At 42.3% G+C, this 60,948-nt stretch overlaps 1 protein-coding gene across 1 annotated transcript; it reads left to right on the plus strand.

The window, feature by feature from the left end:
* The first annotated feature begins 32,626 nt into the window (after positions 1 to 32,626).
* Positions 32,627 to 38,542, plus strand: LOC131748450 (nuclear RNA export factor 3-like). The gene is made up of 17 exons (XM_067023159.1): positions 32,627 to 32,746; positions 33,371 to 33,454; positions 33,562 to 33,666; positions 33,791 to 33,871; positions 33,978 to 34,047; positions 34,202 to 34,290; positions 34,413 to 34,520; positions 34,685 to 34,794; positions 35,681 to 35,717; positions 36,083 to 36,151; positions 36,237 to 36,292; positions 36,436 to 36,543; positions 36,650 to 36,708; positions 36,817 to 36,932; positions 37,028 to 37,070; positions 37,750 to 37,822; positions 38,353 to 38,542. The coding sequence occupies exons 1-17, from the start codon at positions 32,696 to 32,698 to the stop codon at positions 38,537 to 38,539; spliced, it is 1,446 nt and encodes a 481-aa protein (XP_066879260.1). The 5' UTR covers positions 32,627 to 32,695; the 3' UTR covers positions 38,540 to 38,542.
* The last annotated feature ends 22,406 nt before the right edge of the window (positions 38,543 to 60,948 follow it).

A 60,948-nucleotide genomic window follows, 5' to 3' on the forward strand; every position in this document is an offset into this window, starting at 1 on the left:
CAGACTGCCTTCAGATTCCAACTGTATGTAAGTCTTTCCTGAGTCTCCAGCCTGTTGGCCTTCCTCATCAGATTTTTGACGTGTCGAGCCTTCATAGTCTCATGAGTCAATTCTATAATATAAATATCTATATATAAACATCCTATTGGTTCTGTTTCTCTGGTGAACCTTGACTAATACAGGTGTTAAGCATAAAGTATCTTTTCTGTCCTACAGTAAGCCTGTGCTTTCAGCCAAAAAGATTCTCCAGCAACATCTGGCTACTGAAAGTTCAGTGAAAATATAACACCTGGAAATTGTATAAAAAATACAATGGAGAAAAGACAGTCTGTTCAATAAGTGGTGCTGGAAAAACTGGACAGCTACATGTAAAAGAATATTCGAACATTCTCTAACACCATATACAAAAATCAACTCAAAATGGATTAAAGGCCTAAATGTAAGACTGGATACTATAAAATTCCTAGAGGAAAACATAGGTAGAACACTCTTTGACATAAATCACGGTAATATGTTTTTGGATTGGTCTCTTAAAGCAATGGAAAGAAAAGCAAAAATAAACAAATGGAATCTAATAAACTTAAAAGCTTTTGCACAGCAAAGGAAACCACAAACAAGACGAAAATACAACCTATGGACTAGGAGAAAATATTTGCAAATGATGCAACCAACAAGGGATTAATTTCCAAAATATACAAACAGCTCATGCAGCTCAATATCGAAGAAACAAACAACCCAATCCAAAAATGGGCAGAAGACCTAAAGAGACATTTCTCCAAAGAAGATATACAGATTGCCAACAAACACATGAAAGAATGCTCAACATCATTAATCATTAGAGAAATGCAAATCAAAACTACAATGAGGTATCACCTCACACTGGTGAGAATGGCCATCATCAAAACATCTACAAACAATAAATGCTGGAGAGGCTGTGGAAAAAAAGGGAACCCTCTTGCACTGTTGCTGGGCATGTAAATTGATACAGCCACTATGGAGAACAGTATGCAGGTTCCTTAAAAAACTAAAAATAGAACTACCATACAACCCAGCAATCCCACTACTGGGCATACTCTGAGAAAACCATAATTCAAAAAGAGTCATGTACCACAATGCTCATTGCAGCTCTATTTACAATAGCCAGGACATGGAAACAACCTAGTATGCTTTTAAAAAAAAGAAATTGACAGGTTTATTCTAAATGTCATGTGGAAACACAAAGGACCTAAACTATGAAAACAACTCTGAAAAGAAGAACAACATTGGAGGATAAGCACTATCTTATTTCAAGACTCATTTATTTATTATTTATTTTTTGTGCAAGTATTTTTTGTTTAATTTTTATTTTATATTGGAGTATAGTTGATTTACGATGTTGTGTTAGTTTCAGGTGGATAGCAGAGTGATTCAGTTATACATATATATATATATATATATATATATATATATATATATATATTCATTCTTTTTCAGATTCTTTTCCCATATAGGTTATTACAGAATATTGAGTAGAGTTCCCTGTGCTATACAGTAGATCCTTGTTGATTACCTATTTTATATATAGTAGTGTGTATGTTAATCCCTAATTCCTAATTTACTACCCCCCCACCTTTCCCCTTTGGTAACTGTTTGTTTTTGAAGTCTGTGAGTAAAGAGTCATTTTAAATCGACAGTAATCAAGACAGTGTAGTATTGGGATGAAGGTAGAAATGTATATCAAATGTATATCAAAGAGTCTAGAAATAGATCCACACGTATATAGACAACTTATTTTTGACAAAGGCAGTTCAGTGGAGAAATGATATCTTTTCAACAAGTGGTATTGGGACAAGTGGGTATCCATATGCACAAAAGTAAACTGTATCCATATAATGTACCATATACAAAAGTCCACTCAAAATGAATCACAGACCTAAACATTAAACCTAGACTATGAAACTTCCAGAAGAAAACACAGGATAAAATTCTTGTGACTAGGTTAGGAGAAGATTTCTTAGTTATAACATCAAAAGCAAAATCAAAAACCTAAATGAACAAATTGATACACCAGACTTCCTCAAAATAAAACACTTCTATTCTCCCAAAAACACAGTTGAGGGAATTAAAAGACAAGCCACTGACTGGGAGAAAATATTTGCAAATCATCTATCTGATTAAGGATTTGTATACAGAATTTAAAAGACTCAAAAGGGTCAGTAAGAGGAAACAGACATGGCAATAAATAAGTAGGCAAACAATTTGAACAGATCACCAAAGAAGATATACAAATGCCAAATAAACACATGAAATGTTGCTCAACATCATTAATCATAAGGTAAATGTAATCCCACTACACCCCTCTGAGAAGGGCCAAAATTAAAAGGTCTGACCATTCCAAGTCTTGGCAAGGTTCTGGAGGGTGGAGCGCTCATACACTGCTGGTGGCAGTGAAAAATGGTGAGAACACTTTGGAAAACAGTTTAGCAGTTTCATATATGTTAATCTTACAACTACCATGCAACCCAGCCATTGCAGTCCTAAGTATTCACCCAAGAGAAAGAAAGCGTATATCCAAGCAAAGACTTACATGTAAATATTCATAGCAGCTTTTTTTACAAGAGCCCCAAATTGGAAACAAATATCCTTTACCAGGTGCATGGATAAAACTAAGTGTGGTGTATCCATTTGATAAAATAGTAGTCAACAATAAAAAAGAAGGAACTAGTCATACATGCAACAAATGGGTAAATGTAGAAATAATTAGGTTGAAGAAAACAAGACAAAAGAGAATATAGTATGATTCTATGCACATAAAATTATAGGAAAGGAAAACTATAGTGACAGAAGATCACTCACTGGTTGCCTGGGAAAGGGGAAGGGTGACATGGAGAGGGAGGCACAAGGGGGCATTACAGAGGGGCACAAAGGAGCTTTTGGTTCATTGTCTTGATGGTATGTTCATTATCTTGATGGTAGTATTGGATTCACAGGTGCATACATGTATCAAAACTTATTAGAGCACACAGTTCAAGTATGCACTGTATTGTATGTTAACAAACCTCAAGAAACAGTTTGAAATATATTTATATATTCATAATTCTTCAATGAAGTTAATCATTTGAAAGATTCCCAAGATTATGCCCTTGTAACACTGACAGATCCACATGGTCTTATCAAATTGGTCCATACTACATATACCCAAAATAGAAATAATCACTTGCAAATAAATATATCCAAATATTTAGAGAAAGTTGATTTCTATTTCCATCTGAAGTACATGAATAACAATATTATATCCTAGAGAAATAATCATAATGATATTAAGAGTAAGTGGTTTGCGTTTTCCCTGGTGGCACAGTGGTTGGGAGTCCGCCTGCCGATGCAGGGGACATGGGTTCGTGCCCCGGTCTGGGAGGATCCCACATGCCATGGAGCGGCTGGGCCTGTGAGCCGTGGCCACTGGGCCTGCGCGTCCGGAGCCTGTGCTCCACAACGGAAGGGGCCACAACGGTGAGAGGCCCGTGTACCGCAAAAAAATAAAAATAGAGTAAGTGTTTTTTTAAGGGAACATGGCTGAGTAGCATTATTATAGGGTAAACTCTAGGGTAAAAAACATTTTTAAAAATATTAATATCTAGTAACTGACATTTTAACCTAACACTTGGAAACTTACTAGCTCTTTAAAATTACCTTATATAATGGAAAAGAAAATGTGGTTACCAGGGAAGAACTACATTACAATGCCAGATTGCTAAAAGAATAACCAACAGCATATTTGCATCCTCATCTGAAAGATACATGGGAATGACTGATTATTATTTATACAGTGAGAACAAATTAGGTATATTTATTGCAAATGCATGTTAAAGCCCAGTTTCCTTCTCCAACTGGACTAGTCATTGCTTTTTGGCAAAAAAGTCTTTAAGATGGGCCTCAAGGGCTACTACAAAGCATGTAGCTGCTGATGGAATGAAATTCCACCTGCTAAACCTCTTCTACCATGATGAGATCAAAGTAGCTTCTCTACTTTTAGGCTAGTTTATGAACCTCAAGGAGCTATTCCATCACAGGATTTTGTTCAGATCAATGAACTCACTTGAGTCAGGTGTCATCTCCAGCTGAAGACGTAACGTGTTGTGGTCTCCTGGAAGCTGCTGCCCTTGAACCTGGAGTAGAAGCTCCAGCAGCCATCAGGACACAGTTCCTTAGCACCTGCCTCCTTCAGACACTTGATATGAGCAAGGCCATCAGCATGAGGAGCTGCACAGGGAGAGACAGATCCAGCAATTACCATGTTTCACTGGTGTAACTGTGTGCCTCGCACTGTGCTAGGCAATGGGTTAGTGACAATGACACTGAAACAACTGGGTAGTGATGCTAACAACCAAAAGGTACAATGAGCTTCCCACCAGGGCCTTTTTCTTCTCCTTTCCTCATATGTCCCCTGAGAACAAAGTGGGAAATGGAATAAGAAGTGGCCTGAACTCATACAAACATTCATGATCCTGGAATAACCACAGGGCCTTTGGCTTATTCATGTGTTGTCACTGAATGTTCACAGTGACCCTGTGGGGAAAGCGTTCTTATCCCCATTTTACAGAGGGGAAAGCCGAGGCTCAGAGAGAGTCGCTACCTGTCTCACCTCCCACGCCCCTGCCTTTAGAAGGAAATTGGTTCGAGGGCACCCCTGGAGCAGGACACCGCACCCACTGGGGCCGGGCAGGACCCCAGAGGCTTTGCCTACGAGACAGCCCGGACACCGAGGCCCCATAGAGGGAAAGAAGTGACCTGGATGTGGATCCCTTTGTCTCCCCACACAGCAGGGTGGCCCAGCCCCCATAGCGGGTACCCACTCTCCCAACTCAGTTCCAAACACCTAAAGGAGAAACTTGCTCTCCTTACCAGGCCGCTTTTGTCTCCATTAAAAAGTCGTCAAGGTCTCCTTATTGACGTCACATTTCTGTAGTAACCACCTTGCTCAGGCAGGTCCTCCACCACCTTAAATACCTCCACCCCCTCCTCCACCCCCTTGTCTTTAGCTTAAAGCAAAACACCGTAGCTCTTCAGGCTGCCACTTGGAAAACATACAAATTAGAAGCACTAGACTGGGACCCCAGCAACTGGCAAAAATCTGTCCAGTTTCACAGGACAAAATATGTGCTTGTCATCAGGAATTGTGTTTGCTTTAAAGAGACAGTAGGAGTGTGTTATTAGAACACAGAGACCCAGGGAAGTATGTAGGGTTCCTGCAGATGAGTTAGCCCTCCCTCTGAGGGTGAATGTGTACTAACACAGTCCATGCTAAGCAGTTAGCCATCTGTGGCAGAGAACTAAGAACTCTCTATAATCATGTAACCCAATGATCTTGATACATATACAAAAGTGTCATTTACAAATCTCAGAGTTATTCCAGGGAGACAGGCCTAAAACATCACAGTCATTTAATAGGCAGAAACCTGGGTCAATTGAATGATACATATTTTTTTTCCTGGGGAATTCCTAGCTTCCATTCCCAATATTTTCTTCCATGTGGAGGGACAGCCATGGCCAAACCCATGTAACCTCTCTATACACTCACTCCTCTAGAGAATCACTTACCTGATTAGTGATGTTGGCTGAACAAACAGGTTGTACAGCCCAGGCCCTCTCCCTTCAAAGTTCTTGAACCAACCTGCCCTTATGGAGCACATGTTTACTCTGCCCTCAGGAGTGGGTCTACAAATAGAGCCACAGCTCCTTTCCCTTTTCTGTGTCTCGCCGGGTCCCAAACTATTCCTATGGTCTTGCTCTAAAATGATTGAGTCTTTAAGGGGCCTTGAAAATACACCCCTTCTCCATACCCTGACTCTAAACCAACTAAGAAATATGAAAAATAAGGTGAAAATACATCAACTTTATTCCTTATAATGGCGATATTGTAGAATGTGGCTCAGATTTCCACAAGGGAAGTGGTCTTCGTATTAATGAACCCCAGAACTGCACAGACTCATCCACCCAGCAGTGCTGCACTGGGACAGTCAGAAAGGAACAGGACTGCAATGTGTACCTCTCTGTGGTCTAGTGAAGGTATCCTGTGTGTACTCAAGAAGAGTAGCTTCCTTGCAGGCTCTCCCTGTAGCAGGAGAAAGTATTTCAGGACACCTTTGAGAAACCCTTCGCAAAATGAATAAACAGCCCTTGTTCTGACTGCATACTCATCAAGCCACCTTCTGAGGATACAGCTTTCCATGTGTCTCAGGGAGCAGTTTGTAGCAATACCCTCTCCTTCCCTTCACAAGCATGACTGCAGTGGAGCCTCATCTCGTGGAAGGGATTGGAGTTAATTTCCAAATTGCAAGATTAGGATGAAATCATATGTCATAAAAGTTTCTCTTGGGGGCTTCCCTGGTGGCACAGTGGTTGGGAGTCTGCCTGCCGATGCAGGGGACACGGGTTTGCACCCCGGTCCGGGAAGATCCCACATGCCGCAGAGTGGCTGGGCCCGTGAGCCATGGCCTCTGAGCCTGTGTGTCCGGAGCCTGTGCTCTGCAATGGGAGAGGCCACAACAGTGAGAGGCCCACATAACGCAAAACAAAAAAAAAAAAGATGGAAAAAAAATATTTCTCTTGGAAGTCCCCTCAAGAAGGAATCAAGGAAATGTTCAAAAACTATACCCACACATAAACCAACACACGCATTATAGGCAGGCAACTATAGATAAAACATGCCACAAAATGAGTGTATTTCACATAAGGTTATCTGCATATGTAATAAAACTATAAAGAAATATATAAAGAATGAAAAATCTAAATTCTTATTAGTGGTTACTCCTGGATAAGAAGGAGGCTAATGCATCAGAAAAGTACTTCAAATGAGTTTCAATTGTATATGTTATGTTTTATTATTTAATATTGGTTATATAGAAGTATGTTATATTATCTTCATAATTTGTGCCTGAAATATTTCTTAACAAGCAATGTTTCTATGACCTTTAATTCTGATTTTAAAAATGATTCATATTAATTTAGACATTGTGGAAAATAGACTTAAGTCCAGAATGAAATAATTAATCAGTAACCTTACCACTCATTAATTTAAAAAAAAGTAGTATCCTCTCCATGCATTTCCTTCTATTAAATTCTCTATGCGTGCATTTAGAATGTATACTCATTACATGTGGGTTTTTCTACATACCTAGAGACTCAACATTCACTAAAGATCATAAAATCAGTTATTAAATGATCCCAATTATACAAGCAACTCCATCTGACTCTAAATTCCCTGTCCCTAACCACTGAGATATATAATCTTTTCTCTGTGTTAGGGCTGAGGCCAGCACAGGGGAGGTGACAATTGTGGTACTGTAAAGAAGGACTGATCTGGTATATGGGACCCAGGTGTTCTGATTTCAGTCTATAGTACAGCAGCCCCATCTTAATACTCTGTTATGCTGTACTGTCTCCATTCTGGGGCTCAAAAGAAGGTTGTTACTCAAGTCTCAAAATAGAAGGGAAAAAGATCACAAAGAACATCAATTAAAAAGTAAAGAGGGGATGATTTGCTCCCTTATTTCCACCATCCTCAGGTAATTCATACTACAAAGAAATATCAGCAAATCTTGTCCTTCATATAAATATGTATGCATTTCCTTTCCTGCTGCTTCAATTTGATTGATCTGTATGAGATGTTCATTTTAAAGTCATCTCTTTGTGAGGGGAAGAACATAGGGGAGATGATACATATATTTGCTAAAATATTACATATCAGATGCTTTCTAAAGGTTTGCTCCTTCTCCTCCTAACAGCTCTCTGAGGTAAATATCAATATGCCCATTTTACAGATGAGCAATTTCAGGCTCACAAAGGGTAACTCACTACTATAGTGTCACACATATCTATTTAGAGGAAGAAATGGAGTTATATAAATTTATATATATTATACATGTATTTATATATATATATCAAAAAACATGTTCATTTACCTGTTTTTTGTCAAGTTATTACATTATACATATTTTTAAGCAACTTTTCTTTTTCAGTCAGCATGATAGCCCAGGATACCAATTTGCATTCCTTTGGTTAGTAACTTGGCATATATTTTTAAAGTTTAATGATATGTATATTATTTGTTATATGATTTACCTAATCATACCATCTGACCATTTTTCTAATATTAAGTGGGGTAGGTAAGGTTTGTATTAAAGTACCTGTAGAACAAAACAACAATCATTATAAATAAAATTAAAAGACAGAAGTAAAACAGACAGTCTAGTGTAAGAGAATATAACTTCTGTATGTTTATAAACGATATGACAGAATTGAACACAATAGATCAAAGACATTGATCATATCAGTAAATGGAAATGTGCTTAACTCACTTATTTAAAAAATGTTTTCATATTGCCTATTGAAGCAAAATCCAAAAATATGCTTTTGCAAGAGATATACTTAAAGGAATTCAGATAGGTTAAAAATGTAAAAAATAAGGAAATACATATTAGACATTGCCAATAACAAGAAAGTTATAATTTTGATATTTAAAAGACCAGAACTGAGACCAAAATGGATTCAGAAAGACAAAATAGCACAGTTGCTATTGCTTAAGGCTAAAATTCAGAGGGAAGATATGAAATATTAACACTTATATAACCAATCACACAGCAGAACTATTCATAGAGCAAAAGCTACAGTATGTACAAGGGATACAGGAATAAATGTACTAATAATAGATGATTCCATCATACTTCCCTTAATCCAAATAGTCAAGAGGGGAAATATTTACTCATTGCAGAGAAGACTTAAACGACATAATCCTAAGAGTAGATCTGATAGATGGACATGCTGAATTGTGAAGCCTATTAGACAATACAGTTATTTTTATTTATTTATTTATTTATTTTCAGTACATGGGCCTCTCACTGCTGTGGCCTCTCCCGTTGCGGAGCACAGGCTCCGGATGCGCAGGCTCAGTGGCCATGGATCACGGGCCCAGCCGCTCCGCGGCATGTAGGATCTTCCTGGACCGGGGCACAAACCCGTGTCCCCTGCATCGGCAGGCAAACTCTCAACCACTGTGCCACCAGGGAAGCCCTACAGTTACTTTTTAGAACATGGAACACTCATGAAAATTCATTCTATCTGAGGCTGGTAAACAAATCTTGGGCCCAAATAGAAATACAGATTAAAATTGCAGAATTCAATGAGGATAATGATAATGAAAACACAACATATCAGAATCCAACTGTTACAGCAGGCAGGAAGCTAGACATGAGCAGAGAAATGGGGGCAGGGGCCAGGTGGCAGTAAATCACGCATATTGTAAACAGCGGGGATCAGTGGGCAGACAAAGAAAAGCAGGAACCTCCAGACTGACTGGAAACCACACCTTTGGGGTGATAAGTGTTCTGGGAGCAGACAAAGAAAGGTTGGGAAACATGGGAATCTCCTACATCTGAATATAACCTGTTGCTCATTATGCTCTCATTACAATAAAATTAGTGTTACAGATAAGAAGTACCCACCATGTACTATACATAGAGAATCCTAAAGATGCCACCAGAAAACTACTAGAACTAATCAATGAATTTGGTAAAGTAGCAGGATACAAAATTAATGCACAGAAATCTCTTGCATTCCTATACAATAATGATGAAAAATCTGAAAGTGAAATTAAGAAAATATACCCAGTTACCACTGCAACAAAAAGAAGAAAATATCTAGGAATAAACCTACCTAAGGAGACAAAAGAACTGTATGCAGAAAATTATAAGACACCGATGAAAGAAATTAAAGATGATTCAAACAGATGGAGAGATACACCATGTTCTTGGATTGGACGAATCAACATTTTGAAAATGACTCTACTACCCAAAGCAATCTACAGATTCAGTGCAATCCCTATCAAAATACCAGTGGCATTTTTCACAGATCTAGAACAAAAAAATTCACAATTTGTATGGAAACAAAAAAGACCCCGAATAGCCAAAGCAATCTTGAGAAAGAAAAAGGGAGCTGGAGGAATCAGGCTCCCTGACTTCAGACTATACTACAAAACTACAGTAATCAAGACAGTATGGTACTGGCTCAAAAACAGAAATATAGATCAATGGAACAGGATAGAAAGCCCAGAGATAAACCCACTCACATATGGTCACCTTATCTTTGATAAAGGAGACAAGAATATACAGTGGAGAAAAGACAGCCTCTTCAATAAGTGGTGCTGGGAAAACTGGACAGCTACATGTAAAAGAATGAAATTAGAACACTCCCTAACACCATACACAACAATAAACTCAAAATGGTTTAAAGACTTAAATGTAAGGCCAGACACTATAAAACCCTTGGAGGAAAACATAGGCAGAACACTCTATGACATAAATCACAGCAAGATCCTTTTTGACCCACCTCCTAGAGAAATGGAAATAAAAACAAAAATTAAAAAATGGGACATAATGAAACTTAAAAGCTTTTGCACAGCAAAGGAGAGCATAAACAAGACGAAAAGACAACCCTCAGAATGGGAGAAAATATTTGCAAATGAAGCAATGGACAAAGGATTAATCTCCAAAATTTACAAGCAGCTCATGCAGCTATATATTGAAGAAACAAACAACCCAATCCAAAAATGGGCAGAAGACCTAAAGACACACTTCTCCAAAGAAGATATACAGATTAGCAACAAACACATGAAAGAATGCTCAACGTCATTAATCATTAGAGAAATGCAAATCAAAACTACAATGAGATATCATCTCACACTGGTCAGAATGGCCATCATCAAAAAATCTACAAACAATAAATGCTAGAGAGGGAGTGGAGAAAAGGGAACCCTCTTGCACTGTTGGTGGGAATGTAAATTGATACAGCCACTATGGAGAACAGTCTGGAGGTTCCTTAAAAAACTAAAACTAGAACTACCGTACGACCCAGCAATCCCATTACTGGGCATATACCCTGAGAAAACTATAATTCAAAAAGAGTCATGTACCACAATGTTCATTGCAGCTCTATTTACGATAGCCAGGACACGGAAGCAACCTAAGTGTCCATCAACAGATGAATGGATAAAGAAGATGTGGCACATATATACAATGGAATATTACTCAGCCATAAAAGGAAACAAAATTGAGTTATTTGTAGTGAGGTGGATGGACCTAGAGTCTGTCATACAGAGTGAAGTAACTCAGAAAGAGAAAAAAATACCATATGCTAACACATATATATATGGAATCTAAGAAAAAAAATAAAAGGTCATGAAGAACCTAGGGGCAAGATGGGAATAAAGACACAGACCTACTAGAGAATGGACTTGAGGATATGGGGAGGGGGAAGGGTAAGCTGTGACAAAGTGAGAGAGTGGCATGGACATATATACACTACCAAACGTAAAATAGATAGCTAGTGGGAAGCAGCCTGAGAATTCCCTGGTGGTCCCGTGGTTAGGACTCCAGGCTTCCAATGCATGGGGCACAGATTAGATCCCTGGTTGGGGAACTAAGATCTGGCATAGTGCAGCCAAAAAACAAAAAACAAAACAAACAAACAAAACCGAAACAAAACAAAGACTCTACCAAGGAATTGAAATGGTTTGTATCACAAACTATTGTCACCATTTTTTCTTATGTCTGTCTTCCCAAGTAGATAGTAAACTCTTTGAAGAATCACAAAGAACTTTTTTTGTTGGTTGTTGCTTTATTTTTATTTTTTATTTTATTTTTTTATTGAAGTATAGTTGATTTACTATTGTGTTAGTTTCAGGTGTACAGCACAGTGATTCAGTTATACATATGTATGTGTGTGTGTGTGTGTGTGTGTGTGTGCATTTCTTTTCAGATTCTCTTCCCTCATAAGTTATTACAAAATATTGAGTTTAGTTCCCTGTGCTATACAGTAGGTCCTTTTTGGTTATCTATTTTATATATAGTAGTGTGTATATGTTAATCCCAACTTCCTAATTTATCCCTCCCACCACCCCTACGAAGAACTTCTGAATCTGCATCTTATTAATTTGGGGGGAGGGGGCTGCACCGTGCAGCTCGCAGGATCATAGTTCCCTGGAGAGAGATCGAACCTGGGCCCCAGCAGTGAAAAAAAAAAGTCGCATAGCACAGGGCAATCAGCTTGGTGTTTTGTGACCACCTAGAGGGGTGGGATAGGGAGGGTGGGCGGGAGGGAGATGCCAGAGGGAAGAGATATGGGAACATATGTACATGTATAACTGGTTTACTTTGTTTTAAAGCAGAAACTAACACACCATTGTAAAGCAATTATACTCCAATAAAGATGTTAAAAAATAAATAAAATAAAATTAACATTTGAACTGGGTCATAGTTAATTCTGCATGCTCTTGTAAGTCAGCAAAATATTCCATATATCATTTCAGTTGTCACTTACTTTTTAACTTCATTTTTAATTTCTAAAACTGTTTCCAAACACAAAACCAAGGTTGGAAAATGGTATATGGGAAGCTGCAGAGATGAAATAAGCTAATTTCATTTGGCATAAAGATGAATACCCAAATTCTTCATAGCAAAAAGTGTCCAAATCTACTGTTTTCATTCAGCACTCAAGGCTTCTGGAAAAATATGCTAATGGATTGCTAATTACCCAAATGCCCCAAATCTGTTTCCGTAAGTATCATTATATGTTATGGAAATTTTTCTCAGTGACAGAGAAAGACATCCTGGCTGAACATACCCCTGCCCATGACACAGAGATGATGGTCTCAAGCTATCTTGAAGGCGTTGCAGCCCACTTTATCTGTTACTAATACTAATGGAGGACAAAACATAATATTCTGTTTGCTCTGTATTTGTTAAATAACTTCTTCCCTTCATTAAAATGGATGGCCCATAAAAAAAAGAAGTACCCATCATGCACTGACACCATGACACTCCTGATCTAAGCTAAATAAGGACAAAAATCCCTCCTCCCCTCAGGAAGATGGAGCTGGGATGAAAATCAGGGAATACGACCCCCAAACTCCTCCTTCCCCAGTGAATATTCCACCCCTTCATTTGTATGCCCCTCATAACCGGCTTGCTAAAGAAACCCAGGGCAGCAGCTGCTCACCTGTCTGCCCACTCTCCCTCTGAGAGTGTATTCTTGCTTAAATAAATTCTCATTTTACTTTCTTAACCTCCCTGCTTCGTCTCTGAATTCTTTTGCGATGAGGCAAGAACCTCAAATTCACCGGGATCATAACTAAAGCAGCAATGAGCAACACTAGTAGCCAGAATGAATCCTCTGAAAACATTTCCAACTAAAAGGAACCAGGGTTCCTTGGAAAAATGTCTGACTCCGGGTTTGCATATGGATTGTACCAGATGAGTCTGGACAAAAGTCTCATACCAGAAAGCACATTAAAGACACAGAAGTCAACCAGAAGGGGCTCGCATAGGCTAAAGATGGAACAATGTGAATGTCAAATGAAATAATGACTGCAATGCATGAAAACATACCAAATATAGAAAAATCTAAAGCTCGTAATGATGCTGAAAGCTCAGCTTCTCTGTACACCAGTGCCGAGTCAAATCTTGGAGACAGAGTTTTGGGTGAAGTAGAAAAGCATAGCTTTATTACTTTGCCAGGCAAAGGGGGACACAGCAGGCTCCTGCCTGGAGAAACTATGTATCCCAACTTGGAGAAGATAGTGAGAAGCTTTATAGTAATGGTTCAAAGAGGGCGTGATCAGCTTGTGGACATTTTTCTGATGGGTTGGTGGTGAGGTAAGTAGGAGTCAGCATCATCAACCTTCAGGTTCCAACTGGTCTGAGGTCTACATGCTTGTGGGCAGCACACTATCATTAATCATGAACTTCTCCCACCTTGATGGGGTTTCAGTATCTGCAAAACAGCTAAAAGATACTGTTGTGTGTATCCCTTGATGGGGGACCAGGACCTTGCCCCAAGGCTGCACTGTTGTTTCTCTTGACAGTTAGTTTCTCCCTGGTCTTGCATCCCCTCCCTTCCCTAATTAACAACGGCTTCAATCTGCCTGTTGGAACTCAGGGAAGGTCATGGAGGCTGAATGAAGCCTATTTCCTGTAATCAAAGAAAAAGGGGATACAGAAAGGCTTTTGTGCCCAGGAGCTCCATAGGGCTCCGCTGGGTATCAATAACGACATTCTAATGGGAAAACATTCCATGAAAAGCAACTTATTGCTCACCTTTGGAGCATCCTAAGGAAACGACTTGTTATTCTGAAAAGTGAAAATATTGTAAAAGAATGAAACATTCATCCTATCCTCCTGTGTAAACTAATAGTTGATGAGGGAAATTCCTTTTATAAAAGGATTCCAGTTAACAAATGCATAAGAAATTTTGCAGTCTTTAATGAAATGCAGATTCGACAACAATCTTCGGAGGCCACAAACTTGAGGTGAAAAACACATGGGAAATGTTACAATGGCTCTAACAGGCTGACAACACATGAACCCAGTGATCAAACTTAGTGTCACAACTGGAGAGATAACTAGACACAATGAGCCTCCTGGTGTAAGGCTCTGGAGTGAACAACACCACATCTGAGGTATTCTTGCCAAGAATCTGAATTGGACCTAGCCTCTGAATCTAATCACCAATGTAATGGAAAATGGGGAGGGGACAGAACAACATAAACAACACGACAGGGATACAGTCAGCAGACTCTAGAATGCAAACTGCACAGAACAAAAGATGTAGCTTCTTATGCAAATAAACTGGAAGGTGTGGTGGCTAATTTCATGTGTCAAACTGATTGGGCCACAGAGTGCATAGACATTTGGTCAAACATTATTCTGTGCATCTGTGGGGGATGTTTCTGGATGAGATTAACATTTGAATGGGTGCACTGAGTAAAGCATATTGCCGGCTGGTTCCTGCATTTTGACTAAATGAAAAATTGGCTCTTCTTGGGTCTCGAGCTTACTGGCTTTTGGACTGGAACTTACACCATCAGCTCTCTCGGGTCTCTAGCTTGCTGACCATAGGTCTTGGGACTTCTAAGACTCTATAATGCCCTGAGCCAATTCCTCAAGTCAGTCTCCCCCCCACACCATATATATACTATTGGCTCTGTTTCTGACTAATACAGATTTTGGTACCAAAAGTGGTTCTAAAGGAAGAGAAATTTAAGCATGAGTTTTGTGAATTGACCTTGGATTTCTGGAATTGGCTCTCTAATCTGATCAGATTTAAAGGTGCTATGGACTGTATTTCCAGTAGTAAAGAGAGCTCTGATAGTTCATGGTGTGATCTGGGAATAGATATAACCCAAATGTCACCACTGTAGACACCCAATCAACCACTTATAAGAAGAAAGGATGTGGGTGACTGTGTTATAAGAAGAAAGGATGTGGGTGACTGTATAAGAAACTTTCAAAAGTTTTTGCAAAATAACCAATATAATGAGATTGGCTGATTGCTCCTAATGTCACTAGATGAAATGGAGAAAGAAAAGGATGAGCTCAGGGATTGGAACTCCCAGCTCAAGCACTTCATAAATGATCTGTAAGCTTCCATTTGTGCCCTGAAGGCGACCATTATTTCCTGTAGCCACAAGTTGAGATTGCTGAAAATCAAATGCAAAACCTCATCCTGCGGAAAGGCAAGCCACTGACTGAAGGAAAATAATTGTAAATCATGTATCTGATAAAGCACTTGTACACAGAGTAAAGAATCAAAAGTCGATAAGAAGAAAACAGACACACTCACAGATAAGTTGACAAAGGATTTCAGGAGATACTTCATCAAAGAAGATATAGTCATGGCAAAGAAACACATGAAAATATGCTCATCATTATCATCATTGAGGAGCTGTAATTGAAAACTACAATTAGGTGCCACTACACCTGGCAGGGAATGGTCACGAGGAAAAAGACTGACTAAATCAAGTTTTGGCAAGGTTGTGGGGAATGGAACTCTCACACACTAATGGTGGCAATGAAAATTGTGTGACCACCTTGGAAAAGAGTTTGTTTCTTACAATGGTAATCTTTCATCTACCATATGGTCCAGCTGTTGCACTGGTAAGGACATTTTCTAGAGGAAGAAGGCATATGTCCATGCCAAGACTTACACACCAGTGTTCACAGCAGCTTTATTTAAGAGAAACCCAATGTGGAAACAACCCAAATGTCCCTCAAGAGGTGAATGAATAAAGCAAATGTGGCATATCCATATACTGGATTACTACCCAGCAATAAAAAAAAAAAAAAAAAACTATTGACACATGCAACAAAATAGATAAATAAAAAAAAAAATAGGTGTCCAGTTTCTAGCCTGACATGTAAGGAGCTTCAAAGTCGGCACTCCATCCTAACAAATAAAAAGCCAAACAGACTGTAAAAACAACTCTTCTCAGTTCTATCAGAGAAGTGAGGTCACAAGGCAAATTTGTCTCCAAAATTGAATACAGAGAATACAACCTACCAGAGCAAAAACTCATCAGCAGAGACCTCCGTGGGAACCAGTATCCGTGTAGGAAAACCCAAAATGTAAGTGTTGGGGTCTCTTGGAAGCCGCTGCCTTTGAAGCTGGAGTAGAAGCTCCAGCAGCCATCAGGACACAGATCCTCAGAACCTGCCTCCTTCAGACACCTGATATGAGCTCGGCCACTGGCATGAGGAGCTGCACAGGGAGAGACAGATTCGGCACATGTTATCATGTCCTTCTCACAAGGCCCTTTTCTTCTCCTTTCCTTGTTTGTACCCTAAGAACAAAGTGGAAAAGGAATAAGAAGTGGCCTGAATTCATGCAAACATCCATGGAATAACGATAGGGCCATCGGCTTACTCATGTGTTATAATTCAATGTTCTCCGCAATCCTGTGGGTAAAGCATTCTTCTCCCCATTTTACAGAGGGGGAAGCTGAGGCTTGGAGAGAGTTATCACCTGTGTCAACTACAAATTGGCACTTGCCATGGTCACTTGCCATCTACCTCTATAAGGATTAAATCAGTTACCTCTGCAGCTGGTTACCTTCAACACCTCCTGAAAGGAATTCAGGGTGGAGATCAGGAATGAGGCACTCTGTGCTCTGAGGAAAACTGGCAGAACAGGTCTTCAGATAGTTAGGTATTTTCAGGAGTTGACTTTATGAGCCCAATTCTTGCATCTCCTCATATCTAGAAAAGCACTAAATTCCTTCATGGTGACCTCTGCTCCTCATGACTAGCAGTAACCCTCGCGAGACCTGCAAAAAGAAATATGTGCTTTATTGCATGTACTCCCCCTTTACCAAAAATCACATATATACTGACCTTCCCCCACTACCTCTTTGGAGCAGTTTCTCAGAGCTGTCTGAAATGCTGTCTCCCAGGCTACTGTCCTCACTTTGCCCCAGATAAAACTTAGCTTGCAACTCTCACGTTGTGCACTTTTTTTAAAGTCGATACCTGTCTCACCCCCTGTGCCCCTCCTTTAGAAGGAAAGTGGCTCCCGGACACCCCTGGAACAGGACACCACACTCACTGGGGCCAGGAGGGACCCCAATGGCTCTACCTACGAGACAGCAGAGGCACCAAGCCCCAAAGCGGGAAAGAGGTGACCTGGATGTGGATCCCTTTGTCTCCCCACACCCCAGCGTGGTCCAGCCCCCACCGGGGACCCACACCCTCAGCTGAGTCCCAAACACCGGAAGGCGGGAGCTGCTCTTTCCCCCAGTTTATGTCTGTCTCCCTTAAAAAGTCGTCAGGGTCGCCGCTATGACGTTAGGTTTCCACAGCAACCGCCATGCGCAGCCCGGTCCTCCACACTGAAATGCCTCCTATGTTGTAGCCGTCATTTGCAGTCTTGAGAGGCTGCATCCTCTCAGCCACACAACACCGCGGGTTCTGTCATCTGCATGAGGAGCTCTGCACTGGGACATAAAATTCCGTGAATACCCAGCACATGTTTGACACATCCTCACCATCCATCTATTCATCCAGTTAACAGGCATTAAGACCAAACTTTACAGGATCTCTTTGGTTAAGTTTTAGGCTTCTCCAAAATGGAAACAGGGAATTAAAGTGTGGAAAGGCAGGTGTGGTAAGCTCAGTTGTTAAATCTAGGAGATGGCTCCTTCCCATTAAGATTTCAACCTGCTCAAGTTTCTTATAATTGATGATTTAAAAATATGCTTTAAGCCCTATCCCCCTCTCCACATCTCTGGTTACTGTCCTCTTTACATAGATTCTCCTCTTGCATCGAAGTTCTACCAAGAATTCTGCACACTCAGTTCACATCTCCCTGCACCTCCCTTCCAATTCTGTCTTCATCCCTCATCTCACAGGGCTGTGTTCCCCCACGCTTCCACTGACATTACACTTGCCAACTCAACCACCACTTACTTGTCACACTCATACTGTAGATCCTGAATGTTGAAATAATTTTTCAAATAGAGACAAATAGGTATTTCCTCAAGAGAAAAGGATTTCCCTTCCACAGGGCAGAATTCAAATACTTGGGTATAGACAAGGAATTACATTACAGGGCAATCAGTCACTAAAAAGCTCAAGCTGTAACATACCTTCCATGGAGTCAGAGTTAGATAACATGAAGCCTGTGCTTTTGACAATTGGCTTTCAAATGACGCACACATTTTTTCGGACATATCTCATAATTTTACTTCACTGAAATGGATTTTGCAAATATGTTAAGTGCAAGTTAGCAATAACTATTTTTATGGTCACCTCAATAACCTTTGTTTTATCTGTTTCTTTCTTTCTCAAGGGATTACCAAGTATGGAATAAAATTGTCTGAAATTATATTGTTGTTCCAAGCTCTGCCATGAAAATATATTGTCTGAAAGCACTGTGTGATATACCATATTTGGACAATATATTGGTAGGTATAGGGAACTCTTTTGCAGTTTCCTGACTGTTAAGTCAAAATTCTCTTACTGCATTGTAGAAATTATGATGCTTGACTTTCTTTTGGGATGTATCCATTAAGTAAGGAAACAAAAACAACCTCCAAAATCCATATACAGCAAAGCATATTGGTATCAATAAATGTTTGAATTAATAAAGAAATGGGTGATGAGAGTAACTGTCGTTATCAAATAATTCCAAATAATACATGTTGATATCCTGCCTCTATGAAGTGAACCTGAAATCTGCCTTCCACCTCTGAGGGCAGGGCAGACTTAGTGACTCACTTCTGAAGAACAGAGGAGGAAAATGGAAAACAGTTACAGTACACTGGAGAAACTGGGCAAACAGCACCTTAACCCACTGATGAAGGTCAACATCTCCAGAGACCCAGTGATGTCACGTGTGTACCGTGTCCTCCCAGATATGATGTGATGGGAAGGGCACTTCAACTCTGTGGTATACTTTCTCAAAACAAACAACCACAGTCTAGTCACAAGTAAACTAACAAACTGCCTGTACTCCTCAAGACTGTCAGGGTCATAAAAACAGTGTGGCAGTTCCTCAAATGGTTAAACAGAGAGTCACCGTATGACCCAGCAATTCCACTCCTAGGTACACAGCTAAGATGAATGACAACATATTTTTACATAAAAACTTGTACACAAATGTATGTAGCATCATTATTCACAGCAGCCAAAAGTGAAAACAACCCAAATGTCCACCAATTAAAGAGTGGGTAAATAAAATGTGGTGTACTATTTGGCAATAAAAAGGAATGAAGTACTGATACATGCCATAACATAGATGAACATTGAAAACATTATGCCAAGTGAAGGCAGCCAAATATGCGAAAGACCGCATAGTATATGATTCTATCTATATGCAATGTCCAGAAAAAGGCAATTAATATAGCTGTACCCAAGGAAATCCCCGCTTTACACCCAGACTTCTAAAAGGCTCTTTGTTGCGGCTTTTTGCCACAGCCCCTCCCTCCCACTTTCCTGTCCTGCAATGTTCAAGTTGCAGTTCAGGCTTCTGTCACCAGATGGCACTAAAGAATCGCCATTTGCAAATGTCTTACCAACAAGTTTATTCAAACAGCAACAAAAAATATAGTACCTTCCCTTAACATTCAGCCTATGAATGTATGTACAGAATGATTCTAATTCTGTCTGAAAACGCTGGTAGGTGTAAAGGAAGATTGTGAAAGCACATACTCCAGAGCCTGCACACGATGGAACAGCAAGTGGCAGCAGCGAAGCTTGGCAGTTGGTGGGCAGGCAAAGGGCAGGAAGGAGGTGACTGAGAGAGGATGGGGCTTTGGGTCGTGGTGTGGGCAGTCTGTACAGTAGTGTTCTGTGTCCTGACAGGGGATGACAGAGTGTGTGAGACAAGGACTAGGCAGCCTGTACAGCCTGTAGGCTTATGGGGGTTAACACGTGTTCTCTGGTAGGAACCCTCTGTAGCGTCCACAAAGTACATCAGCAGACATTAATGAGGGAGGGAAGAGATAAATCAGTGCACGCGACATAGACTTGCAGTCAACAGCAGATGGAACTGCTTCAACATAAATAGAAATTCTCCAAATAGAATTGCTATCATAGTAAACAGTTTCATATTTTACTCTTTCCAAATACACACTTTTTCATTTAAAAAGAACAAAAATGGAGATGGATATGATGCCACCTGATATCTGTCATCTTCCTCACCCAGAAGGGTTGCTGAGTGAGCACCCGTGGGGCCACAATGGCAGGGAGTGTGATCCGACCACTTCTCCAGCCCTGGAAGCCCATCTTCTAAAAGGGAGGCTGCTCTGTGTCCTCTAGGGCGGGCGAGGGCAGGAGCCTCATCCCGTCCTGCCACTTACTGGAGAGGTGACCTAGGCTCTGTCAGCCTGAGCTTGGGCGTCTGTGACATGGGACTCACGATACCTGTGTCGCAGAGCTGTCCTGAGGGGTGAATGAGAAAACCTGCCCAAAGTATATGGCCTATTGTGGGACTTCAAAGGCTCTTTAAAAGTCAAGACTCAGTAGCAGCGGCTGGCTGAGCCTTAGGGCTAAGGCAGGCACCGTGGAAAGGTGTTTTTCATTGTTTCTCCCAATGAGAATATAGATATCTTTATGAAGGAGGCAAATCTCTCTCTGGTATGCCTTGAGTTCAAAGTTTTCAAGACAGAAGGATCTCTAGTTTCTTGGGAGAGTCAGAAGCTCCTGAGAGCTGCCCAACATCGTGCCTCTGAGCAGACCCTAATCCAGTTCCCCATGCTGGGAAGACAGGCTTGCCTTTGACTCACCTGGTGAGCTCAGTGAGAGATGGCGCCAGGGCAGCGCGGTGTGGTGTTTGCTTAACTGCTGCTCCTGGACTGCTCCGCATGTTAATAATACGTTTATAGGAGAATTCTGAACCCGACCCACAGCCACCAGGACAGGGGTCCTCAGATCGTGTCACCCCAGGATTTCAGCCACCTGCTGCCTCCCTGAGAGGCAAAAATCCAAGAAGTACTAGCATTTTTGGACACAATTGTGTCCATTCTTTAATTATGCATAACTAAAAATTTATATCACGATCCATCCTGTTTAGTTAAAGTGTTTCATTAACTCTATTGTGAAATAAGAAGGTAAGAAGATAAGGAAGGAAATGAACATGTAGGAAAATTCAAGGGTTAAATTTGAGATGAGATTGCTCCTTCATATTAAATTTTAAACTTGCTCAAACTTCATGGCTTTGAAGAGTCAACAACAATAACAACAACAACAAACAACAACAACAAAACCCTCTTAGGGCCCCTAATCCTTATGCAGACACAGGTGTGTCTCTCTCGCCTTCTCTCTCTCTCCCTCTTCCCCTTCAGAATATAAGTTCCACAAAGAGAAATGATTAAGCTTAGCGAGGAAGGCATGTCAAAAGGCAAGACAGGGCAAAAACTAGGCCTTTTGTACCACACAGTGAGTCAAATTGTGAATTCAAAAGAAAACTTCTTGAGGGAAATTAAAAGTGCTACTCCAGTGAACACACAAAGGACAAGAAAGCAAACCAACCTTACTGCGGATGTGAGGAGAGTTTTAGTACTCTGGAGAGAAGCTGAAACCAGCCACAACATTCCCTTAAACCAAAGCCTAATCCAGAGTGAGGCTTTAATTCTCTGCAATTCTATGAAGGCTGAGAGAGGTGAGGACGCTGCAGAAGAAAAGTTTCAAGCTAGAATAGGTTGGTTCATGAGGTTTAGGGAAAGGAGCCATCTCCACAACATCAAAGTGTGAGGTAAGGCAGCAAGTGCTGATGTAAAAGCTGCAGCAAGTTATCCAGGAGATCTAGCTAAGATAATTAATGAAGGTGCCTACACTAAACAACAGATTTTCCATGTAGACAAAACAGCCTTATATTGGAAGAGGATGCCATCTAGGACTTTCATAGCTGGAGAGGAGAAGTCAATGCCTGGCTTCAAAGCTTCAAAGGACAGGCTGGCTCTCTAGTAATGGGCTAATTCAGCTGGTGACTTTAAATAGAAGTCAACGCTCATTTACCATTCTTAAAACCCTAGGGCCCTTAAGAATTATGCTAAATCTACTCTGTGCTCTATAAATGGAGCAACAAAGACTGAATGACAGCACATCTCTTTACAACATGGTTTACTGAATATTTTATGTCCACTGTTGGGGACCTACTGCTCAGAAAACAAAATAATAATTATTTCAAAATATTACTGCTCATAGACAACTCACATGCTCACCCAAGAGCTCTGATGTAGAGGTATAGTGAGACTAACGTTTTCATGCCTGCTAAAATTGCATCCATTCTGCAACCCATAGATCAAGGAATAGATTTAACCCTCATGTATTGTTATTTAAGAAATACATTTCATGAGGCTATAGCTGCCATAGACAGTGAGTGATTCCTTTGATGGATCTGGGCAAAGGAAATTGAGAATCTTCTGGAAAGGACTTACCATTCTAGATGTCATTAAGAACATTATTGGTTCATTGAAAGATGTCAAAATATCCACACTAACAGAAGTTTGAAAGAAGTTGATGGATGACTTTGAGGGACGCAGGACTTTAGTGGAAGAAGTAACTGCAGATGTGATGTGGTGGAAAGAGCAAGAGAATTAGAATTAGAAGAGGAGCCTGAATACGTGATTGAATTGCTGCAATCTCATGATGAAACTTTAACCGACGAGGAGCTGTTTCTTATGGATGAGAGAAGAAAGTGGTTTCTTGAGATGGAATCTACCCCTGGTGAAGACGCTGTGAAGATGGTTGAAATGACAACAAAGGATTTAGAATATTACATAAACTTAGTTGATAAAAAAAAGTGGCAGGCTTTGAGAGGACAGACCCAATTTTTTTAAAACATGTTTATTGGAGTGTAATTGCTTTACAGTGGTGTGTTAGTTTCTGCTGTGTAACAGTGAATCAGCTATACATCTACATATGCCCCCATATCTCCTCCCACGTGCGTCTCCCTCCCACCCTCCCTATCCCACCCCTCTTGGTGGACACAAAGCACCGAGCTGATCTCCCTGTGCTATGTGGCTGCTTCCCACTCGCTATCTATCTTACATTTGGGAGTGTATATATGTCCATATCACTCTCTCACGTCGGCCCAGCTTACCCTTCCCCCTCCCCGTGTCCTCAAGTCCATTCTCCACATCTGCGTCTTTATTCCTGTCCTGCCCCTAGGTTCTTCATGACCGTTTTGGTTTTTTAGATTCCATATACATGTGTTAGCATATGGTATTTGTTTTTCTCTTTCTGACTTACTTTGCTCTGTAGGACAGACTCTAGGTCCACCCACCTCACTACAAATAACTCAATTACGTTCCTTTTTATGGCTGAGTAATATTCCATTGTATATATGTGCCACATCTTCTTTATCCATTCATTGGTCGATGGACACTTAGGTTGCTTGCATGTCCTGGCTATTGTAAATAGAGCTGCAATGAACACTGTGGTCCATGACTCTTTTTGAATTATGGTTTTCTCAGGGTATATGTCCAGTATTGGGATTGCTGGGTCGTATGGTAGCTCTATTTTCAGTTTCTTAAGGAATGTCCATACTCTTCTCCATAGTGACTGTATCAATTTACATTCCCAGCAACAGTGCAAGAGGGTTCCCTTTCCTCCACACCCTCTCCGGCATTTAGTGTTTGTAGATTGTTTGATGATGGCCATTCTGACTGGTGTGAGGTGATACCTCATTGTAGTTTGGATTTGCATTTCTCTAATGACTAGTGATGTTGAGCACCCTTTCGTGTGTTTGTTGGCAATCTGTCTATCGTCTTTGGGGAAATGTCTATTTAGCAGACCCCAATTTTGAAAGAAGTTCTATTGTGGGTAAAATGCTATCAAACAACAGTGCACAGAGATCGTTTCTGCAAAGGAGAGTCCATTGCTGCAGCACACTTCACTGTTGTCTCATTTTAAGAAACTGCCACAGCCACCCAAACCTTCAACCACCCCCACCCTAATCAGTCAGCAGCCATCAAAACTGACACAAGACCCTCCAACAGCAAAAAGGTTATGGCTCACTGAAGTTTCAGATGATTGGTAGCAACTTTCAGCAATAAAGTATTTTTAAATTGAGGTATGTACATTGTTTTTTTAGACTTAATGCTATAGTACACTTAAGAGTCTACAGTATAGTGTAACCATAACTTTTATAAGAAATGGAAAAGCAAAGGACTTGTTTGACTCACTTTATTGCAATATTTGCTCTATCGCCGTGGTCTGCAACCAAGCTCACAATATTTCCAAAGTATACCCGTACCTATCATTGAGGCAAGGCTGAGTGAATCAGGAGGAAGAGTAAAGGCCTCGGGTTCAGAAGACGTGGGTTGCAGTCTGGAATCAGCCGGTGAGTAGGAGCATGACATGGGGGCCCTGTGGGACATAAAGGTCCCAAACCTCATGTTCCCCATCCAGGGACTGAGGATTCTCCCCCTCATGGGGCCCTTGTCAGGATTTATTGAAATCACAAGACAGTGAAGGTCACAAAAGTGCCTTAGTCTCAGCCAGGCCTGAAATCTGAGGCTCGGTTTCCTTACCAGTAAAGAATGAATCACAATATGGAGCTTGTAGCTATGTCAAAAGGATTAAATGTTATGTGTGGATTGAAAGATAAGCCAGTGTCCTATTCTGCACATAATTAATGACAATATAAAAATGATGATAACTCATCAGGGGTTAAAGGAACGTTTTGCTTCCTTCCTTTATTATGATTATTATTATCTTTTTACTATTTTCCAAGTTCATTTAAATATTTTGAAATATATTTAAGAGTATTCCACGCAGCAAATTATTCAAAACCTTTCAAACCTGCAATTTTACCTCTGGAAGGTTCATTTGGTGTTTGCCGTGCAAAACTATGCCTGCTAAAAATCACAGACTCTCGTTGTAGTACTCTCATGGGCTCTTGTAGAGGAAGGAGCATCAATCCACAGCCTCCTCAGCTTCTCTGAACTACACGCTCCGATTGCTGTCTGTGGAAGAAATCTTGCATTTCCATTGCTGAACTCACCTGTGTCCCCAGCATCCCTCTCAAAAGTGGCAGAGAGAACCTGAGGCAACTCTTCAGACAAGATATTTGAAAATTTCAGCATCTTAAGTCCACTGTGTGATGCTACAGCCTATGAAACATTGTAAGCTCACAGTCTTTGGTCCCCTTTCACATGAAACATGTGTCTGGAGGTGGTAAAGGTGGTGGAGTTACTAGATGCCCAGTGGTCATCAAACCAGTAGGGTATGTCTGAGACTTCTCACGTGAAGTGAAGATTAATCTGAGACCTGAGCCTTAAGGAGGCTTTAGCCAGCAGAAGAGGAGAGGGTGGAGACTAGCCAGATGTAAGAGGAAGGAAATACCCTGTGACCTGATTTATCCATTTGGGAAAATCCAGAGTGGCAATCCCTTACCCAGAAGTTTGTCATACTGGGGAAAAACTTTGTGAAACTTAACAGGACAGTTGTAGAAAGTACCTGAACCCCTTCTGCCCTCCTTGCTCCCACCTCAGGCCTTTACTGACCACCAGCCCTCTAAGAGGAGTCCTATATTATTACTCTGATTTCTATCTGTGAAACCGTAGAGAAGAAGAAAGTCTTTAGGTAAAGCAATTTGAGCATGATTTTATTTTACGTGTTCTTCCACCACTCACCATGCAAAGCAACGTTTAATACATTTTTCTTTCCTTTTCCCAAATTTTCCGCTGGAGGAAATTCATACATTGGAGGTCCATGATAACTGGTGAACAGATTGTCAACCAAGAAATGCAGAAGGCTGCAAATAAGAAAAAAAAGAGTTTTTGCTTAGGGTCTTATGAATTATAATTTGGGAGGCACTGATTTGAGTAGCAACTCAAATGTGCTCACAGGGAAACGAAAATGGCAGGAGTTTATAAAGGTGACATAGAAAGACATTCCAGAGAAGTTATATAGGCTACCTTTACAGAACTATGATTGGTGCTGGCAGGCATTCCGTCACTTGAGGCACCAGATTGGTTGCCATGCTCTGGTCTCCAGGGAATAACGAAAACAAGTTCCAGTCGGTCTCAGGTTGGCCGGGTCAAAGGTTTATGTTGCATTTGGGGGTAGAAATATGTAAGTCCTACTTCCTTACTAGCCTCCTGGCTCCATTTTCAATCCCTTTGACATACGTAACCACATTTTGTTGTCCGTGGTCCACATGTCTGGAGTTGCAGCTTAGACACCGCTCAGCAGGAATCTTTGGAAGCATGGAGTGAGCAAGGTCTCATTCAGAGTGACATTTCTGGAGGGTTGTGTGGCAAATGAAGCATTAAGGGTAGCCCACGTACATTAAAGCTAGTGGCAAAAACATTTCTTCTGCCTCTCCCTCCCAACTATGACGGGCAACCTATATGTGTGTAATTGAGAGACAAAAGTAATGTGAAAAAGCATATAGATTTAGAAATATACCTTTAATCCACACACCTATTATTTTTGTAGTGAAATTCCCAACCAGGTATATACTACTATGCTATAAAATTTTACATCAGTTATTTTCCTGATTTCAAATTGCTATCTTTAGAAACTAATGAAGTGCAAGACTGTGTATTAGAGAAAATATTTTTCTATACTTTTTTCATCTTGTTACATAGCAAGATGTACATCCTTGATAGTTTAGTTTATGTTCCCCAGATATATTTCTCTGTGCACAGTACTACAGAAACAGGTTTACATGACATATATACTCTTCCAAATTTTGCTCACAGTATGTATACACTTTTCCTCATGTTATGTATGTTTATGTATATGTGCATATGTAAATATATGTATGCACTTACATACATTTATAATTGGTTTTGTACTTGTTTAATCTTTATATGTTTATGATGTATAGTTCTTACTTAAATTCTTTCAATAGACTTTGAAAGACGCTCTTACTAATCAGATTTATTTATGTATGAGAATATTAAACATTTGCCTATAAAATATTTTTTCCTATAATTTGCATTCCTTTCTATGTGACATTTTTGTTTGGGATTGACAAGGTTTTCTTTTTCTAACTTCCCTTCAATTTCTCAAATAAGTTTGTAACAGTTAAAAGGTTTTTTGAGTCACATATGCAGTTTCGAATTCCCCTGGTGTCAATGCCACGCAGGTAGGGTACTCAAACAACCCTCTCATCCATGTCTTGGTCTTGGAAGTTCATGATGGAGATAAAATCCACTCCCTTAAGCCTGGAGTGCCACAGGGATTGAACTGTCCGGGGGCGGGTGTGCTGGGCATGTGGGGCCCAGGTAGAAGCAGAGGAAAATTCACCTCCATGGAGGGGAGAAAATGATCCCCTCCATGGGATCCCCTCCATGGGAGGGAGAGGCAGAAGAAATGTTTTTGCCGCTAGTTTTAATGTACGTGGGCTACCCTTAATGCTTCATTTGCCACAAAATCTTCATTTGCCACAAAATGATGACTTACAGAATTATTTTCGGCCAGAAGCACTTTACATGGTATCTCCTATAAGCAAACACATGTTCAAATATTTTCCCCATTCTTCATCAACGTAGGTTTTGGTCTAAAGCCCTTTTCCACTGTGCCCTGGATCCCTCAAGGCTTTGAATCTAGAATTCCCAGTAGACTAGAATTCCCAGTGGACTAGTATTTGATGCTACCCTATGTATTACTCATTTTCTTTTCTGTCATAGCTGCATTATTTTAAAGTAAAAAAAAAAAAAAATCCATGAACATTAAAGCAATTTCTGTCCTGTCAAAAGAAAAAGAAAACGAAAAGACTGGAAAGTTGGGAGACAACATTTCAAACATTATTACAGATTTTGTACTCATGTGCGAGAACTAAAAGGATTTCTGTTAATCAGTAGAGAAAGGGACAAAAGATAATTGCAAATAATTCGCCGAAGAAGCAAAATGCTTCTCCGATAACCTCTGGGAAGATGACAAACCATTAACTGAAGAGATGAAAAGCTGAAGCTGTCATAATAAGTGAAAAAATGAATTTGCATAAAATTACCTATGTAATTGCAAAATTTTAAAAGAATATGTATAGAACTACGTAACTATACACAAATGCTTTAAGTTAGGTATGTACATCTCCTAAAGAGAAACACATCTGGAAAATGGGCACCAATCCTCTTACATTGGATATCTTGGGTATTTGTGAGTCAGGGTGAGGGGACCATGTAGATGGAAGGTGCAGAATGATTTTATTTTCTAAGTATACATTTTTAATGTTTAATATTTTGTGATTAGGCTAATTTGTTGAGAGGAACACTCGAAAATATCTAATAAGCAACTGACAAAAAAAAGTTCACATATATTTACCATGTTATCAAAGAGTTCACATGACACTATTTCATAAAAAATAAAAATTTTCAAATTTTGACTTGACAGTTTATCTGTGTGGTGTGTGCATTTCTGTCTTACACTTCTTTTACCCCCAAATGTTCACACACACTTATGTGCAGATTTTTCTTCACCTCTCTCAGTGGCTGGACTTTTCTCAGTGCATAGAGATCCAGGAAGGGATTGTGGACACGGGGTGGAAAATTCCAGAAAGTAGTGGAAAATTCCAGAAACGTCTAACTGATGCACTGGAGCCCAATCTCCTCTCTCCTTCCCTCTGCCTCGAAACCTCTGTGGTCTGGAACTTTCAGAGCTACAATTCCGGCTCTGACCACTAGGGGCATCTATCTACATTGAGGACATTTTTCTTTTTTTTAAAGGAAAATACATGATTTGTTTTCTTTTACTGTCATTACAGTGACCCAAAAAACTCTGATTGCTATTTCGTTTATAGTTTTCAGGTCTGTTCTTTGTTGTTTGGTTTTTGTATTTCTTTTGTTTTTTGGTATTATCTCTCTGAGGTGGGCTGAGGTTAATTCCAGCCATCTGACTATTTTCAGAAAATTCTGTTACTTTGTACTAACTGAAGACAATCTCCCACACTGCAGCAATAACTTAGTAAATCTGTGCTTGGAGAAATCATCTTCCATTCCGTGGAGCTCCATTTCAGTCTCTGTTTCCCCAGGTAGCATCTGAATGACCCTAGACCAGCTCCAGCACCTCAGTAAGCCTCAGCAACCTTGGAAAGTTGGTGATTCTGATATCAGAGTCCCCTTGTGAGGAATTCATGAAAGAATAGAGACAATGTAGCAAGTACAGAGCCTGGCCTACAGCTGGCACACAGAGTTATCTGGGTTTGCAGAACGAAGGAACACAATGGAGTGTAGCTGATCCAGAGTCTGGCATACAGAGCTCCCTGTGTTTGTAACCAGAAGTACCAAGGTCCCCTAAGCCTCCTGATTCCAGATGGCCTCCTCTGCAAGGGTGGTACAGTGGGAAAGAGTTCCCTGGCTGTTAGGCTGGTAGCCAACTCAGGGGGCAGTAATGACAGGAAGTTAAGTCTCCTCTGGCCCCCAGGGCTCTCCTCCTCTGTGCCCTTGGGGAAGGGACTTCCTGTTAGGACTCCATCTTGTTTGTGTGGCTCTGACAAAGTGGTTTGGGGCTTGCACTCTCCTCTTCGGCAGCCGCTCCTGATATTCTCCAAACTTCCAGCTCCAGACCCACAGATTCTCTTCAGGAGCAGCCTGTGAGGAGGGTGGTGACAGATCACTGCCTTCAGGCCACCCCATGGGTGAGTTGGTCAGCATGAGACCTTGTCCTCAGATCCCCACAGGGCAGGAGGGGTTCTGGGTTCCCTCCCTAACCCCAACCCACAGGACCCCCAACAAGCTGAACCCCCTTTAGAGAAGGCATGCAGAGGGCTCAGGCTCACTATTTCCCACTCTCTTGAGGAAATGGGCCAAGTGGGCTCTGACACACCCATCCTGATTCCATGTGGAAAACCTCCCCTCTTATGGAAATGGCCATGGCTGAGGTGAACTAGTTCCCCTGGCTAAGGAAAAGGCACAAGTCATGTGATCTCCTCAGGTCTAAGGTTTGGAGAGTAGGGAGGGTCACCTAGGTGGGGCGTGGGATTGTGTAAACTAATATTCCTTGGATTTATACGAGGTGGGGGAGGGGCAGAAAACCCACCATTACCACTGAATATTACATTAACTAGTCAGGGTAAATTGTATGAGTCCATAGAAGCTTACTGAGGCTTGCTTTGTTGCCCAGCATATGATCTATTCTGGAATGTCCGATGAGTAGTTGTTATGTGCATTGTTCGATGTCAATTAAATACATTTGTTAACTTAACTGACATTTTGAAACCTTCTCCCTCTAGCTGAGTTTTTGTCTGCCATTTTGTGCATCACTCAGTGAGCTGTGTTAAAATTTCCCACTGTGACTGTGAATTTGTCCATGCTCTATTTCTGTTAGATTTTGCTTGCATATTTTGGCTCTATTTTAGGACATGCATACAAACTTAGAATTTTCTATTAATATCTCGTTATTGCATTGAACCTGTTATCACAAAGACATCTCCTTCTTTCTCTAGTGATGCTTTTTTCTTTAAAGTGTACCTTTTCTTTTACTGATAGGGTTATACCAGCTTTCTGTAGGTTACTGTGGAAAAGGTATACATTTTGCCACTTTTTTAATTTTCAAATTTTCTAGATGATGAAAATTTGCATGTGTCTCTTTTCAGGAGCATTTGATGGAAGGTTTCTTGTCCAGTCTGATAATAGCTGTCTTTCTATTTGGAATATTAATCTGAAATTGTTAATGTAAAAGTAGATGTAATTTGGTTTATATATACTATCTTACTGTATATTCATTTTTGCCTCTTCTAAGTTCTTTTTCCTTTCCTTTCCTTCGAAATGATTAACATTTTATAACTATTAAATTGTTACCTCATGTGGCAAGATAAACATTCTCTTGCCGTTCTTGTAGTGTTTACCCTTCAGATTACAATGTACATTTTTGCTGTTCCAGTCTAATGTTAGTTAATTAGTTCTTTAAAACTCCTCAGACAATTAGGGGACCTTGGGACACTTTGACTCCATATACCCTCCGCATTTATTGTAATGCATTTTCATTCTCTGTATATTTAAATCCCCAGAAGAAATTACTATCATTGTGTTATATAGTGAACACTCATTTAAATTTGCCTACATATTCACAAATGTCATTAGTCTTTGCTTCCTGTATCTATGTGCCTCCACCTGGGAGGATATTTCTTCTGCCCAAAGAACAGCCTGTAACATTTCTTTTAGTTTGAGTCTTCTGGTCACATATTTTCCGAGTTTTTGTTACAGGATGATGAAATGAATCCATATCTTAGGACTGCTTTTCCTTAAAGCATACTTTCTCTCCTGTTACCATAATACTGTTACACTGAGTTGACAATCTTGTTACTTTTGGAAACTTCTCAACCAAGATCTCTTCAAATACCACTTCTCCACTGTTCCCTCCCCTTCTTTCCGGGACTCACATTAACCATGGGCTAGGTACGTTCAATGCATCACCTTTAATTATCTCCCCCTCGCTTTTGGTATTCTCCATGTTATGTCTCTCCAGGCTCCATTCTGGACCTTTTCATCGGACTTATCTTTCATATCTCTAATTCTTCCGTCAGGCAGGGAGGTCACCTTTGACCCTTGAACCATCACGCCAGGGTAGATTTCAGGGTAGGTTTTTTTTGTGCCTCTAGAGCCGTGCAGGGAAGAGAGAGTTAGAGATGAAAAGCCACTTGTCCCAGATCACATAACCTGAACCAAGCACAGCAGGGACTAACATTACAGACTAAACCCTGGGTCCAGACCCTTTCCTCTGTGCTTGTTTTCTTCTCGGCTGTGAATGTTGCCCACCTCTCATTTCCTGAGAAGCAGAAACACAGTGAAGTCTCTCGGCCTTTTTTTTTCCCCTTCCTAACTATGATAATTTCCTATTTAGATTATAAAGTTGTTGATATTTCTTCATTAGCCGTGATATTTACCCAGGAATTTTTCTGGTACTGAGACAATTGAGGTGATATTCTCAATTTCAGAGTACAATAAGCAAGTGACCTCCTTACAAAGAAGAGCAAGATGCTGGCATATTTACGAAAGGAGGTATAACAATTGGTCTGAAGAAGTCAGGTCTGGTATTCATCCTTCATCCCAGCAACAACAAGATGGAGATCAAGCAACAAGTGATGTTCACAAGGACACTGGAGTAAGATAGTAAGTGACGAGGCAGCATGGCTGACAAGTATCAACCAGTGGAAAACACAACCTTGTAGTTAAATAAATATGTCATTCTTCTCTCTAACCTGGAAGAGTGTGGAATGATGGGATCAGGTTAATGGTTGAGCAGTCTTTATTGTAGCTCTGCTATCATTGGGGAAAATGTAGAGAAGACTTCCCAAGAATATACGGACCACTTTCTTCTCTCCACTTCCCCACAGTGCTCCCTATGCCATTCCGTCCTGCCAACGGAGAGGCAATTTTCAGAAACAAGACGAAACCCATGTTAACAAGGCGACAGAGCAAAAGCCTTCAGAGAGAATAATGGAGAGAAACAGGCAGGATGAGACCTTGGGGAGCTGGTTCAAGATCAGGGTGAGTGTGCTGGCTAAATGGACCTAACATGTAGAAGAAGATGACAGAGGGAGTCATGTTGGGCACGTGTAGAGATGCTGGGAACTTTTCTCTCGTGGCAGGGGAGTTGGTCATCTGTCTTGTTACTACTAGGAGTTAACTTCCTAGATCATGTGAGGGCAGGTTCAGAGAAGCAATATAAAGGGAGCAGACTGACTGCAGGGAGCACGGGAGAGGCTGTCTAAAAGCAAAGGAGGAAACTACTGCCGAGGAGATGGAGCAACGTCACACCAGAAGACGCAGTTTGGCTCAAGCAGAGTGTGGGAGGAGGCTGAGTCTCTGGGGTCCTTGTCAGAGGGGCAGGCCAGGTCTGCCTTAGGTAGGATCTCTTAGAACTTTATAAAGGTAAGTACATGTGAAAGGTATGAAGTCGCTTATTTCAGGAAATGTATTTAAATGGAAAGAAAAGGGAATTTAGGAAGTCCATGTCTGGTGTAAAAGTTAGTGATAACAGATATTGTCCTATCTTAAGAAATTACCTAAAGCCCGAAAAAAGGTCCTAAAGTGAGACACAGCTGGGTCTTATCTTAACCTTGGATTCCACTGTATCACTTTTCTTTCCCCAATTATTTCTTTGGCTCCTAGATTCCCTTCGGTATTAAATACGATGAGAAGTGGCTGCTGAATTTGATTCAGAAGCAATGCAGTGTCCCCTTCACTCCAGTTGAAGTAAGAGAGGACATTGAGGCCGATGAGAGGAAACGGGGTAGATGGCAGGCCCAGATGAGAAATGGCTCTGGCCTCATATTATGCTTCTCTTGTCACTCTCCCTACAGTTTCACTATGAGAAAATGCAGGCCCAGTTCTTCATTGAGAACGCCAACATTGCCTTCGCACTGAAGAATGTCAATGGCGTGATTTACAATAAGGATAATGAAAGGGTGTGTGTCGAGGGCACGAGCAGGGTTAGCTGGGGGCAAGAGGGCAGGACAGGGGCATGGTCTTGCTTGATCCCAGGGCTCAGATTTCCTGGAGCTTACCCAGCCCCTCTTGTGTTCTCAACAGATATCTATCTTTGTTGAGCCCTGTGGTGCACCCCACTCTGTGCTGAAGGAGCTGAAGTCAGAAAAGGTGGAGCAGATAAAGGTAATGCAGACTCAACACAACCTGTGCACTCACAGCCAGACCCACCTATTGCCCCCCATCACCACCTCAGACTCAGAGCCCCTGAGCCCCATCCCTAACACTGCAGCTGCCCGTGAAGGAACGATATGATGCCTCCCAGCAATCTCTTGACATCCAGAGAGTCCGCTCTGACCCTGGTATGGCTACAGCAGTAATTGTAGAGCAGGTGAGGGCAGAGGGGTCTAGCCGGGAAGGATACTCAGGAATGGTAACTCGGGGAGGGGTTGGTGCTGGAGCTGTACCAACCAGGAGCCTCTCAGCCTCTGTTTCCCTCCTCCTGGCTTCCTGGAGACTTGATGACCCGTTATACGGGAACGGTGCGAAACCCTGGAAATGGCATGGCCGCCTCCCTGCAGATCCATCCAGGGAATATGCCCAAGGTAAGGACCGTAGACCCAATGCTGGGGCTGGTGGTGATGGTGGGAGAGATTAGGTAGAAGAGGCAGATCGGTCTCAGGTATCCCCTGCTGGCGTCCTCACTCTAACTCTTTCCTCATCATAGCTTTTGTCCTTGGACCTGAGCAATAAGCAACCCTACCAGCTGCATGGCCTGTCCAACATGATGCCGAATGCTTCCAACACCAAGAACTTGAACCTCTCCATCACTGAGGTGAGCTGTGGTACCCAGATCTGTCTTTGAAGGGAAGGTGGGAAGGCTCATGTGATGGTGACAGAAGAAGGGAAATGGATTTGTAGGAAAAGGAAGGGACTAGGGGTGCACGGCCGTCCTGGCTCTGTTTCTCTGGCCCATGTTGTTCCTCCTCATAATCACAGGTGAAGTCTGCAGGAGAAATGGACAAGGGTGAGCGGCTGGAGCCAGAAGGGATGTGTGCAGACAGAAACCCCCTGTGCACCACCTTCCCTGATAAGTCAACCAACATAAGGTCAGATGTATCCTCTGTTACCCACTGGGAGCCTGAGCTACTCCCGAGAGTGCCCGTTTGCAAGGGGCAGCTGACGTGGACCTCTGGGAGGACTACAGGCCCTATGCTCTCCTCTCTGCATCACAAAGTTGACAAAGTTTCAACCAACATCCAATGGGCCCCCAGCCCAATATGTGCATATTTTACATTCTTACGTGCTGTGTCTGAGCCATTCTGGGGCAAGTGAAGAGCTGCAAAAGGGGCGCCATTTCCCCTTTTTTCTCTCTTCTTCCCTTACCCCCACCATGGGAGAGCTTCTTTCCCTTCCCTTTGTGTTCTCTCTCTCCCTTGTCTCTAGGCCCCTATGTCTCTGTCATCTCTCCCCTCGTACCTTCACTCCTTTTCTGTCTTCATCCCCCCTCCATCTCCCTCCCTGCCTCCTGAACCCCACCTCACTCACCTCCGTGCCCCAGCATCCTGGGCCATCCATGGGGGGAGTCCAGGTCTTGGTCCAGGCCTTGGCAGAGTGCTGGACCCCCAGTGAGGTAGCAGAGCCTCGGGCACACACCCCATTCCCTCTTCTCCCCACAGCCTTCAGTGGGGCCCTGGAGGAAGGAAGGGAGGGGAAAGAACCCCTGCAGCATGGGTTTGAAATGCTGGGCCCTGTGGCACTGGAGAAGGGAGTGGGGCAGTCTTGGGGGGGTAGCTGCCCAGGGGCAGGAGAGGAAGGGAGGGAGGGAGGCTGGGAGGGAGGTAGGGCATGCTCTCCCTCTGTAACAGTCGATGGGGGACGTGTTCAGGGCCCCGTAAGGCTGGGACACTGCGGTGTGGGTGTACTTTCTCCCATGAGGAGGAGGGTCACCTCCATGGTTTCAGTAACTTTTCTGTTTTGTCTTGATTTCGGCAGCTCCATCCTGGAATTGTTCCCCAAGTTACTAACTTTGGTAAGTGTATTGCTTGTTCACTGACTCCTCTAACTGGCACTGACAGCACCCACAAACTACTCTGAACCCCATTAGGTCTTGCCCCAGTTACAGTTTTGAAACTGACCCTTAAAAGTCCTGGGCGGAGGGGGATGGTACAGCTCCCATGGGAACCTGACAAAGGCTCTGTGTCTTCTTCAACCGCGTTCTTCACAGGCTTTGGGGAACCCACGGTGATGATCCAAACTGTAGTCCTGCCCATGGAATTTCCAGGGCCCTTTCACCCCTGACCTCTGACCCTCACCCTCTCTTGGGCCCATCCTTTTCCCTGATCATCCAGTACCACCTCCTGGTCTGCACTGCTGACTTCCTCTTCTCTTCCCCAGGATGGCCAGGAGACATCCCCACTGGCTAAGTGTGGTATTGAAGCCAGCAAGCGCTTACCAACCTGCAAGGTGAGGATGGAGGATCAAGCTGGGTTTTAAGTGGTGCATGAGAAGGGGGTGTCAGCCCTGGTCCTGAGGACTGTTTTGATTCCAGGGAAACTACTTTGGATCTCATGAGCTGAAGAGCCTAGTCCTGCAATTCCTGCAGCAGTAAGTACCTCTGGGAAGCTGAGCAAGGGGAGGAGGGCTAGGACAGGTGAGGCCACCTAAGCACAGGTCTGCTCAGGGGAGCTTTCAAGTCTCATTTGAGGTCCAGACGACAGAGGTAGACTGTCCTCATTGCTCCCCCTCAGGTACTACTTGATCTATGACTATGGAGACCGACAGGGTCTTGCGGGTGCTTATCACGAGGAGGCCTGCTTCTCCCTGACCATTCCCTTCCACCCTGAGGACCCAGCCCCGTGAGTATCACAGCACAGGCTCTACTCCTGGGCCGTGTGGCTCCCCTGCAGACACAGGCCAGCTCCTGCAAACACCCACCACCCACTGTTGCTCTTTGTCTCCTAGAAGCAGCTTGTGCGAGTCCTTCAAGGACAGCAGGAATATGAAGAAGCTCAAGGACCCCCGTGAGGGTGTGATGGGAAGACTGGGTGGGAAAGGGTGGTGAAGGGGTCAATCATAGGGCCTGGGGCGTGGCAGCCCCTGACCTTCGCTCGCTTCCCCTCCCCTCACAGACCTGCGGGTCAAGCTGCTGAAGCACACGAAACGTGTCATTGTGCACACCCTCTGTGTGTTGCCCAAGACTCAGCATGACTTCAGCTCCTTCGTGGTGGACACGTGGTTCCAGACGGTGAGTGCCTGCTTCCTCCCTCGGGCGGGTCCAGGAAGGCGCAGGTGGGTAGGAGGTGGAGGTGGTGACTGGGCGCCTGGGCTCTTCCCTTTCAGGGAACGATGCTCTGCTTCTCCGTCAGTGGGGTGTTCAAGGAAGGTGAGTGTGTGTAAACCCCCACCCCATATGCCCCCCTGCTGCCTCCCCCTGGCCAGGCTCACTCCCAGAACCACCCAGCTTCCCTGACCCCTTCCCTTCCCCCCCATTCATTTCCCTTCCTTATGCCTCTCTTCCCTTCCCTTCTTTTCCCTTCCCTTCCGTTCCCTTCCATTCCCTTCCGTTCCCTTCCCTCCCCTTTCTTTCACCTCTGTTGCCCTCCCTTCCCTCCCCTCTCCTTCCCCACTGTGTTCTCCAGCCCTCAGTCTTTCCACAGACAACCCAGGTTTGAGCTGTGTCCATGCCTGTCTGCCCTGCACACCCTGGGTGTTGGGGACACAGGCTGTGGAGTTTGGTGGCTCTCATCCCAGATCCTTACTCTGAGAACTTGGGCTGTTACTTAACTTCGCAGTGTCCGCATTTGCACAATGGGGTAGTAATATTCACCTCTTGGGCGGCTGTGAAAAATGCATCCCTTGAACTTGTGAAGTGGTTGTCAGGGGCCCTGTCACTGGGCGCAGACTGCTCCTATAGTTGCCCTCCCCATTCCCGACACCCTGGCCCCCGTGAACAACTGCCCTCTCATCCTGAGTGTCCAGTCACACCCTGACTGGGGGCCACCGTGTGAGCGTGTACATCATGTGTGGCTCTACGGGGTACTGTTGTTTGTTTGCTGTTGAAGTGGAAGGAAGTTCTCAGGGCTGTGTGCGTGCCTTCACCCGGACCTTCATCGTTATCCCTGCCAGCTCTTCCAGGTGAGAGCCCTATTGTGGGCGGGAATGCCCATCCCCGCCTGGGCTCAGGGCTGTGGGAATGTGGTGGCTCAGACCTTAGGTTTACTGGGTATTGTGGAAAACCAGCAGGGAGATCCCAGGAGCAGTCTAGCCTAGTGTTAAGAAGAGCATGGGCTCTGGAATCGGCCTATGGGGTCTCTCCTTGACACAACACTCACTCGCTGTGTGACCTTGGTCAAGTCACATGACCTCTGTGTGACTCCGTGTCTTCTTCCGAGAATGGGGATCAGAATGTCCAGCCCTTGTGCTGTGGTAAAGGGTAAATGCGAAATTGTCCCTGGGTTGGGGATAAACCTATAAATCGAGTGAAGGTGGTAGACAGTGTCTCCAAAGGTGGGCTCTGTGGGGAGGGGCAGAGGTACCAGTCAAGGAACCTGGGAGATAGACACAAGCGGGGTCTGGAAAGAATCTAGTTGCTGAGTGCCAGTGGGAACAGGATCACTGTTGGGTGTGTGAACCATCAGTATTCTGAGAGTCCATGTTTCCTCCAGTCTTTGCATCGTGAATGACGAGCTGTTTGTGAGTGACTCCAACCCCAAGAAGACTGATTCTGTGTTCTTCATCCCAAAGCCTACATGCTGTGCTAGCTCCATTTCCACCCTCTCCATGGAGTTGCAGGCATTGGTGCAGGCTTTCTCCACCTGGTCTGGGATGAACCTCCAGGATTCTCAGAAGTGATGATGAAGATCATCGTGTGCATACGTGTACACGTATATTCGTTACCTTGGAAAAGCATTCATTGTATTCAGTTTTGTGGGGAGATGAAGTAGAATCAAAATGGAATTGACAGCATATCTCAGTGTGTATGTGTTTCTCTTTCTCGGTCTCCTCTAGCCCAATCACCCCCCTCTTGCTAGTGTAACTTTGTCTTCAGTTCAGACTCTGGCTGGATTCCAATCTCAGGATTCAATTACCCAGAAAATGATAGATACAGAGGGATTGCTGCCAGGTGGTGAAAAATTCCAGAAAACTCTGGTTGAAGCCATTATACCAAGATCCCCACCTCCATCCCTCGTTTCCCCTTGCTGAGCACCCTGGTCTGAAAGTCTCAGAGATGACATTCTGATCTGGCCACCTGGTTGCAGCCATCTTCATTTTTCATTTTTAAGGGAAAGGAGTACATTTTGCAAAGAGTAGCAGATGTCTTGGAGTGGTTTGTTTACTATGAATTCAGTTTTGTTTTGAAAATTCATATGTATATCCAAGTAGTTCCACCTGCTGTTGACCCCAAATCTACATCACGTTCATTGACGTATCTCTTCCCTCATCAGTGTAGGTTGACATGTCCACACTGTAGAGGGTCCTTCCCAGAGAGCAGCGTATTTACCCTCCATCACCCACTCGTGTACAGGCTGCCCAGTTCTTCCCCAACATCCTGTCTGTCATCCCGTGACCGGGACAGTGGATACAGCTGTCCAGACTCCAGTCTGTGCCCCATTCCTCTCAGTTACCTTCCCAGGGCCGTGTGTTTCCCTATGCCGCTGACTGTCAATGCACTGCTGCTACCTGGTGAGTCGTTGTATTCATGCCATGGAGTACGTTTTTATGGCTTCTTTAACACCTATCAATTTTTTCAGACAGAATTAGAATTATTTTATACATAGGTCAATACACTGGCTTTTGATGGAGAAGAGTGTATTTTTTTTTTCTTTTTGCTCTTTCAATAAAGTTCTTTGTAGAGTACTCTGATACTGGAGGGATGTTGGTGCCACCTCATGACAGAAGCCTGACTGCAGCTTGAACAGGCAGAGCAGGCAGGTGGAGGGGAGGGCCCGTGTGTGGCCAAAATTCACCAGGCAGAGCTTTCTGGAAATGTGTGTGTAAAGAGAAAAACCCAGTTACAGGTTCACTGAGGTATCCAGACAGAAATCACAAACTCTCTCTATGTGTTGGCACTCTCTCTGCATCCTCCCAGAAATTTTTCACTGAGGGCCTTCTCCTCATTTGTTGATGAACTCTTTTCATCAGCTCAGTGAATTGTATCAAAACACAACACTGTTCTGCCAAGTTTACACCCAATTTAACATTCACCCTCACTACGTTTTTTTTTTGGTTTTTTTTTGTTTTTTTTTTTTGGTTTTTTTTTTGCGGTACGCGTGCCTCTCACTGCCGCGGCCTCTCCCATCGCGGAGCACAGGCTCCGGACGCCCAGGCCCAGCGGCCATGGCCCACGGGCCCAGCCGTTCCGCGGCACGTGGGATCATCCCGGACCGGGGCACAAACCCGCATCCCCCGCATCGGCAGGCGGACTCTCAACCGCTGCGCCACCAGGGAAACCCCCTCACTACCTTTTGTAAATTTTTATTTGTGGTTAAAAAAAAAGCATAACATATAATTTTCTATCTTAATCACTTAACCATTTTTAACTGTATAGCTCAGGAGTATTAAGTATATTCACATTGCTGTGCAACACATCTCCAGAATGTTTTCATCTTGCAAAACTGAAACTCTGTGCCCACCAAACCGCAACTCCCTATTCCCATCTCCCCCCAGCCCTTGACAACCACCCCCATCTATCTGGCTCTATGAATTTGATTACGTTAGATACTTCATATAATTGGAATCATACATCATTTGTCATTTTGTGACTGGCTTATTTCACTTAACATTGTGTCCTCAAAGTTCATCCATGTTGTAGCATGTGACAAGATTTCCTCCTTTATAAAGGCTAAATAATATTCTATTGTATGTGTATACCGTATTTTGCATATCCAGTCATCTATTTTGATGGATAATTGGGTTGCTTCCACTTCTTGCCTATTGCATATAATGCTCACTGAACACAGGTGTGACAATATCTCTTCAGGATCCTGACTTCATTTCTTTTGGATATAGAACCAAAAATGGGGTTATATGGACCATATGGTCATTCTATTTTTAATTTTTTGAGACTGCCCCCTACGATTTTCTATAGCAGTTTTATATATATATATATATATATATATATATATGTAAATATATAATTTTCCATTCCCACCCACAGTGCACAAGGGTTCCAATTTCTCTACATCTTCAACTACACTTACTATTTTCTATTTTTTTTATTGTAGCCATCAAGATGGGTGTGAGGTGATATCTCATTGTGATTTTAATTTGCATTACCCTAATGATTAGTGATCTTGAACATCTTTTCATGTTCTTATTGGTATTTGTTTCCTTTTTGTTGAATTATGGGAATTCTTCCTATATTCTGGATATTAACCCCTTGTCAAATATACGATTTACAAATATTTTCTTCCATTACGTGAATTGCTTTTTCATCTTGTTGATTGTTTCCTTTGATGCCCCAAAGTTTTTAAATTTGATGTAGTCCCATTTGTCTATCTTTGCTGTTGTTTCTTGTGCTTTTGCTGTCATATCCAAGAAATCCTTGTCAAATCCAAAATCATGTAGATTTTCCTCTATGTTGTCTTCTAGGAGTTTTACAGCTTTAGGTTGTATGTTTAGGTCTTTGCTGCATTTTGAATTAATTTTTCTATATGGTATAAGGTAAGGGTTCAAGCTCATCCTTTTCCATGTGTATGTCCAGTTTTTCCAAAACCATATGTTGAAGAGACTATCCTTTCCCCCATTGTGTGGTTTTAGTATCCTTGTTGAAAATCATTTTACCATGTTGACGATAGTTTATTTCTGGTATCTCTATTCTAAATATCTGTCTTTATGTCAGTATCACAGTGTTTTGATGACTGTAGCTTTGTAATATCGTGAAATCAGGAGGTGTGATACCTGTAAATTTGTCATTTTTCAGAAATGTTTGGCTATTTGGGGTCCTTTGAGATTCCATATGAAATTTGGGATTTTTTTTCTATTTCTGTAAAAACTCCATTGGGAGTTTAATAGAGATTGCATTGAATCTCTAGATGACTTCAGGTAGTATGAACATTTTAACAACAGTAAGTCTTCCTAGCCATGAAAATGGGATGTCTTCTCATTAAATTTTGTCTTCTTTAATTTCTTTCTTCAGTGTTTTATAGTTTTCAGTGTAAAATTCTTTCAACTCCTTTGTTAAATTTATTCCTAAGTATTTTAGTCTTTTTGATGCTATTGTAAATGGGTTTGTTTCTTAATTTACTCTTCAGATTGTTCAGTGCTAGTGTAAGGAGACACAACTAATTTTTTCATGTTAATTTTATGCTTTTCAACTTTGCTGAATTTAGTAGTTCTGACAGTTTATTTTTCCCCCTGGAATGTTCATAGTTTTCTACATATAAGACCATATCATTGGCAAACAGAGATAATTTTCCTTCTTCCTTTCCATTTGGATGCTTTTTATTTGTTTCTCTTGTCTAGTTTCTTTAGCTAGGGCTTCTAGTACTATGTTGAATAGAAGTGATGAGAGTGGGCATTCTCTCCCTGTTGAATTTAGAAGAAAAGCTTTCAGTCTTTCAAAGTTGAGTATGGTATTAGCTATAGGCTTTTCATATATGACCTTTATTACATCGAGGTAGTTTCCTTCTCTTCTAGTTTGTTGAATGTTTTTATCATAAAAGGGTGTTAACTTTTGTCACATGCTTTTTTTGGCATCAATTAAGATGATCATGTGTGGTTTTTTTCTTTTATTCTGTTGATGTAGTGTATTACGTGATTGATTTTTGTGCTTGACTCATACTTGCATTCCAGGAATAAATCCACTTGAGCATGGCATATAATCCTTTTAATAAGTTGTTGAATTCAGGTTGCTAGTATTTTGTTGAGGCTTTTAACATTAATGTTTATTAAAGATATTGGCGTGTACTTTTCTTTTCTTGTAGCATCTTTGTCTGGCTTTGGTATCAGGGTAATGGTGACCTCATAAAGTGAGGTTGGAAGCATTCCCTCCCTTCACTTGTTTTGGAAGAGTTTGAGGAAGACTGGTACGAATGGTTCTTTAAATGATTAGTAGAATTCTCCAATAACGCCATTCAATCCTGGGCTTTTCTTGTTGGGGAGAGATCTGTTTACTGATTTATCCTTTTTACTATTTATAAATCTGTTCAGATTTTGAAAAAAAAAATTCTTCATGGTTCAGTCTTGGTAGGTTGTATGTTTCTGGGAATTTGTCCATTTTTTTCTAGGTTACCAAATTTTTTGGCATATAATTGTTAATAGTATTCTCTTATAATCCTTTTCATTTCTGTGGCATCAGTTGTAATGTCCCTCTTTAATTTCTGATTTTAGATTTTTGAAAATTATTTATTTGGTTTCACTGGGTCTTAGCTGTGGCAGGCAGGCTCCTTAGTTGTGGCTCGCTGGCTTTTTAGTTGTGGCATGAGTAATCTTAGTTGCAGCATGCATGTGGGATCCAGTTCCCTGACCAGGGATCAAACCCGGGCCCCCTGCATTGCGAGCACAGAGCCTTAACCACTGCACCACCAGGGAAGTCCCTGATTTCTGATTTTAGTTATTTGAATCTTCTCTCTTTATTCTTAATCTACCTAAGGGTTTGTCAATTTTGTTGATCTTTTCCAAAAACCAACTCTTAGGGCTTCCCTGGTGTCGCAGTGGTTGAGAGTCTGCCTGCCAATGCGGGGGACACGGGTTCGTTCCCCAGTCCGGGAGGATCCCGCATGCCCCGGAGCGGCTGGGCCCGTGAGCCATGGCTGCTGAGCCTGCGCGTCCGGAGCCTGTGCTCTGCAACGGGAGAGGCCACAACAGTGAGAGGCCCGTGTACCGCAAAAAAACAAAACAAAACAAAAAAACAACAACAATAAAAAACAAAACAAAAAACCAAAAAAACACAACTCTTAGTTTCATTTTTTCCTATAGTTTTTCTGTTCTCTCCACTCTCATTTACATATTTCTTTTGTGCAGTTATTTCTTTAAATTTAAGATCTGAACTCCCCTCCAAAACAGAGCCATGTATGTTGCCCAAACACTCAGATATAGTTGGGCAATTCTGTGCTGTTGTAGTTATGGGGTCAGCATACTTTACTTAAATGTGTACTTAGCTATCATCCACACTGTCTGACAAGTTCAACTGTGTTCTGTAGAATATCTGCACAGGATTTCCCCTAGGATGTGATCGTTTGTTTGTGGATTCCAGCCATGTTATCTAGAACTTTTTTTTTTTAATACACAGATGACTCTATGAATTTGGATCCTTGTTGGAGAGCTTCATTGGTTTACCACGGCAGCCCACAATGCCCCGTTCTTTTGTCTTTAAAGTGATCTGTCTGCCAACCTAGTGAAGGTAAGGATTTTCGAAGATACAGGGAAGAGTCCTGCACTGAGCTGAGTCCTTTGACCTTGGAGCAGAATCATTTAATAACCAGGGAGTGGATGTGACAAAATGTAATTGGTGGTGTTATAACAGTTTATGACATCTGGAAAGTGTTGCCTTCCAAAAGATATTTTGGGAGGAGGCCTTCAAGATGGCAGAGGAGTGAGACGTGGAGATAGCCTTCCTCCCCACAAATACCTCAGAAATACATCCATATGTGGAACAAATCCTACAGAACACCTAATGAATGCTGGCAGAAGACCTCAGACTTCCCCAAAGGCAAGAAACTCCCCGGCACCTGGCCGTGTGGCTGACAGGGTCTCCAATACTTCCAGGTAGGTTTCTGGACCTGCTGTGGGCACTGTGAGGCCAGCTCAGACTCTGATCTGGCCTTACTCTGGCGTGTACTTGCCCCCAAATCCCACAGTCGCCCCCAAGGTCCACAGCCTCAACTGTGGGAACACTCATTGTCTATTCAGGTATTCCACAGACGCAGGATTTACCAAGCTGATTGCGGGGATTTAATCTGCTGCTCCTGTGGCTGCACGGGGATATTTCCCTTCCTCTTCTTTGGTCTCACAGATCCTGGGGGTTCAGCTTTGGTTTTGGCTCTGCCTCTGCATGTGGGCTGCCCTCAGGCTTCTGTTTCCCACTCAGGCAAGAGGGGGCTAAAGCAAGGGCTGATTAAGGCCCACTTGCTCACTCAGGCCAGAGAGAGGAAGGGATACAGCAGTCACAGTAAGAATGTGTGTGGGGAGTGCCTGCGGCAGCAGAGGCCAGCAGGATATTGCCACAGTGTGAGGTGCGCCATGCATCCTCCAGTGGAAGTTGGCCCCGGATTGCAGGATCCTCGGCAGTGGCGGGCTGCACAGGCTCCCAGGAAGTTGTGGGCAGCGACCCGCGCTTGCACACAGGATCCTTGGTGGCAGTGGCAGCAGTCGTGGTGTCCTCCTGTGGGGTCCGAGATAACAGCCGCGGCTCGCCCCCACCTCTGGAGCTCACGTAGGCAGTGCCCTGCCATCTGTGGGCACATGGAGCAGGAAGTTCCTATGGCGGGCCCACCCCGCTCCTGGCATACCCCGCAACAACGATCTCTTGCCTCTCTGGCAGGTCCAGGGGAGGTGTGGACAGTAACCTGTGCTCGCACACAGGATTCTTGGTGGCTGCAGTGGCAGCGTTAGCATTTCATGCCCGTCTCTGGGGTCCGCGCTGATAGCCGCGGCTCGCGCCTGTCTCTGGAGCTCATTTAGGCGGTGCTCTGAACCGCCTCTCCTCGTGCACCCCGAAACAATGGTCTCTTGCCTCTTCGGCAGGTCCAGACCTTTGCCTGGACTCCCTCCCGGCTAGCTGAGGCGCACTAGCCCCCTTCAGGCGGTGTTCACGCCGCCAACCCCAGTCCTCTCCCTGGGATCTGACCTCCGAAGCCCAAGCCTCAGCTCCCAGCCCCCGCCCGCCCCGGCGGGTGAGTAGACAAGCCTCTCGGGCTGGTGAGTGCTGGTCGGCACGGATCCTCTGTGCGGGAATCTCTCCGCTTTGCCCTCCGCACCCCTGTTGCTGCGCTCTCCTCTGTGGCTCCGAAGCTTCCCACCACCAGCCCCCATCTCTGCCAGTGAAGGGGCTTCCTAGCTTGTGGAAACCTTTCCTCCTTCACCGCTCCCTCCCACAGGTGCAGGTCCCATCCCCATTCTTTTGTCTCTGTTTCTTCTTTTTTCTCTTGCCCTACTCAGCTACGTGGGGGAGTTTCTTGCCTTTTGGGAAGTCTGAGGTCTTCTGCCAGTGTTCAGTAGGTGTTCTGTAGGAGTTATTCTACGTGTAGATGTATTTTTGATGCATTTGTGAGGAAGAAGGTATTCTCCAAGTGTTACTCCTCCTCCGTCTTGAAACCCTCCCACCCCACCCCCCACCACCCCGCTGAGAGCAATTTTAAAAGTAGATACACAGATTTCTTTTCTAGAGTTGCTAATTTAATAGGTCTGGGATGTAGCATGGCAGCCTGCATTTTGAAAAGTCACCCCACGCCTTCCTAAAATCAGTTACATTAGAGAAACCCTAACTGGGATAGGTATAAAAACGGTTGCTTATTGGTCTACCTGATGAACATTGCTTTTAATCTTAGTTCATCACATATAAAATTTATCTTACCTATTATTTTACTACTATTATCTTTAGCAATTACACGTTTTAAATTTTTTAAACAACACAAACACTAGTAGCATAGAATATGAAACAGTTTAGAGTTTTACTTTCAATTCATGTAGAAAAATACATACCATATATTTATATGTTTTAATGAAATCACATGCTATATAGTCAGTCCTCTGTATCTGCAGGTTCTGCATCCTTGGACTCAACCAACTGCAGATAGAAAATATCCAGGGAAAAAAATTCCAGAAACTTCCAAAGAGCCAAACTTGAATTTGTCGCATTCCAGCAACTATTTACATAACACTTACATCTTACTCACGGCTATTTACTTACCATTTACATTGTATTAGTTATTATAAGTTATCTTGATGACATTTAAAGTATATGGGAGGATGTGCATAAGTTATATGGAAATACTACGCTATTTTATATAAGGGACTTGAGCATCTGCAGAATTTAGTATCGGCAGGGGTCCGGGTCCTGGAGCAAACTCCCTGCAAAGACAGCTGTATATGGTTTTTCCACTTGCTTTTTTCCTCCCCTTTTAAAAATATTCCTTGGATAATTATTCATGTCAGTAAACATACAAGTATTCATTCTTTTTTAAAAAAAATGAGATAGAATTTATATATAACGTTGTTTAAGGTGTACAACATGTTGATTTGATACATTTATATTTGGCAATATGATTACCACCATAGCTTTAGTTATAACCTCTATCACATCACATAATTATCATTTCTCTTTTGTGGTGAGTACATATAAGATCTAATCCCTCAGCAGTTTTGAAGGATAATACCGTACTGTTGACATAATCACTATGCTGTGCATTAGATTTCCAAAGTTTATTCATCTACTAGATGCAAGCCTGTACCCTTTAACATTTCCCCAATTTCTCCACCCATGGCCCCTGGTAACTATCATTCTACTCTCTGTTTCTACGAGTTTGGCTTTTTTAGAGTCCACCTGTAAGTGATATCATACAGTATTTGTCTTTCTCTGTCTGGCTTATCTCACTAGGCACACATCCTTTGACAGACGCTTAGGTTGTTTCCACATTTTGGTTATCGTGAATAATGCTGCAATAAACATGGGAGTGCAGATATCATTTTGACATTCTGTTTTCATTTCCTTTGGATATATACCTAAACTGGGATTGCTGGATGACATAGTAGTTATATTTTTAATTTTATGAGGAAACTCCCTACTGATTTCCATAGTGGCTGAACCAAGTTACATTCCCACCAACAATGTACAAGTGATCCCTTTTCGACACATTCTTGCCAAAACTTGCTATCTCTTGTCTTTTTTTTGTTAAACATCTTTATTGGAGTATAATTGCTTTACAATGTAGTATTAGTTTCTGCTGTATAACAAATTGAATCAGCTATATGCATACATATATCCCTATATTCCCTCCCTCTTGTATCTCCCTCCCACCCTCCCTATCCCACCCCTCTAGGTGGTCACAAAGCATCGATCTGGTCTCCCTGTGCTATGCGGCTGCTTTCCACTAGCTATCTCTTTTACATTTGGTAGTGTATATATGTCCATGCCACTCTCTCACTTCGTCCCAGCTTACCCTTCCCCCTCCCCGTGTCCTCAAGTCCATTCTCTACCTCTGCGTCTTTATTCCTGTCCTGCCCCTACCTTCATCAGAACTATTGTTTTTTAGATTCCGTTCTTGACGATAGCCATTCTAACAGGTGTGAGGTGATATCTCATTGTGGTTTTGATTGCATTTCCATAGTAATTAGTGGTGTTGAGCATCTTTTCATGTACCTTTTGTCCATTTGGATGTCTTCTTTGGAAAAATGTCTATTTAGTGAAGGCAGCCAAATATGCAAAAGACCGCATAGTATATGATTCTATCTATATGCAATGTCCAGAAAAAGGCAATTAGTATAGCTGTACCTAAGGAATTCCCCGCTTAACACCCAGACTTGCAAAAGGCTCTTTGTTGCGGCTTTTTGTCACAGCCCCTCCCTCCCACTTTCCTGTGCTGCAATGTTCAAGTTGCAGTTCAGGCTTCTGTCACCAGATGGCACTAAAGAATCGCCATTTGCAAATGTCTTACCAACAAGTTTATTCAAACAGCAACGAAAAATACAGTACCTTCCCTTAACATTCAACCTATGAATATATGTACAGAATGATTCTAATTCTGTCTGAAAACGCTGGTAGGTGTAAAGGAAGATTGTGAAAGCACATACTGCAGAGCCTGCACACGACGGAACAGCAAGTGGCAGCAGTGAAGCTTGGCAGTTGGTGGGCAGGCACAGGGCAGGAAGGAGGTGACTGAGAGAGGATGGGGCTTTGGGTCGTGGTGTGGGCAGTCTGTACAGTAGTGTTCTGTGTCCTGACAGGGGATGACAGAGTGTGTGAGACAAGGACTAGGCAGCCTGTACAGCCTGTAGGCTTATGGGGGTTAACATGTGTTCTCTGGTAGGAACCCTCTGTAGCGTCCACAAAGTACATCAGCAGACATTAATGAGGGAAGAGATAAATCAGTGCACGCGACATAGACTTGCAGTCAACAGCAGATGGAACTGCTTCAACATAAATAGAAATTCTCCAAATAGAATTGCTATCATAGTAAACAGTTTCATATATTACTCTTTCCAAATACACACTTTTTCATTTAAGAAGAACAAAAATGGAGATGGATATGATGCCACCTGACATCTGTCATCTTCCTCACCCAGAAGGGTTGCTGAGTGAGCACCCGTGGGGCCACAATGGCAGGGAGTGTGATCGACCACTTCTCCAGCCCTGGAAGCCCATCTTCTAAAAGGGAGGCTGCTCTGTGTCCTCTAGGGTGGGCGAGGGCAGGAGCCTCATCCCGTCCTGCCACTTACTGGAGAGGTGACCTAGGCTCTGTCAGCCTGAGCTTGGGCATCTGTGACAGGGGACTCATGATACCTGTGTCACAGAGCTGTTCTGAGGGGTGAATGAGAAAACCTGCCCAAAGTATATGGCATATATGTGGGACTTCAAAGGCTCTTTAAAAGTCAAGACTCAGTAGCAGCGGCTGGCTGAGCCTTAGGGCTAAGGCAGGCACTGTGGAAAGGTGTTTTTCATTGTTTCTCCTAATGAGAATATAGATATCTTTATGAAGGAGGCAAATCTCTCTCTGGTATGCCTTGAGTTCAAAGTTTTAAAGACAGAAGGATCTCTAGTTTCTTGGGAGAGTCAGAAGCTCCTGAGGGCTGCCCAACATCGTGCCTCTGAGCAGACCCTAATCCAGTTCCCCATGCTGGGAAGACAGGCTTGCCTTTGACTCACCTGGTGAGCTCAGTGAGAGATGGCACCAGGGCAGCGATTTGCGGTGTTTGCCTAACTGTTGCTCCTGGACTGCTCCGCATGTTAATACGTTTATAGCAAAATTCTTTTTTAAAAAAAAAAATTAATTTATTAAAATTAATTAATTTTTAATTAATTAATTTAAATAAATTAAAGAATTAATTTTAATTAATTAAATTTTAATTTATGTTTTTATTTTAAATAATTTTAATTTATGTTTAGTCTTGCTTGTTTTACTTATTCTTGTGTATGCTTTTTTTAAACAACTTTATTGGAGTATAATTGCTTTACAGAGAGAAGAATACAATAACTGAAATGAAAAAATACACTACACAGAATCAACAGTAAATGAAATGATGCAGAGGAATGGACGAGCAAGCTGGAAGACTGAGTAGTAGAAATAACTGAAGCAGAATAGAAAAAAGAAAAAAGAGAAAAAGAAATGGACAGTTTAAGTGACCTCTGGGACAACAGCAAGTGTACTAACATTTTCATTACAGGGGTCTGAGAAGGAGAAGAGAAAGAGAAAGAGAAAGGGGCAGAGAACATATTTGAAGACATGATAACTGAAAACATCCCTAACCTGGGAAAGGAAAGAGATACCCAGGTTTAGTAAGCACAGAGAGTCCCAAAGAGGGTCAAGCCAAAGGAGACAACACCAAGACACACTGTAGTTAAAATGGCAAAAATTAGAGATAAAGAGAGAATATTAAAAGCAGCAAGGGAAAGGCAACAAATAACATACAAGGGAACTCCCATAAGGCTATCAGAGCAACGGGAATGAATCTAACTGGATGACGGTGTATGATACTTTTTAATGTATCGTTGGATTCGGTTTGCTAATATGTGGTTGAGGATTTTTGCATCTATATTCTTCACAGATATTGGCCTGTAATTATCTTTTTTGGTAGTCTTTGTCTGGTTTTGGTATCAGGGTGATGGTGGCTTCATAGAGTGAATATGGGACGGTTCCCTCCTCTTCTATCTTTTGGAAGAGTTTGAGAAGTATAGGTAAAAGTTCTATGTATGTTTGGTAGAATTCACTGGTGAAGCTCTCTGGTACCGGACTTTTGTTTGCAGGGAGATTTTTTTGTTTTGTTTTAATTACAGATTCTATTTCACTTCTAGTGATTGGTCTGTTCAAATTATCTGTTTCTTCTTGACTCAAATTTGGTCGGCTGAATATTTCTAGAAACTTGTCCATTTCTTCTTGGTTGTCTAATTTGTTGGCATATAACTGTTCATAGTATTCTCATATGTTTTTTGGTTTTTGTGGGGATTTTTTTTTGTATTTTTGTGGTATTGGTTGTTGCTTCTGTTTCATGTCTTATTTTGTTTATTTGGGCCCTTTCTCTTTTTTTCTTGGTGAGCCTGGCTAGACGTTTGTCGATTTTGTTTGTCTTTTCAAAAATCTAGCCCTTGGTTTTATTGATCTTTTCTATTTTTATCTCTATTTTATTTGTTTCCCTCTGATCTTTCCCAAAGAACTGACTTTGGGATTTTTTTTTTTGGTTCTTCTTTTTCTAATTCTTTGTATCTTTTTGTTTATTTGAGATTTTTCTTATTCCTTGAGGAAGGCCTGAATCGCTATGTACTTCCCTCTGAGAACTGCTTTTGCTGCATCACATAGATTTTGGAAGGTTGTGTTTTCATTGTCATTTGTCTTGAGATATTTCCTGATTTCTTCTTTGATTTCATCATTGACCCACTGGTGTTTTGGCAGCATGTTGTTAAGTCTCCATGTATTCATTATTTTCCCATTTTTCTGTCTGTGATTGATCTCTAGTTTCATAACATTGTGCTGATAAAAGATGCTTGAAGTCATTTCTATCCTCTTAAATGTGCTGAGGTTTGTTTTTTGACCTAGTATGTGGCCTCTCCTAGAGAACTTTCTTTGCACGCTTGAAAAGAATGTATATCCTGTTTATTTGGGGGATGTAGTGTCCTGTAGATATAAATTACGTCCAAGTGGTCTATTGTGTCATTTTGGGCCTCTGTTGCCGTATTGATTTTCTGTCTGGAAGATGTGTCCATTGATGTCAGTGAGGTGTTAAAGTCTCCTAGTATTATAGTATTCCTGTTAATTTCTCCCTTTATGTCTGTAACTGTTTTATATATTTAGGTGCTCCTATATTGGGTGTATATATGCTAACAAGTGTAATATCCTCTTCTTTATTGATCCTTTTATCATTATATAATGTCTTTCTTTGTCTTTATGGACTTTGTTTTAAGTCTATTTTGTCTGATATGTGTATTGCTACTTCTGCTTTCTTGTTGTTTCCATTTGCATGAAATAGCTTTCCATCTCCTCACTTTCAATCTGTCTGTGTCTTGTGCCCTGAAGTGAGTCTCTTATAGGCAGGATACTTTAGGTTCTTGGTTTTTTGTTTGTTTGTTTGTTTTTTATCACATTCAGCCACTCTGTGTTTTGATGGGAGCATTTACTCCACTGATATTTAAAGTAATTATTGATAAGTATGTACTTACTGCCATTTTAAACCTTGTCTTCCAGTTGACTTTGTAGTTCTCTATATCTTTCACTTTTGCCATTTTAATTATGCTACATCTTGGTGTCACTCTATTTGGGTTCTTCTTGTGTGGGACCCTCTGTGCTTCCTGTATCTGGATATCGGTTTTCTTCTTTAGGTTTCAGAAGTTTTCAGCCATAATTTCTTCAAATACATTTTCTATCCCCTTTTCTCTCTCCTCTTCTTCTGGTACCCCTATTATGCATATGATTGTGCACATTATGCATATGATTATGCATATTACACATGCTTTATATTATCCTAGAGATCTCATAGGTTTTCTTCACTTTTAAAAGTTTGTCTGTCTGCTGTTCTGATTTGGTGATTTCCGTTATTCTATCTTCCAGAGCACTTATTTATTCTTCTGCTTTGGTTAGTCTGCTATTTATTGCCTTGAGTTTGTTTTTTTTTATCTCGGCAATTGAGTTGTCTAGTTTGGATTGATTTCTCTTTATAGTTTCTAGTTCCTTGCTGCAGTGACCTGCATTTCTATCAATAATCTTTCTTAATTTCTTTAGCCTTTTTCTTACCTCCTTTCTGAATCTGGGGTCTAGAAGACTGGTGAGGTCTCTTTCATTATTTGTTCCTTCAGGGGATTTCTCTTGTTCTTTTCATTGGGAATAGTTCCTCTGTTTTTCATACTACTTAACTTTCTTTGTCTCTCAATTTAGGAGAAGCATGAATCTACTGTGTTCTTGAAGGGGTGTTTGTAGGTTGGAGGATCCCTGTGTAGACGGTATGAGTCCAGTATTTTTGGTGCAAGGGCTGGTTTTGGTGTGGGTGCTTGCCACGTATTTCCTTAAAGTGTGCTGGCCCTTGTTCCCTTGATAGGGGGTGTGTTTGAAGTTGTGTTGACCAGAGCCTGCACTGGTTGTTGGCTGCGGCCTCCTCTTTGCTCTATGGCTGTCACAGCCCTGTTGGGGTTGAGGTCTGCTTCCCAGCTGTTGGAGTAGAAGCCCTGAGGGTCAGGTTCAGTCAGGTTCCATTGCCCCTGAGCACATGCCCTGATGCAAAGGAGGTGACCAGTGAAGCAAATGAGGTCCGTGTGGTCACCACAAACCTATGTCCGTCCCGTGCAGGCATCCATGGTTCTGCCCAGAAGCAGCCCAAGGTTGCATCCCTTTCTCTGTTGTGTTCATCCCAGACCTAGTGCTGGACTGTGGTGCGGAGTAGGCTGGTGCTGGGGGCCGGGGCCCTGTGGCTGCAGGAATTGAGGAGGTTGTGCCGCTGCCTGGAACCTAGGCTGCCCCTGTGGCAGACCTCTCCCAGGACCTGTCAGCTCCAGATCTGGCTCCACACTATGGTGTAGAGTGAGCGGGGCCAGTGTGCTCCCACCGTGAAATGAATGGCTGCATACTCCTGCCCAGAGCCCGTCCAACCGAGATGCAGTGCCCAGCTGCTGTGCCCTTTCGTTGCACCATCTGGTCCATGTGCTGGCAAAGTCCACCATGGCCAGACCTGCCCCCACTGTGTGCACACTGGCAATGGGCACTGTGGCAGGACCTGCCCCCACTATGTGTGGGCTGACAATGGGCTCCATGGTTTGGCCCAGACCATATGCCAGGCCCTCCGGGCTGTCTCCACACATCTAGATCAAGTCGTCTCCCTGGACCTGTCTACCTAAGATTCAATGCTCAGCTGCTGTGTGCATCTGTGGCCCCACCACCTTGTGTGTGCTTTGGATTGCGAAGTGCAGCAAGGCAGCAGCCGCTAGTGCCAGTCTCTCTGCCCTGATTGTTAGCAAGCCAGCATGCATGCACTCCTTGTGAGTAGAATGTAGGCTTTTCCAGCCCCTCCATCTATCCCAGCGGCTTTTCCAGCAGGCTAGGGGGCTCCCCGGGGCAAGGGTCTGCCTATGTGTACCTTTCCTCCTTTACAGATCTCTCCCAGGGGTGCCAGGACCGTCCTCATGACTTTAAAATTGTTTTCTGTCCTTCCTGGATATGTAGAGATATTCCTTGCAGCTTTGATTGTGTAGGAGATCTTCTGCCAGTTTCCAGTTGGCTTTCTGTGAGAATTGCCTCACATGTAGGGGTATTTTTAATGTGTTTGTGGGGAGAGGTGAGCTCCACATACTGCTACTCCACCATCCTGATCCCCCTCCCTATTTGAGAGACTTTGAATTGCATCAAAGTGTCCCATATAAAAACAGATACACTAGACTAAATTAGAATTTCAGAATCCAGTGATAGTCAACTATTGCAAGTGCCTATCAGTTTTTAGAGAGCACAGGATATGTCATGTTTTTCCAGATTTTGTGGGGAAAAAAAGGTAGAGCATCATGTACATTTTAGATTATCATTGGACCCAAACAGGCTACATGAAGTAGATAATTAAAAAATCTTCTGGTGGTGTTACGGAAATGCAAAGTTAATTGATATAACTTAGTCGTCAAAGCCTGCTTTTATTCTAAAGAAAACTGGCAAAGGTCACTCATTTACATCATATGGGAACATATCCACCAGCAGTAGATGGCAGTGTGATATCGTAACAAGAAAACAATGTGACTGTTTACGTAAAAACGCATCTCACAATACTTTCAAAGACTATAGTTAGAATTATTTGGGGGGTGTGGCAAAAAATAGTTACAATGAGTGGATAACAAGAGCCAAGCTAGGACCACTTCAATTCTCCCTGTCTAATAATTTTTAAAGCCTTGAAACACACTTATTTAATTTTTAAATGGTCTTCACGCAGATGGGATTTTCAAACTGTACCAGAGAATCATACCATCACAAATGACATAGTTTATGAGCAAAAACCCTGTAAGGAATCCCTGCCTTCTCGCCCCTTTCCATCCTTTGGCCTCAAAAGAAGTTTTCACTGTGGATGTAGTTTTCTGTTTCCAGGCTGCGGTAGTCCCCAAGAATGAGCTCATCACCTAGAGCTGTTAAAATTTACACTGTGCTGGGGGAAGGGAGCACACTGAGTACTCTGACAGGGAGCACTAGCTACAATTGTTTCTCTTCTTTCCCATTGCTTGACACTGACAGTAAAGTCACTTCCAGTTAATTAATGAGTTTCTTAAAGGAACAAAGAAAAACATGTTTTGATTACCATTTCTATAAAGGTACAGCAATATCTGATAAGTTCTCTTGGATAATGTTACCAGATTAAGTCAATTTTCCTTTCTGAAAGTAAATTCACATAGGATCTCTAGAGTTGTACATATTAGTGTTTGAACCAAAAGCGTTTGAGTATTTGTGTTTAATTTAGCAAGCATCACAAATGTCTGTTATTCTCCTTTCCCATTTCTCTGTGTTAAAAAAACCCACTAGCACTGACCTCCAAAATGCCCACCCCAAAACAGAAATATAAAAGAAGTAAAAGTTGTTCCCAGTAAACCTTGCCAAACAACATTCAAGAAGAATAGCTTATCAGCCTGCCTCACCTAAATAGACACAGCACCTGATACATGCAGTGCCTCAACTGCCTAGCTCATATAAGCTGTGTTAATACAGGTGTTTCTCCATAGCCTTAGCGTCCCTTCCCCAATGTATGTTAGAAAGAGTTGACAGGCACCCACTGGTGTAACTAAATATATTTTTTAATCCTAAAATAACTCCTGGTAATCATTGCAGGGAAAGAATAAATGATACGACCATTAGTTCTGACAGGAGAATATCTGACCCTTCCCAAGAAAAGTTATAATTAGAACTCCAGGGTTTGCCTTTTGCTGAAAGAATTTGACCTCAATCACCATTAGTGGATTTGTCCATTACAGAAACTACAGTTGGGACAGACATCAGGTCTTGATGTCAGATTCCATCCACTGATTGCATACAGATGCTTCCTAAATCCATCTTTCATAATAGGTTTCATAATAGGCTCTATTGTAAACACGTGGCTCCATTTTCATACCCTGCATTTACATGTGTCCCATAAATAATTTTCCAAAATTATCTAAGTAACACCAATGTCCCCAAACAGAGTCACTCAAAAAAATCACTACTTCCTTCAATAGGCTTAGAACTACAAACACAGTCTGTTATCCTTACTAGTATATTCAAATTTAACCATGGTGCAAAATTTGGTCTGTTGTATTTTCTTCAGGTTATTTATGTAGCCATGCCACGTTGCAGGGTGCCAGCAAAATCATCCCACTGCTTGTAGAGCATTAAGTTTGCCTAAGCCAGCAAACGGGCAAGATCACATCAAATCTCTTTTGGATATACAGACAGATTTTCAGTTTTCCACACAAATCAGCAAAAGAGGTGTTTGTAAAACTGCAATAAAAATAAAACCAACCAAGACTATATTGTATATTCTCCTTTCCCTTTCTCTGTCCTTTCTAGGAAGATACAAACAAAATATAAGTGCAGTAATATCGAATTCAGATTCTGCTCACTTTTAACTTTTGGAATTCCGTAAAGAGCCATAAAGTCTGCAATATTTCTCTAGAGAAAAAGAGCCATAAAGTCTGCAGTATTTCTCTTTAGAGTGTTTAAAAATAAAAGAAGGAAATGTTTTCAACTAACGTCTAGCATTTTATACCTTTTATATACACAAATACTTCACTTATTAAGGATAAGTTTATATTTATACCTTAAAATGAATCCGAGGGCCTTAACTGGCTTCAGCTTCGATTAGTTCTAATTACTGGTAGATTATTACTGGAAATTATTTAAATACTGGAAAAATTAATTAAAATTAATTTTAATTTAAATGTAAACATTATTTAAATTACTGGAAATTATTTAAATGGCACTTTAAAGAGGTCCTCTATGATCTCAACTTTTCAGTGACTGTGGATGGCTTTCCAGTTAGTCTGAATAAGGAAGACTGAATTATTCTTAATTTTCTTTGGAGACTCTTGTGGGTGATCAAAACACAAAGTCTGGAGCCAGGGTGCCTGGGAGTAAACCCTGGTTTGGCACCTATAGGTTCAGTTACCTCCTAGGCAAGTGACTTAACACATCTGTGCTTCCACTTTCTCATCTGTGAAAACTGGAATAATAATCATAGTACCTAGTTTATAGAATTGCCACTATTAAAGGAGTTGACGTTTTAAAGTGCCTGACATATAGTAATCATTATATACCTTGTTTTTCAAATTAACAGCTAAAATTCACTTATTGAGTTTACTTTAATTTCTCTTAGACTTGCATGAAATTACGGCAACAAAGCTTACCCGTACCCACCGGTTAGGTTTTTTTTTTATTTTTGGTGGTACGCGGGCCTCTCACTGTTGTGGCCTCTCCCATTGTGGAGCACAGGCTCCGGACGCACAGGCTCAGCGGCTATGGCTCACGGGCCCCGCCGTTCCGCGGCATGTGGGATCTTCCCGGACCGGGGCACGAATCCGTGTCCCCTGCATCGGCAGGCAGATTCTCAACCACTGCGCCACCAGGGAAGGGAAGCCCCCACCGGTTAGGTTTTCGAAGTAGCCCCTAAAATATGGCAATGGTTATGGATTTAGGGAGGACCTAGTCCATTGCTGTGTGTTAAATTTCACGTGTTATTAGGAAAAAAATTAGCACATGAAAGATGCACATTAGCACATTAAAAAGGGGTTGAGGCAGGTGAAACCAGCTTGTGTTCTGAGGAAGATCATCCTCCGGAGGCACCACCATCAACAGGAAGCCCAGGAATGTGGGCAACCTCAGATCTCCAGGTCTCGTGAAGAGAACGGCCTCCTGAATCACACAGCCGGGAGAACCCTATTGTCACTATCTTACACTCAGGAGGCTGACCCAGCTTTTGAGCACCGTGGGCTCCTAAGGCTATGTTCACGTGGATGCGGCCATCAAGTGGCAGGCCCAGACAGTTAGGTGGCAGGCCCGGACCTACTGGTCATGTCAGCACCATGAGCCCTTAAACCCTGAGCTCATGTAGTCTCTCTGGACCGATTGCCACTATGATCATGTGGTAGATCCAGCTTTTCAAGTCGCTAGAGCATGGCAGACTCCTAAACCCTGCCCGTCATGTGGATTCATCCTGCCATGTAGCCCTCACTAGCTAGTGGCATGTGGAAGCCTCAGCCCTCCAAGTCACAAAGGTGACCTGCTTCTGAGAGTCGTATGGATGCTATGGCCAGTCACATATCCCCCTTGGTCACATATCAGGCTCAGCCATCTCTATCTCATGAAGATCGCTGGCTACCAGAATCTTCAGATCCCCAAGTCAACAGGGATGTGGCCGCTACCATCACATGGCAGGCAAAGCGCCTGCAGTCACGTGAACACTGCACCTACATACACTTCGGCTGTTGGTCGTGTATATTCTACGGTCATGGGACATGCTGTGGTCTATTGAGGCTCAGTTCTTTCGGTCACAGATCACGATTGAGGGCTCCTGAACCCTGAGGTCACCTGCATCCTTCTACTCTGTGGCCTCCGCCAGCCAAGCCCCTGGAAGTCAGGTAGGGCTCCACAGCAGCGTGTTACGTTACGTAGGTCCCGCAGTCATGTGACGACATAAGGTCGCGCCCTCAGCGCGCGGAGAGCCTGTCGAATGGTGGGTAGCTCGGCTTAGCCTTCTGAGGAGTCAGACCGAGAGGTGAAGAAGACCTTTAGAATTAAGGTACTTGTCCTGGCTGAGGGGGAACTTTGATGAGGCTCTGGCTCCGATCCCAACCGTTCCACCAACTTTCATATTCTGCCACAGTAGGCGGTAGGCGGTAGTCTGGTAGGAGGGGCGCCCGCCGGTACCAGAGGTTCACTCAGAATTGGCGGGACAGCGGGCGGCAGGCGTTACTGGGCTGTTCTCGGCAGCTAGGCTCCGGAAGCTGGGTAGACCCCTCCCTTCCCCCTTCCTTCACAACCCCCACATTAAAGCCCTACTCTTGCTTATCTCTCTAACGTATTCGTATTCACTGCCTGCCATGTGAAGGCATCTTCTGCCGTCCTCTGACCACGTTTGTTACTAGGAACACCAGAGAACTCCTAGATGCCAGTTCATATCGATGATTTCAAATCTGATCTGAATTTCTGTCTCTTAATTTGTTCTGTAGAGAGAGGCAAGGAGAGAGACTTTTTTTTTTTTTGCGGTACGCGGGCCTCTCACTGTTGTGGCTTCTCCCGTTGCGTAGCACAGGCTCCAGACGCGCAGGCTCAGCGGCCATGGCTCACGGGCCCAGCCGCTCCGCGGCATGTGGGATCTTCCTGGATCGGGCCACGAACCTGTGTCCCCTGCATCGGCAGGCGGACTCTCAACCACTGCGCCACCAGGGAAGCCGGAGAGAGGCTTTTTAAAATTTGATATCTTTTCAGTAAAAGTGTGAAAGTAGCCAGCACATTAAGGTGCAGAATTTGTTTTCTGTATTTGCTTTGCTGGTCAGTAGTTTTTCAAAGTGTGTGTGGGGTGGGATGCCATAATCTTTTTCTGCTTGGACTCTCTAAAAGGCTTAAATTAGTCCAGCCAGACACTATTGGCTTCTGATTTTCCTTCTGATTTTCTAACCATTCCTTGTTACATTCCTTGAAAGCTCTCCCCTTTCCTTCATGTGGGAAGAAACAGTGAATTTATTTAAGAAAACCATATTAAGTAAAATTATAGATGATACATTTCATAAAAATCACGTAGATGGTACTTAATGAGTAAAATGCAGCAAGTAAAAGATGGTGTTTACATTTGTGAGGGATTTAAATATTGTTTGAGAGATGGTTAAAGGGGTGATATTTTCTTAAATTATAGAATAGCCATTTCTTTCCTCTCATTTCAGCACTTTCAGGTTGGTTCCACAAGAGACTATGTCTGAGAGACAGCAACAACAAAAATCTTTTTATCCCTTGAAGAAATATGGGACATACAAAAATGAATGTGAAAAGGATTTCTATATTGTCATATTTTTAAGATAATATGCCACTTGAATCTCACAGAGAAGGGTAGTGTCTTAGCTTGTCCAGGCTGCTGTAGTAGAACACCATGGACTGGGTGGCTTATAAATTACAAAAATTTATTTTTCACGGTTCTGGCATCTGTGAAGTCAAAAAACAAGGCACCAGCAGGTTCAGTGTCTGGTGAGAGCCTGCTTCCTGGTTCATAAAGGGCTGTCCTCACGCTGTATCCTCACATGGCAGAAAGGGCAAGGGAGCTTTCTGGGTGCCCTTTTATAAAGGCACTAATCCCTTTCATGAGGGCACCTCCCTCATGACCTAATCACCTATCAAAGACTCTACCTGCAAATACTGTCACCTTGGAGACTAGGTTGGTACATAAACATTCAGTCTGTAGCAGGTAGTTTCCTCAAGCTATATGGGAATGGAACATTTTTCCACAGACCACTGGAAGTACTAGTGTTCCTCAGAAAACATTTTGGGAAAGCCTGTTCAAACTAAATCACTTCTGCCACATTAATACCTTGTACCTTTGTTTACTAAGAACAATGTATGCTTACTAATAATTATAATCTCTTCTTCTCGCTAAGAAACTACTTATTGGTAACTCATTTTATCTTATGTCATTAGTCATTCTCTCTTTTGCTGAATCTTTCCACTTTTTTATTCTTTACATATTACCTCAATTTATGTTTCTGATATCATGATGGCAAGAAATAAGTGCATAAGTGCTAGTCATTAGGAAGTCTTAAAAATAAAATAAAATGCCCCACTCTTGAAATGATGATACAACTTACCCGTAAGGATGAGTGGATGAAATAGCTCTCATTTTATACCAATTTTCACACTTTTTCAAAACTAGTTTGTTATTATTATTTAATAATTATAGCTGCCATTTTTGAGTTCCTGTTATATGTCAAGCACTGTGGCAACCTTGTCATACCAGTTTTGTCATTTAATCCTCGGAAAAATCCTGAGAGGATGTTATTTTAATTTACAGATAAGATACAAGAATCAAGATAGGCTAGATTATGCTGTGGTAATAGACAGTCCCCGTATCTCAGGGGCTTATTCCTCACTTCGACTACATGTCCATGGCAGGTGCATGCGTCTCACAGGATGGTGGACTTTGGG

Source organism: Kogia breviceps, chromosome X (assembly GCF_026419965.1).
Source record: "Kogia breviceps isolate mKogBre1 chromosome X, mKogBre1 haplotype 1, whole genome shotgun sequence".
Lineage (NCBI taxonomy): Eukaryota > Metazoa > Chordata > Mammalia > Artiodactyla > Physeteridae > Kogia > Kogia breviceps.

Excerpts from the sequence above, each read along its gene's own strand:
- LOC131748450 (XM_067023159.1), top strand. The coding sequence starts at position 32,696 with ATGGAGAGAAACAGGCAGGATGAGACCTTGGGGAGCTGGTTCAAGATC. Across the intron at positions 33,455-33,561 it reads TCCCCTTCACTCCAGTTGAA|TTTCACTATGAGAAAATGCA; the intron begins GTAAGAGAGGAC and ends CTCTCCCTACAG. Across the intron at positions 33,872-33,977 it reads AAAAGGTGGAGCAGATAAAG|CTGCCCGTGAAGGAACGATA; the intron begins GTAATGCAGACT and ends CTAACACTGCAG.